Source organism: Juglans regia, chromosome 11, assembly GCF_001411555.2.
Source record: "Juglans regia cultivar Chandler chromosome 11, Walnut 2.0, whole genome shotgun sequence".
Classification (NCBI taxonomy): Eukaryota; Viridiplantae; Streptophyta; class Magnoliopsida; order Fagales; family Juglandaceae; genus Juglans; species Juglans regia.
Window position 1 is genome coordinate 11,480,750 of NC_049911.1, and position 72,089 is coordinate 11,552,838.

Here is a 72,089-nt window from a genome sequence, read left to right on the forward strand (position 1 = left end):
TCTCAATGAGTGGTTCCAATTCTCTAGATGTAAGACGTCCAGACACCAAAGGGACACCCAAATAGGTAACCGGGAAATTACCTTCGACAAGACCCGTATTTCTCTTGAGATTTCGACGCCAGGCCGTAGAAATAGATTTAGAAAAGAAAAATGCCGATTTTTCCTTATTAATAACCTACCCAGACCACTTTTCATAAACTTCCAAAGTGTTCATTAACTTAACAACCGATCGTTTTCCACCATTCACAAAGACAAGAAGATCATCTGCATAAAGTAAATGAGAGACAATAGGCGCACCCACCAGATGCGAAAAACATCCAATACGACCCTCTTCAAAATTTTTACACAGTAATCTAGAAAGCACTTCCTCCATGATAATAAAAAGATAAGGAGATAAAGGGTCACCTTGTCTAAGACCCTGAGCTGGTTGGAAAAAACCTTTGTAAGTCTCATTCATCATAATAGAGAACCAAGGGGTCTGAACACATTCCTTAACCAGATTACAGAACTGAGACGAAAAACCAAATGACTTCAATACATTTAGCAAAATTTTCCAGTCAACTCTATCATAAGCTTTTGCCATATCAATCTTCACCATAATGTTGCCTCCCTTCGTTTTCTTATTCAGAGAATGAACCATTTCCTGAGGCAGAGTAATATTTTCGAAAATGCTACGGCCAGGAATAAAAACTCCTTGTTCATGATAAATCAACTGAGATAACATAGAAGTCATCCTTTTTACCAGGACCTTAGAAAAATTTTTGTAGGCGATTGAACATAGACTGATAGGACGAAACTTGTCAAAATTCTTGGGGTCTCCACCTTCGGAATCAGCACCAGATAAGATGCTGTATAAAATCTTGGTAAAATAGAACCAGAAAAAAAATCCTTGGCTGCCGCAACGACATCCTCTTTGATCAAATCCCAACAGCTTAGATAGAATCCCGAGCCAAAACTATCCGGTCCAGGAGAGCTATCATTCGGGATGGATTTTAATGCATCCAAAATCTCAGTCTCAAAAGGGGCTATGATGAGTGCCAAATTATTCTCCTCAGTAACCGAGCACTGAATTAGAGGAGCAAGATCCACATGTTCAACAATAGAAGAATTAGTGAGATAATTATGAAAATAATTTAAAGCACCTTGATGAACCTGTTCAGGGGAATTCAAAAAATCTCCATTCTCAAGCTGCATATTAGAGATAATTTTAGAATTTCTTCTTTGGTTGACAACAGCATGGAAAAATTTAGTATTATTATCTCCTTCGGAAATCCATTTCTTCTTCGCCAATTGCGAAATCCTGATTTCTTCACGTCTTTCCCAAGTTTCCAGCTCAAGTTTTGTGACCAATAAATCACATTCGACATCCTGATCATAACCATCTTGTAAGCGACTCTCGAGGACCTCCAATCTTTCTTCTAAATCTTTAATATTCTGACCAACATGCCAAAAGACCTGTATATTCCAAGCGCGTAATGCAGTTTTCATTTTCTTCAGTTTTTCTGCCAGGCGAAACAAACCCACCGATGTAGTAGGCAACTTCCAAACTTCTTCAACACATCTCATGAAATCACCATGCCATTCCCACATATTTTGGAAACGAAAAGGACGAGGCCTGTAGCTAACCACCTGTTTTTGAAAACTAATGATCATTGGACAATGATCCGAAGTTTTCCGATTAAGGTATTCAAAATAAGCTTGAGGAAATCTGTTAGCAAAATGAATATTAGTCAACACTCTATCAAGACGAGCACAGCTGCGGGAAAGCCCCCCATGGCCATTACACCACGAAAGTTTGCGACCCATCACATGGAGGTCCAATAAACCACAATGATCAATACAGTTATTAAATTCCTCCATCGCCGTAATTGGTCCAGAATGACCACCAACTCTTTCACTATCTTCCCGGATAATATTAAAATCCCCTACCACAATCCAAGAAATCTCATTATCATCAATCCCCTCTAAACTTTGCCATAACTCACGACGTTCTATGCTATTACACTTAGCATAGATAAAAGAAATTAAAAGCTTCTCTTCACCAAAATGAAAACTTCCAGCAATTACTTGATTAGTCATAGATAAAGGCTCCCACTCACAATCGTCACTCCAGAAAATCCATATTTTACCGTCAACTTCCGCATTACTGCAAAAATTCGGTAACCCCAACATACTAGCCAATCTAGACATTTTATCCACATCAGCAAAAGGTTCCAAAATCCCTACAATATGCACTCCATTCTCCTTAACTAAACTTTTTAAACAATTACGGGAACTACCAAGCCCACGTAAATTCCAAACTAAAATTTTATCAATCATTAAATAAGCTTAGAAGATCGGGATAAAACCCGTAGGGATTGTCTCACTGTGTGTTTCTTTGAATCAGTACTGCATCTCGGCTGGTCATGCTCAGGATCTGAATTATAAGATTTGTGTCGTGCCAGTAAGCCAGGGGCATCTCCATCTTCCGGGTCTGATCTTGAACCAGTCGGTTCCTCCCCCAATTCACCATCATTTCCAACTATTAATTGAGTCCTACATTCCATCTCTAATATTTTTGAAACTAGCGCTGTCTGACCCGCATCAAAGGAAACTCTGTTCGGCTTGTCTTTCATCACCAACAACTGCACCGTAGGACTATCAACTTCAAACTGGACAGCACGATTCCTTTCTGTAAATCCATGCGTAGGAACCATGTCAAGTGTTGTCATTGAATCCGCATGTTCTTTTTCCACCCTTGGTTCCTCTTCCATCCTTGGTTCCTTCATGACATGCTCTGTTTGCCCAGGAACAATTTCCAAACAATCTGGCTTCTGTATAATAGGCTTTTCCTTTCCTTGTGACTCCTCAGCCCCAACCGTAGCCAGAGCTAGCTGTTGTTCAATCACTGTTAATTCCTCCTGAACCTTACTGTCCCCCCCATGCTCTATCTCCCCCTTGTTTTCACTTATTTTTTCTTTATCACTCTCTTTTGCTTTCCACACTTGCTGATGTTTTAATAAATCATGTTGACTTGTTTCCCCTCCTGACTTGTGCCGATACTCCCCCATACGACAAACCACATTCGTGTGCCCCTGTCGACAACACTTGGTGCAGTAAAAACCAAGTTTTTCATATCAAACTTCCTGCCATATAATCTTGTTTGCCGACACAACAATCGGAAAACCTTTGATTGGTTCCTCCTTTAAATCCATTTCAACACACATCCTTGCACCCGATGCCCTTGTTTTATTCAATCTCGCATTGTCAATTCCTAGGAAACGGCCGAATCTAGTTGCAAGGATTTGAAGGCAGTCCCTTCTATATAAGTGCAAAGGTAATCCTGGTAGGACAATCCATTGTGGAGCCAAAGAGGACTCTTTCCTAAGATCAAAATCTCTGGACCATTTGAATAATCGAAAAACATTCCCCTCCATAGTTCTTCCCTAACGTGCCCACCCATGAACAAAATCGCATTCGTTTTTCATGTGAATCAACACATGATAGTCATCCATGAAACTGATCTGCGAAATCTCTGTTAGTCCCCATTGTTTCACCACGTGCAGACGTATGGTATCGATGGACAGTCTAACTCGCATGAATTTCATAACCAAAGCATACTTAAAATCTTCCGCAGCCTTTATCATCTCTGGTTCCGAAAAAATAAAACCCAACTCTCCATCAATTTCCACCGGAAATCTCATAGGTAACTTAAATGATGTATTGTTTGCATGTTTTGATACCGCCTGTGCATATGAATTATTCCCAGAACCTTCAGGAACGGTGTTCCCCGCCGACGGCAAGCCATCAGAGGGCAACACGCCGTCAACAATCAACCCTAGGAGCGTAAACTTCCCAAACAAGAAACCCGGAACCTCGGACTTTCCAAAACAGAGTGAAAACAAAATTGCCCCAGACCTTCTCTCACTAGCTTTCTCTCGACAAAAAGTGGCCCCTTGTATTGATACTATTAGTATTAGGTAGTATTAGTAATACTAATACTATCACTATCAATGATATAGTATACTATTAGTATTTTTTTATTGCAGATTTTTCTTTTTAGTTTTTATAGTATTTATAGTAGATTTATTTTTATTTCATTTTCTATAATGTAGATTTTTTTCTATTTCATTCTCTAAAAAGCAGATTTTTTATAGCATTTACATAACAGAGTTTTCTATAAGGCAGATTTTTATAAACAGTTTTTTTATAGCAAACTTTTAGTAAAACATATTTTTTTTAAAAGCAGTTTGTTTTTCTATAAATAGATTTTTTATGACAAATTGCCTCTTTATTAAAATTGAAAAACCTGACTGAAACAGGAAAAATCAGAAGTACCGGTTTAGGAGTGTAACTGGTGCGTAATTGGTTTTAAAAAATGCAAAACCGGTGCATACCGGTTCAGTCCTAAATTTTGTCCAAAATCGGACCGAACCAGACTGGTTACACCCATACTAAAAGCAGCAAAGAGAAATAACAAGAAAAAATTGTTAGCTACACAATACATGTTACTAAGTTTTTCATTAGCCTATAAAAGAATGCTAACTTATTCATCAATTGCACATATTATCATTCAAGTTTGATATGCTTGCCATTATTTCATAGTTAACTTCAGACATACACAATAAAAGAATTATCAACAAGCATCAATGAAAAGTAGAAATACTACCTAGTATTCTTTACAATTCACATTTTTATAATGCAACATTTTTTGTAAGTCGGTCAAAACATATTAGTTACACAAAATGGACCACTTGCCCAAAATAAACATACCCAATTCCATATTTCATATTGTTCATGGCTTCTTAAACAAGGATGAACTAGGTATATACAAGATTTGTATGACCTGAACAAAGAACCAAACTTTAAAATAGACAGCAGCCCACATGTATCTTTTAATTCACACACATATATGTTGATCATACAAATAAAAGAGCTGGCTGATTATTCCAGAAGAAAGCACCTACTCTAGATTTTTTTCAGTATGAATGAGAAGAGAGACTCACAGCACCCTCTATTGAAGATGAAGCTAGATGATCATCTAAAAAAAATATTAAAAATTGAGTTAGATAGATAATAAAGTGAGTTAGATAGATATTAACAAAATATTTCAAGTTTCAAACTTACCCTCAAGGTTCATCGACTATACGTATTCTTTCAACTCCCGGATGTCAACAGGTTTGGTCCTTAACCAATTTTGGGTGCAAATAAGGGCTTCGACAGTTTCTGGAGACAATGAACTCCTGAAAGGATCCAATATGCGTCCTCTAGTAATGAATTTGGACTCCAAGGCAATAATAAAAATGGGGGTGGCTAACACATCACGTGCTACCTCAGCAAGGACAGGCTAATTGGCGGCATTAACTTTCCACCAATTTAAGATATCAAAACTGAGCGAGTCATTTACACATGCCTCAGACAAATACCTCTCTAGCTCCAATCTAAACTCCATAACACCTCACTTCTCAAGGTATTTGTTGAACATGATCCGAAATTCAGTCGGAGGCGATGTCAGCTCATTAGAACTCCCCCCACTAGTAGTGTTTGGCCTCCCTTGAGCCACATTAGAACTCCCTCCACTAGCCACACAAAATGTGTTATACTGCTCAATCAAGGTGGGATGAACCCGGTAGATTGTTATGTATATGTGGATGAAGGGGTTGGAAGACTCTCATGCTCCTCCATATCCACTGGAATAGACAAGGAGTGATAAAGACCAACCCCCTGGGTTGTACCAATATTACAACTCACAGAATCTTCTTCCATCTATTATTGAGTAGTAAAGACCACCAAATACAATATAATAAATAATGAAATACTAATAATCAACTATAACAAAATAAATAATCAACCTAAATTTTAATCGAAATACATTCAGCAAGAGCTATCTATATCATCCATGCACGCAAATTCAAATTCTTGGCAACTTTTGATGAACAATAATTTTTGCCAGGCAACAATGACCACTGAGAAATATGTTTTTATAGGGCTAATTAAGACTCTTATAAGTTAATAAAAAGAAGGAAATGAGCAAACCCCCACTGAGATTTTACATGTTTTCAGGAATCACCACATGAAGAGTTTTGCTCAAACTAAGTTAGATTCTAAGTACTCATGCTGTGGGAGAGGCATGTCAGCTCAAGTGCTTCGTTATCCACAAAAGAAATGATCATAATTGGCCATATAATATGAAATTGCTCAATGAAGTCCATTTTCAAACGGTTCAACAACACAAAATGGAGAACAGAAAGTGGAAAATAATTAGATGCTCGACCGAAATGATTAGATCTAGCCAAATAATAATTAGATTATCAAAGCTTAATGCAAAACTACTCTCTTCTCTTATGCTATAGTTTGGACAGAGATGTAAGCCAACACTATATAGTAACCTAACAATCTGGGCCATGCAACCATCTCTCCATGGAATAACATAAATCAGATATCTTCCAAACCATGCCACCATCATGATACCAAATCTTAACTTTAAAGAAACGTCACAACAAGAGTTATCAATAAAGAAAAAATAAAGAAAAAGGTTACGACCCGAAGTGGAGAGGAAATTACATAGCTTCTTTAGAAGGTGCAATATATTTTGCTTCCCATGAAATGCAGAGAATCAGAGGAAATTTTTTAATTTTGAGTCTTGAAATTTTTGAGTCTTGGCAAGTGTTTAAAAAGTTCTTTCACTGGAGAACCATTGCCAACAAGATGTAATGCGGTACTTGGGCTATGCCTACTTCTCTCATCAATAAAATTCTTCTTTATTGTTGGAGTATGGATTTTGGAGACTCCCACCATAAATAAATGAAACTGAAGATCTAATCATTTAATGCTATAGGAAGACTACTGTGGGATATAATACCAAAATAATATTTAATAGAAACAAAAAGTAAAGCTAGGTGCAGTATTTTAAATTGCAAAAGATTGTACGTGTTGTTGATTTCCCGAATCCCATTATATTCAACTGTGTTGCTAGTAAGTGGATTAATGAGACCAAGACATCATGAGGTGATAGTGAATTAACATATATTGACACTCAAGACATCATTAATTGTAAATTGGACTACGAAAGCAAAAGGTTCTTTGAATGGGGAAGAAAGGTCCTGCAAATGGAAGTTTCATCTGCAATAATTTGAACTTGTGACAACTACCAGTAATTTAATTATACAGATATATCATGTATTCTCTTGGAGCCAATCCCTACACGGGTATTGTTTTTTAGCAGTCTTAACATTGGATACCTTTAAATTGTGTTGTATCAATTTTATATCAAAGCATAATACAATTAACCTTCTCTGTTTTTTGTTTCTTTTCCTAAGCATTGAACCCATCAAGGAATGACATTGTGGCAAAAATTCCAGTTCATTTATAAATCTAAAGTCGTCTAAGAATGTAGAGTATGTTTTCTATTGGAAAACCCATTAGGTCACTTGCCTATTGCATGCATCAAAGGCCACCTTTTTTATTTATGGCAATCGAAATGGACAAGCATTATAAGCAGCAGCAGCATCCAATTGAGACTGACACAAAACTAACCCAACACAGAACTAAAGCCTATGCAAACTAAGAACCTAACCCTGCGAGCCACTTCGGAACGAGAGAGATGATGGGGTCACGAGAAAATGCCACAAGCATTTGCAAACTCAATCATGAAATTTGAGCATAAAACAAACCCAAATTGGAATAAAATGAAGCGAACAAACTTTGGGGTCATGAGGATGACAACGACTACGATGATGGGGTCACAAGGATGACGGGATTTCTTCAATCGGCAGTTCGGCACTGAGGGAGGGAGGCTAGGGTTCCTTCAGAACAAGAGAGAGAGAGAGAGAGGGGGGGGATACGGGAATGGGCAAGTTTTTTAACCCTTGTGTCAAAACAATGCCGTTTTAGTTCCTAGGTTTGGTTTAAAAAAAAAAACCCGGGTACCAGGTTTAAAATCTAGGTTTCAGCCCGGGTTTGGTCCGGTTTGGAACCCAGAACCGGAATCCGGTTTTCCAAGTTCTAGATCGGGCCGGGAAAAAATCCAGCCTGAATAAACAGTGCTATCAACGTGCCGAATTTAAAAGGGGAGAATTTCACTTCTGTTTATGCCCGAATTGGCCGTCAGAGATAGCACAACCCTTCCATGAGGGTTAAACATAGTTTCTGTTATGTTATGATGTTGTTTTAGTTATGCTTATTCCCAAAGTCTTTTGCCTATATTATTATTGTAAATAAGTGTTTATGAAATAACACTATGTTACTTTTTAGATTCTATTTTGTTCTGCATTTTGTAACTAGCTCATGTTTATACACTAGTATTGGTTTATTGCTTGCTAAGTCATTGGACTCCCCCTTTCATCTCCACTACTTTTTTTTTTCCCAAGTGGCTTTGATAGCAGTGACAATTGGAATAGATGGCATGTGATAGAATTATAAACAAAATGTGAGATAAGTCTCAGGTGTCATTGGTGGATTTGGCTGAGTTGAAAACTTTTGTCAATGTTTAGTTTAGTTTATTTGAAAGAAATTTTTAGACATTTGATTTTCAAGGACTTTTTGTATTTAAATTCTCATTATTATGGATTTCAGATTAAAGGGTTCACCCCAGGGATTGAGGCATACACTATAGAAAAATTATATTCATCATCCTTACACACCACACACCGCACTTATTTTTTTAACTCTTTTATTTATTTTCTTAAACTAATTAAATTTTTCTATTCATCACCCATGCACCACACATTTGATAAGTGTAAAAAATAAAAATAATGTATGATGTGTAGTGTGAGAATGATGAATAGAATTTATCATAATATATATGTATATATGATACAATATTGCATAAAAATTAGGCCTGCAACCTGAGCTCAAACTATCAGATTTGTGCCCGATCCAACCCGAATATCACTATTTAACGCGCCAACTCGATCTGAACCGGTCCTTCAAAATAAGATCGGGTCGAACCCGTATGACCTGACTGATCTTAAAAGAAAAATAAATAAATAAAAAGCACCTTTTTGCTGGGAAACATCCCCTTTTAGTGAAGTAGGAAGGAAGATGATTCCAATTAAATAATGCGAATACAGAACATGGAAGGCGAAGCATGGCCTAAATGGTTGAACAAACTGGGCAAGAACACCAGAAAAAAGCAAAGCACCAAAAGCCCAACCAGTGCTCCTCCTCCTCCTCCTCCTCCTCCTCTATGTGGCCGGTACTGAAGCCTCACCATCCCCAATTGGTTTCTAAGATCAGATCAGAAACTGAATTTTCTTTGCTTCACTATAAAAATCCTAAAGCCCGCTCCACAAACATGAATGGAGGAAGTGAATGGACAAGAGCTGTAAGGGCATTAATAGCTACTTATGTAATGTTTAGTATGTTCTCTGTCTACAATGTGTGGAGGAGAGAGAGAGAGTGAGGGAGAGAGTAAAGCTTCAAAGACACGTGGCTTCTTCCACCAAATGCTTTAGGGGATATCGAAAGGCATTAAAAACCACTGTAGCAAAAGCATTAATGGCGGTAAAAATGAGTGCAAGTTGCATGTGTTTATGGAATAAAGGAAGTGATTGATGGAGAGAGGATTTATGCTGTTTTTGTAGAAAAGAAAAAAAGATAGTAGCGAATCTTGTGGTTTCTTCGATTTCGATTGATAAATATTATAAGAGTTCTAACTTCTAAGCTTCACACCAAATACTTATTGAGAGATAAAAAAATAAAAGTAGATGTATGATATAGGGTTGCTTAATAAATTTTTCATATTATAATTCTGGAATTGAGTACATGAAAATAATTAGCTAGGTAATTGAAAACTTTTCTTGCAATCTTCTTCCGTAAGGTATAAACTGGTTGGATGCAGCTCAAGCAATTACTTTATCTCGAGTTCCTCTTCATGAATTGAGAATAGGAAAAGGAAAATGATTGTGAAACATAAGTAATAGAAAATGAAAATCCTTTAAAGCTGACTAGATAATGACTTTTACATCACTTTTTTCAACTTTTTCTTGTGAAAGCCGGTCAATCCGAGCTAGATAGTCTTTCAGGACGTACTAGAAGCTCTGTGGTATGCCAACTGCTTGCCTGAAACTGGAATGCACTTGATTAGCCAACCAATCGGCCATGACAAAGCTGCGAGTCCAATGCAAGCACCCCACTGCCCCCAATCCAATCTCTCAATACTGGCAAACCTCCTCAAAAACTCCACCATCACAAGTTGAAGAACTATTGTGATTCCAATGATTGCCAAGAACAATTTGTTATTAAATAGACCCAGGAATATATTCTTCTTCTCTAGTTTCCTTGCATTGAATTCTTTGAAGACTTGGGAGAAGACAAAAGTATTGAAAATGATTGTGCTCTTAACCTTTTCATCTACACCAAAGATGGATCTTCCTTTGAATTGTAAAACCAGTAAGATAATTACCTGATACAAAGCTTGAGCAATGAGATTCCTCCACAAGATTAGGGTTATAATTGATTATGATCGGCCAACAGGTGGCTTTGCCATGAGATCGTTGGTGGGTTTATCAGTAGTCAAGGCTAAAGCTCCCAAGGTATCCATTATCAGGTTCACCCATAGTAGCTACACAGCAGTCAATGGAATCTTCCCAGATGAAACAGCTGCAACAAAGTTGATGACAAGGGCGGCAGCATTCATCGTGAGTTGAAACTGAAGGAACTTTTGAATGTTGTTGTATACACATTGTTGACGGCGTGTTTCGTGAGCTTGGGCAACTTCTCACCCCCGGTATCCAAGCACGATCTTGCACAGTCAAAACGGAGAGGGGACCCCGAGGTCCGTTAATCCTCTGAAGCTTAAGTCAGTATCTTGAGGGGAAAGATTAAGAATGGAGCAAGCAACACAAACAGAGATGACAGTATATTTTTCTATCACCTTATTTGTAGCTGGGTTGACACTTATTTATAATTACCGTTTAGGGTTCCCCATGGCGGGGTGTTGCGTAGCGCAAAGAGATTTGCCCTGTGTAATTCATTACCGAGCAGCTTTCACGTTGTTACCTCACCGAGCAGCGCTAGCCCCAGGCCTTCTCTGTGCTCCACTCTGGTTTTAGGCCGCATTCAATGCCGCACACTCTGCACCCTGGAAAGCATTTAATGCGACGTGGCCTCTGTTCTGGGCCGCATTAAATGCAACACGGCCTCTGTTCTAGGCCGCATTAAATGCGATGTGGCCTCTTATTTGCATCCCTTTTGCCTGGTGACACACGTCACAGTCTTCTCCCCTCTTCTCCTAATCCTCCTACAGATTCCCTGCCCAGACCCGAATTTCCTATCCATTTTTGGTTTAGTCTTTTTACTTTCCTGGCCTGGGTTCGGGTGACCTGGCTGGGCCTCATTGTTGGCCCAATTCCCCACTACGAACCCCCGTCCCTTTCCTTTTCGCTATTCTGGGCCCAAGGTAATGATTTTTCCCACACCACACACACCTTCCCCACCTCAACATTGTCACCACAGAAGTGAAGTTATCGTCCAGGATTACTATACCTGAGCTTTCTTTTGCAACCTCTGTTCCTTGGATTCCCATGGAAAGTCCAATGTCTACTTCCTTTAAAGCTGGCACATCATTTGTTCCATCACCTGTAACTATAACCACATGGCCTTTTCACTTTAAGCATTGTACCATCAAAAGCTTGGTAAAAGGGGATGACTTGGCCATTACATGGATTCTATTAATCTTTTCCATTCTCTCCTAGAGTCAGTAATTTCTAAATCGTACTCCTTCAATTACAGCTTCATTGTCTAGATTCTCGTCAGGATTAAGAATCCCACATTCAAGAGCTATAGCCCTTCCTACATGGTGGTGCAGTCTGGACTTAGGTTCATAGAGGAGAGTGGATGCTTAGAAACGTTTGGATGGTTGAGGGCATGAAGAGAGGGCAACAACAAAGAGTTTAGGGTTGAGAAAAGCTTAACATATATATAAGCGTGAACCCGTTTGATGTGGATTCTGGAAACGTTTTCCACAGGCCTGGGCTTGGCAGTGGGCTGGGTCTTACATCCTCCTCCCTTATAAAAATCCCATCCTAGGAATTCGTTATAAATTGTCAAAACTCCCAGCAAAAAGTCGTGGGTACTTATCTCGCATTTCTTCCTCCAATTCCCAAGAAGCTTCTTTAGTAGCGTGATTTTTCCACAATGTTTTAACCAAAGGAGTAGTTCGAGTCCATAACACTTGTTCTTTCTTTTCTAAGATCCAAACTGGTTCTTCGGCATAAGTTTTATCCTCCTGAATCTGAAGTGGTTCATAGTCAATAATGTGTGTCGGGTCGGGTATATACTTCCTCAACATGGAAATATGGAATACATTATGCACTCCTGCAAGTGCCGGTGGAAGTGCTACTCTATATGCCACCAGTCCAACCCGGTCAAGAATCTCAAATGGCCTAATATATCGTGGGCTCAATTTGCCCTTCTTTCTAAATCTCATAACTCCTTTCATCGATGCTATTCTCAAAAATATTTTATCTCCAACCTCAAACTCTAACTGGTGGCAACGATTATCTACATAACTCTTTTGTCGGCTCTGAGCAGCTTTCATTCTAGCCCGAATGATATCTATCTTTTCGGTGGTCTGCTGAATAATCTCTGGCCCCAAAAGTTTACTTTCACCTACTTAATCCCAATACAATGGAGATCTACACCTTCTGCCATACAAAACCTCGTAGGGTGCCATTCCAATGCTAGCCTGGAAACTATTATTATAAGCAAACTCGACCAATGGTAAATGTCGCATCCAAGTTTTCTTAAAATCTATCACACATGCCCTCAACATGTCTTCCAAGATCTGAATTGTTCTTTCCGACTGTCCATCTGTCTGAGGGTGAAATGCAGTACTGAAACTTAACTTAGTACCCATTGCCTCCTATAAGCTTCTCCCGAACTTGGAAGTGAGACGAGGGTCTCTATCCAGCACAATGGATACCAGCACCCCATGCAATCTCACTATCTCCCGCACATACAGCTCAGCTAGTTTCTCCAGTTTATAAGAAACTTTAATGGACACAAAACGAGCAATTTTCGTTAAGCGATCCACGATCACCCATATAGCATCTTGTCCGCTCAATGTCCTTGGTAGGCCTGTCACAAAGTTCATGGAGATAAGCTCCCACTTCCACTCTGGAATCTGGAGTGGTTGTAATAATCTCATTGGTCTCTGATGCTCTACCTTCACCCGTTGGCAAGTTAGGCATCGTTCCACAAATTTAGCAATTTCTCTTTTCATACCATTCCACCACAAAGACTCTCTCAAGTCCCCATACATTTTGGTACTCCCTGGGTGAACTGTGTATAAAGAACGATGTGCTTCTTCAAGAATTACCCTTTTCAGCTCTTCATTAGCTGGCACGCACAATCTACCTCTAAACCTTAAAACTCCATCCTCAGAAACGCTAAAGTCAGATTTGTCCTCATTCTCGACTTTTTCCACCAGCTTCACCAACCCTGAATCCACTTTCTGAGCAGCTTTGATTCAATCTATCAAGGCTGGTTGAACTATCAAACTGGCCATGAAAATACTTGTATCACAAGTGATGTCTCCAATATCGGCTCTTTCGAGGTCCATTAACAACTTATGTTGAGTGGTAAGGGCTACAACTGCCAGTTCCATTGACTTCCTACTTAAGGTGTTGGCTACAACATTAGCTTTGCCCAGGTGATAATTGATGGTGCAACTCAAGCCATCTCCTCTGCCTCATATTTAATTCCTTTTGGGTGAAGAAATATTTCAAGCTTTTGTGATCCTTATAAATTTTGCACTTTTCCCCATACAGATAGTGTCTCGAAATCTTAAGTGCAAAATTGATTGCCGCAAGTTCCAGATCATGAGTGGGATAATTCTGCTCACACGCTTTCAGTTGGCGTGAGGCATATGCTATAACCTTCCCATGTTGCATCTGTACGCACCCCAATCCAAGCCTTGATGCATCGTTATAAACTACAAATCCACCTCTAGCTATGGGGACTCTTAACACCAAAGCTGTCACTAATCTCCATTTCAGCTCGTAGAAACTTTCTTCACACTTTGTTGTCCATACAAACTTATTATTTATTCTGGTAAGTGCTATGAGAAGAACAACTATCCTGGAGAAACCATCAATGAATCGACGGTAATAACCTGTCAATCTCAAGAAACTTCTAACCTCATGAATATTCTTTGGTGCCGACCAATTAACCAATGCTTCCACTTTTCCTGGGTCCACTGAAATGCCATCTTTCGACCCTACATGCCCCACAAATGTGATCGAATCAAGCCAAAATTCACACTTCTTCAATTTAGCAAACAACTTATCTTTTTAGTGTCCCAAGTACCAGCTTCAAATGTTCTTCATGCTCAGACTTGCTTTTGGAGTATACCAGTATATTATCAATAAAAACATCCACAAACTTATCCAAAAATTCATGGAACACCCTGTTCATCAAATCCATGAATATTGTTGGGGTGTTAGTCAGACTAAAAGGCATGACCAAAAACTCATAATGGCCATATCTGGTCCTAAAAGCCGTCTTAGCCACAATTTTTGCCCTGATCTTGAATTGATGGTAACTTGATCGAAGATCGATCTTTGAAAATACATGAGCACCCTGCAGCTGATCAAACAAGTCTTCTATACGAGGTAGTGTGTACTTATTCTCTATAGTCACCTGATTAAGTTCACTATAATCAATACACATTCTCATCAATCCATCCTTCTTCTTCACAAAGAGAATTGGAGCTCCCCAAGGTGATACACTGGGCCTAATGAAACCCTTGTCCAACAAATCTTGCAACTGCTCCTTAAGTTCCACTAATTCAGAAGGTGCCATCCGGTAAGGTGCTTTCGAAAGGGGTGTCGTGCCTGGAACTAGTTCAATAGCAAACTCTACTTCCCGCTCGGGCGGGAGTCCAGATAAATCTTTTGGGAAAACCTTTGGATATTCCCTCACAGGTATCTGTTCTAACTTCAACTCCTCTTTTGGTGCTTCTACCATGTAGGCTAAGAATCCCTGACCACCATCACGTAATAATTTTCCAACTTGAATGGCAAATATGATGGGTGGATACAACCTCACTTTCGAACCTGTGAACCAAAATTCACTTTCTTTTGGGGGACTGAAAACTACTTTTTTAAAACAATCTATACTGGCGTGGTAGCAAGCCAGCCAATCCATACCCAAAATCACATCAAACCTGACCATGTTAAACACTATTATATCTGCTGGCATTAATCTTCCCTCCACAGATAAAGGACACCCGGGTAGAATCTCATCACAGATTACTGAATTTCCTGTTGGGGTCGCGACTACTAACATGTACTTCAACTTTTCGGTTTCAAATGTGCAAAATCGAGAATAAGTCATAGAAACAAAAGAATGAGTCGCTCTCGAATCAAATAACATTGTGTCATTATTAGAAAACAAAGAAAGAGTACTTGTGGTCACAATCAACAAGAATTCCACTCATAGACCGTGTAAAATTCTGCACATCAAAAATCATTCCTAAAGTCTGTAAATTTTAAGACCTCGAATACCTATAATATTCTACCTTATAGTCCGCTTCACTATCACCTCAAATCTGAAAAATCATTTCTTAAAGTCTATCTATACTCCAAAATTTCACACACTATAGTCTGTAGAACCTCAAACCTGCCTTTCAGTCAAACTTATATAAACATCAAAATCTAGACCTCCAAGTCATGTCCTACAACCTTCAAAACAAGCCAATCAAATCTGAAACCTTAAATTCCCAAAAGCTCAATCCATAAAGTCTGCAAAATCTCAAACCTAGCTTTCGGTCAAACTTATGCAAACATCAAAATCTTGGCCTCCAAGTCGTGTCCTACAACCTTCAAAATAAGCCAATCAAATCTGAAACCTTAAATTCCCAAAACCTCAATCCATAAAGTCTGCAGAATCGCAAACTTGGCTCAGATACCAACTGTAACGCCCCGTCCCCAAGGGTCTGGAGAGTTAACTCATGCCACCTAAAAATCAATTTCTATCCACATAGTACATACTCTATTTTTTCTCTATTGTACAAAATAATACTCATTAATTCACAACAAATACTCAAGTATAATTATTCTAAGATAGTACAAAGTCTTAATATAAATATCAACCTCCCAACAAATCACATTATCAGAGCACAACAAGCTTACTGCATAAAAATCCTCAATACTCATATAAACCTTCTTTGCTTAAACCATCATTCTTAACTCCTCTCACCCATGTTCCATATTCTTGATCCTCAACTGAAACATTCAAATCATCTGAAAAATATTGTGGAGGTAAGGGTGAGTTATTGACAACTCAGTAAGTAGAAAACATATACTAGTATGTAAACATGAGCCTTTTCAGAAAGTTCAGTATGCAGAAATAAAATATTTCATTTTTATATGCATATCTCATAAACGTGTTATCAAAAAATCAGAGCGACTTTTCAAACTTTTCATACTCAAAAATTAATTGTTCATATTTAAAGACATATTTCATATTCAAAGACCATTTTCATATTTAAAAACCAACTGTTTATATTCATAGATCCGTTTCATAATCAAAGACCTTTTTTATATTCAAAAACCATTTTCATATTCAAAAACCATTTTCATATTCAAAAACCATTTTCAAATTCATAATAAACCCACAAGCACTTATCATATTCAAAATCATCATATCAAAACCATATTCAAAATCAAAATCAAAACAGATAAGTATGCCAAAGGTTTTCATGTCTATATCATATCAAACCACGTGCTGAACATATTCATATCATTTTCATTTGATCAAAAACAAATCCAAATCATTTTCGTATCATATGTACAAAAAATCTCAATTTTTCATATTCACTCTTTTGCACATTAGAAACATGTCAAATATTTTTCATGTCTACACTATTCATGTCAAAAGTATTTCTTTTCTCTTTCATATATATCTCATGAGTGAATGCAAAACATGTACTGAGGTTGTTTTTCACCTTCTCTTTTTAAAACAACATGCACATTTTTATAAACCAACCTCAGTTCATTTTTTTATGCAAATCTAGCATAGGAACCCCGCTTACCTAGACTTCTTAGCTTTTTGAAAATTTCCTCAACAATGTCGAACAAAATTAATCGTCACCTATAAGATAATCATGTAAATTTTCATAAATTTCCAATCAATCTCGTATTTTGATATTCAAGCCTAAACTTCTAAAATAATATATTTTTAATTCCTCAAAATATGAAATTCTCATTATTCCTAAAATACCAACGTCACTTTCTAAACTCATCAATATCCAACTTACTAACTCCGACTAAAACAATAAATTCTAACTTATTTACGATTGAGATCTTACTATAATTTATAAAAACTAAAATAACATAACTATATCGAAATCATTATAAGTAGAAAATGAAACTTTTGTTTAAATAAATAAAAAAAAATATTCTTTTAAAAGGATTCAAAATAAGATTTTGTACTTACTAATCATTCCAAAAATTTATCAGTATTTACTTAATAAATATTCCGACAAAATATCAGTCTCTTAAAAATACCAACTTAACAAAATAAACCCACATGCGCCTAAGTCTAAATAAATAAAAATCACATGTGGCCCACATTTCAAACACAAAATACACCATTAGTTGATGTATTCAAACAAAAAGAGGGCAAAAGGGTAATAACACCCTTCATCCACCAGGTTACCCGTGACACAACAGTTTCCTTTTTAAGCAACTACCAGCAACAACAAAAATAAAAACCAACAGAGGCAAAAACATGAGCAACAGAAGGGACTAACCCACGGAAAACCGAGGCAGTGGCACTGTGGGAGCGCGATGGATGCTGGGCTGAGGTGGTAGTGCCTTCCTCGGCGGCATCGCACAGGGAGAGAGAAAAAGAGAGTGCTGTAAATGAGGGAGAGGGATGTGAGAGAAGAGACGGAGGGAGAGCAAACCGAAGGTGGGAGATACGGCGAGGGGGTGTTGGTGGCTTACCGAGAGACTGAGGTGGCGTGCGGTGGACTGGGGCTGATGGGATGATGGCTAGTGGCGTGGGTTCGCGGGTTGATGGCACACGGTGGAGGAAACACTCCTCTGTTTCTTGGTGTAAAAACAGGGGTGGTGGTTTTTATGGATAGCTGAGAACCAGATGGGATACTCGGAGAGGCGGTGGCACATGGCTAGGGTGGAGAACTCAGAGTGGTTGAGGTACTGGCACGGACTATGTTTGTTGGAGTTGTGGCACGTGGATTGGGTTTGGGGGTGGAGGTTTGCTGGATGCAAACTGAGGCCTTCGGTTTGGTGGTTTACGGAGAAACGACAGCTGGTTGCATGGTGGTGCGGTCTGGACTAGGGTTCACAGAGGAGAGTGGATGCTCATAAAATTTTGGATGACCGAGGGTGTGAAGAGAGGGCAGTGGCAAAGAGTCTAGGGTTGAGAAAAGCTTAACATATATATAAGCTATAAGTAGAAAACAGAACAAACCTAAATAAAAGGGAAGGGGGGATGTGCATGAAGTTGGAAAGATGGCGTGAACCAGCGTGACGTGGATTCTAGAAACGTTTTACATGGGCCAGGACCTGGCAATGGGCTGGGTCTTACATATTAAGTTGGAATTACCGAGAGATTGGGAACCCTCAGACAATTCAATATATTTTCCAATTGGTAAAGGAGAAGATGCCCAATGTAGTGTTCTTGAGGGAGACTAAGATGAGGAAAGCCAAAGGTGAAAAGATTATAAGAGGGCTGAGGTATGAAGGTTGTTGGTGATTGAACCAATTGGATTGAAGGGTGGGTTAAGGCTATTATGGAACCAATCTATGGAAGTTGTGGTGGTGAACTATTCTCAGTGGCATGTTAGTGCTTGGATTAAAGATGTGGAAGGCAATGCTAAATGGCTGTTAACAGGCTTCTATGGACAGCTTGAAACCAATCTGAGGGAAGAGACAAGGAGTTTATTAAGCTCTTTAAAACCACATGATGATCATGGGTGGTATGTGGTAGGTGATTTCAATGGGATATTTGTACATGATGAGAAGAGAGGGGGAGGCAGAAATCAGAAAAAAAGATGGCTCGTTTTAGAGAGGTGTTGGAGATGAGGAGTCTATTTGATTTGGGTGGGGAGGGATAAATATACATGGTGTAACAAGCATGAGGATGAGTCTTTTACAAAAGAAAGACCTGACAGGGTTGTAGCCAATCTAAAATGGAAGGACTTATATGCATAAGGGTGGGTGGAAGTTTTGGTCGCAAGGAGCTTAGACCATAGGCCTATCTTACTATGCATGAACCATAAAATATAGAGAGTTTGGAGACAAAAGAGGTTATTTAGGTTTGAAGCTTGTTGGTCTCCATAAGAGAAATGTGAACAAGTCTTAAAAGAAGTATGGCAAAAGGGGTCAATGTGTGGGGAACCATCAGAAGGGCTATTGAATAAGTTTGATGACACTAAAGGAGCTCTACTTAGATGGAGCAAATAAATGGCCTATGATCATAAGACAGCCTTAAAATACAAGACATAACTGCTAAGAGAACTACAAGAAAATGAAGGATGCCACAACACTGCAGCTATTAAAGCTTTGCAAAGAGAGATTGGGGTCATATTGGAGAATGAGGACTTAAGATGGAAGCAAAGAGCCAAGGTGAGTTGGTATCAAATGGGGGATAAAAATACTAAGTTCTTTCACAGTTGTGCTAATCAGAGGAGAAGGCATAACAAAATTCAGTTGATAGTTGATGAGTAGAACAAGAGGTACATGAATCTAGAAGATTTGACAGGGGCATTCAAATGTCTTTTGAGAACTTGTTCAATTCCTCTGATCCTGATTGTATAGATATTGAAGACTCTCTGAAGGGATTGACACCATGTGTTACAAGAGGGATGAGTGACCACCTTTTAAAAACTTTTATTAGTGAGGAAGTAGAAGAAGCTTTAAGACAAATGGCTCCTCTAAAATCCCTTGGACCTAATGGTTTTGAAGCTTGTTTCTACCAAAAGCATTGGCATCTAATAGTGAGGAAGTCAGTAACTCAGTGTTAGCTTGGATGAATGGTAATTCTATAACTTCTCATGCAAACTTCACTTATATAGCACTTATCCCTAATATTAAAGAACCAAAGATGCGTAGTGATTTCGGACCCATCAGTTTGTGTAATGTAGCTTACAAGATAATGGCAAAAGTGTTGGCTAATAGGCTGAAAAGTGTGTTAAATGAAATTATTTCCCCTAACCAAAGTGCTTTCATACCTGAGAGGTTAATTATTGATAATATTATGGTGGCATTTGAGGTTTTGCATACAATGAAAGTGAGGAAAAAAGGAAAAGTGGGGAACATGACTGTCAAGCTTGACATGTCCAGAGCTTATGATTGGATTGAATGGCCATACTTGCAAGTTGTTATGAGAAAGATGGGCTTCTGTAATGAGTGGATAGAATTGACTATGAAGTGTGTGTCAACTATTTCTAATGAGGAAAGTCCCTTATTATTATTGCATAATTTTGCACAATAGACAACAAAGGGAGGAAAGAGTCATTAAGTGTTTCGGCATAATGCCTACTTCCACAGGTTGTTTGAGGGTGAAATCCACTATAATGCGTGCTTTTACAACCTCTCATAGTCTCACATATCTCACAATACAATAGGAAAATTAAGGGAAAATCCTTTGGAGTTGTAGAGGAGTTTGACGTAGGGAGCCTCTGTAGAGAGATCTTGTGTGTAAAGAGCTTGTCGAGATTCCGTCCATTTTTTGGGGTATCCCCTCATATATATAGAGGTCCAACTTGCCTTGTGAAGCCTTTTCCTGTTAGAAATCTGAGTCTGTTTCCTTTTAGGTGTCTGCATTCATTTCCTCTTAGGAGACTATGTGTCTTTCCTCTTACGAGTTTGGGTCAGCTTATCCTATCCCTTTATGGTTTTATCTCTTAACTTGATTTTTGGCCTTATCTAGAGGCTAAATTATAGGTTGCTAATTTGACTCCTACAGATGCCCGTGATTCTTTAGGGCAATTTGCTCGACAAGAAGGCCTTGAAAATCTTCAAGTCAATAATCTATAGAATAAATTTTGAAAATTGGTCTCTGATCTCCCGTTCGGTCCCTATTTTCTGTTTGTTTTGTCCTAGGTGGTGAGGACCTCAGCTTGGAGAGATAGGTGTGAGATGTACTCGACCGCATTAGGTGTGAGCATGGAGCTCTGCTTTGGTGGGAGGTGTACTCAACCGCAGTACTGGCGAGCACGGGGCTCGACTTTGACTTTGTTTATTTGTGTAGATGTTTGCCTGAGAGATTGTTTATTGTCGGCGAAGTGTGTATATTTCCATGATTGGTTTTTGTGTTATTTCTGTGATCATTTTTACTTATCTTTTTGTAATCTTTTTTGCTTTTATTTTTGTGTTGTCTTTGCTTTTGTTGGTAGTAGTTGATTTTCTACCCCGTTGGTGTAAATTGTTGTTGGTGTTCTCTTTTTGTTGTTTGTTTGTAGTAACCTGCACTTAAGTGGTCAGGGTACCCATAAACCCCTTGGATCCATCTTAGGCAATTGTTGAGCCTGTCAACTCGTTCCTAAGGACACTTGCACGAGGCAATTGTAGAGCTTCGTGGGTTGTTCTCGAAGGTAACCCACTCAAGGCGATTGTAGAGCTTTGTGACTCGTTCTCGAAGGTAACGCATTGGCAGTGGTTGTAGACCTTGGTGGTTCATTTCTGAAGGTAACCCGCTGGCGGCAGTAGTAGAACTTAGTGGCTCATTCCCAAAGGTAACCCGTTGGCGTCAGTTGTGCACAAGCATAAACAGTCGTCATTTTCTAGAGAAGATGTTGTGCTTGTTCTGTTGTCCATGTGAGAGAGGTCGGGCAGTCTCAAAAGTTGCCCGCCTATTAGGCACTTGGGAGGGTCGAGCGATCCCTGACCCTTCCTTCCTATTGGCTACACCATGAGTATTGACTCGACACCAGTGGCTAACTGTTGGGGTCGTGGGGTCTTGTGACCTCCACGCTCATTGATTTGCACCGCGAGTTAGACTCGACACTGGTGGGTCGTGGGGTCTTTTGACCTCCACACCCATTGGTTCGCACCATGAGTTAGACTCGACACTAGTGGCTAACTGTTGGGATCGTGGGGTCTTGTGACTTCCACACCCGTTGATTTGCAATGTGAGTTAGACTCGACTTTGGTGGCTAACTATTGGTGGGTCGTGGGTTCTTTGAAACTCCAGCCCAATTTGCTTGCAGTGTGCATTAGACTCGACATTGGTGGCTAAATGTGGGTTGGTCGTGGGGTGTTTTGACCTCCAGGCCCGTTGATTTTCACCGTGAGTTTTTTTACCTCTACGCCCATTTGCTTGCACCGCGAGTTTGAGACTCAACACTGGTGGCTAACTATTTATTGTGGTGGGAGGCTGAGTTCAATCGCCCTGAGAGGTTTTCATAAAAAACCAAATAGGTTAGTGTAATATAAATTACAAGTTTGAGATTTGTAAACCTGAGTCATTTTCCTAGAGCGCGGTGAAGGTTAGTGACACGTAGGCGATTTTAGCATTGATGAAGGTCCAGGATGCCCACGATACCAAACGGTCTATTCTGTTGAAGATAAAATAATGCCCGAAAGGGGCTTATTGGGTCGTGTTGCCATTGAGCAATTTAATCCCAGCTTTCTATTTTTCCCAACTGGGTCATTGCTTGCCCGACCATGGCGGAATGGTTGCTCGCCATTAGGGCAATGAGATGACTTGAGTTCTGGGTGAGCACTTAGGGGTGGTGAGCATTGGCTTCCCAGCGGCATCTTCATAGTGACGAGTAATCAGTCTTTCAACCGGCGAGGAGCTCTCTTGCTGGCAACAAAAACTTCCACATTGTTGTGGCGAGGAGCATTTGATGCGCGAAACTTTGGTCTCCATGGGACGGCTAGATGTTGTACTGGGTAAGGCTTGTTGTTGCATGTTCGTCGTCTGCCATAGGTACTAGTGGCGGGTCGTTGCTTGGCCACTCATGGAGGGATGGTTGCCCACAAGTGGGCGATGAGATAACCTATGTTATGCATGTTGCCCGCCACAGAATATATTGCTCAGTAGGCTTTATCTCTTCCTTGCCTCGGGCGAGTTGTAACTTGCTTGCGTGCCTCTATCAAGTACCCGATAGGAAATGATGGGAAAGCTCACTCAGGTGGTGTAACACCCGGGCCCAACCAAGCCACTTTACAAAATTTTTGGGTTTATAGTTATGAAAAATCGTTGGGGATTACGAGTAAAATTTTTGGAAGAGAGTTTGGGCCTAAGCTATTTTTTGGCGAAATATAATTTTTCAATAGGTCTGATAATTAGGTTTAAAATCTTTTAATGGCGAAGTAAGTGGACGTTCACCCGAAAAATTTATAGGACAAGTGTATTTTTTTTTTAGTTGAGTCAAGGCCCAAAGCTTAAGGTAAAAGCCCATGCAATAATCTCATACATGATCCAAGACGTGGGCTAAGTATATTTTTCATTTAGGCTTAAGACCCCAGGCCCGTGGAAGCGAGTCCAGACTTCATGTTACACGGTTTCAAGCCGTTTCCATTTTCATGCACGTCCCTCCTTCCTTCATCTTTAGGTTTTATTTGTTTTCTACTTATAGCTTATATTTATGTTAAGCATTCTCAACCCTAGATTCAGTGTCACTGCCCTCTGTTCACACCCTCAGCCATCCAAACTCTTTTGAGCATCCACCCTCCATTGTGAACCTCAGTCCAGACCTCACCACCCTGCCCAGCCTCCATTGCAAGCCACAAAACTCCTCTATTTTAGCACTCGAAACAAAGCCACACTTGCAGCCACCCCAACTCCTCGGTGCCACCTACCACCGCTTACCTACGTCCAACGTTTGCGCCGTAACACCTTTGCTTAGCCGCTGCTCAGCCACACGAAACCAAGAGCCACTCCCCACCTCACGGAAAGCCCCTATTTTCCTGCACCCAAAACAGAGCCAAGCATCGCACCTCCTCAGCCAACGACCGAAACTTCCCATCCTTTTACAGCCAAGCACCATACCTTTGTTTTTCTCACTCAAAACAGAGAGTTCTTACCACCGGACAACCGTACCTCGCCAACCGCTCCAAGTTATCACCACCCGCACGGAAGAAAAGGACGTCGGACACCAACAGGCCACCTCAGCCCGTAGCAACCCCTCACGATGAGTATCTCTCTCGGTTTACTCACCCTCTCTCTCGGCCCTCTCTCTCACTCGCCTCTCCCTCTCTTTCTCTAGTTCTCAGCCGAACTCGATGACATCTCCGCCGCACTCCTGCTCTTCAGCCGCGCCACCATAGTCCCTCCAGCCAGCCCCGTCGCGCCTTACACCTCCACGCATGCCTCAGTGTAATACCCAGCTCCTTCTTCTTACGTATGCTTCTCCTTTCTGACGTATGTTTCGTTATGATGACGTAAGCAAATCCCAAAGGCAGAGATTATGTGATCATCTGCCTTTCTCACTAGTGACTGCGAGCCACGTTATGCGTGTCGAACCATGATGGTGTGTCTCGAATATATCTTGTGACTTCTAGGGCACGTTCAGTGTTCTAAATATGCTGAAAATATTTATAAGGAGTATTTCCGTCATTATTGAATTAAGACTTGATCTTAAATACGACAATCATAATATTATTGAAGAGCTCCAAAAATATTATAATTGCCGGAAATCATTTTAATATTATTATTAAAATGATTTCAATTATTTAAGATATTATGAGATTTAAATTATGTTGAGAACTCTTATTAATTAAATGGTTTAACCCTTTTAAATATGTTAAGTGAGACTTCATCATTTTATTAATGATGAAGAATATTATTTTATAAACTAAAGTTAGTTTGAAATAATATGTACCTTAATTCCTCTAAGTGCTTTTAATTAAGTTAATGTTTTACGCATCTTCAAATCAGTGTTTTAATTCATCGTCGTTAGATCGTTGTGTAGGTCCCCAGACGAAGGGACTGGGTTAAATACCTAGACCCCCTCTCTTTCTGCCTCATTTCCCCATAACCCTCTCTCTCCTCCCTCTCCCCAGCGTACAACGTACGCAGCTTCCCTCCACGCCTGGCGCCGCCGTGCACCACCAGCTCTCACCGCCGGCACCATTGGCCCCCTCTCCCTCTGGTGAGTCCATCCATGCCAACCTCTCCCTCTCACACTCTCCCTTTCTCCATTTCAGAACTGCACAGCCCTAATGGGCTTAGTGCACGTAGCGCCGCCGTGCGGCACCCTCCAACGCCACCACTCCCTCGGCAGCTTCCTCTACCACCGGCCACCACTCCCCAGCGAGCTTGGCCTCTCCCATGCAGCCACCTCCCCTCCGTTGCACACATGCACGCACAAGGAGACCCACGCACGGCTTCACCGTGCGCGGCTCCTAGAGCCGCCGTGCACAGCACCCACGGCCACCTAGCGACACCATGGCTCCTCCCCGAGCTCCTCCACGTGACCCATGGCCAGAAACCCCCTCCTCCTCCTCACGGTCTCCCCCTCATGCACGCACAGGTTGCATGCCGTGCACCACCATGCACCGCCACCCATGGCTGATGACCGCCACATCCAGCCTCCTCAGGCCGCCACCAAGCCAACCCGACCTCCCTTGGCCCCGATCTGCCACCCACGAGAGCACACTCTCTCTCACTCTCCCACAGCTTCTCCTCCACGATATGGCCAGATCCGCCACCGTGAACCACCGTGGCGCCACCTCGACGCCACCACGAGATCCACCGCACCTCCCTTAGCCAAGCCCTAGGTCCAAACCATCACTTTATGTGGTGGGTAACCACTGCACGTGATGGACAGTCACTACGTGTGATTGACCACCACTGTACACGGCTAGATCCGCCGTGTTGTGCTCTTTGCCATCATCACAAGGCCACCATGAGCCCTTCCAAGACCACACCTAGCTAACCACGTACGACTCTTCCGACATCATCGGCTATGACGGTCAATGAGCAACGCACGGGTTATCCCGTCGATGGTATAACCCTCTATCTCTTGTTAATTATGTTAGATATTGATTAGTTGACTAAGTTGTGGACTGTGCTGTTAGTATTTGTGGAGTTGTGGCATTGTGATGAAGTGTTGGGCATTCTGTGTAGTGAAGTGTTAGGCTTGTCTGTATTGTATGGAGGTGCATTGTGCCGTGTAATGTACTATGAAGTGTTGGGCGTAATTGGGAAGTGTGCTGTGTAGTGTGATTGGGGAATATGTGCTGTAATGGTGGAGTGGTGTATGTGGAATGGATACAGTGCACACTGAGTGTACTCTATGTGTATGTGGCATGTTGTATACGTAGGGAGTACAAGTGGGATGTACTCCATGTGAAGGTGAGATGCACCATATGGCGGATACGCCATAATGGTGATGTGCCGTAGTGTGTATGAAGGGAGTACACGATGGGTGTACTCTGTGTGGGGTATGGTATATGTGAGGAGTACACGTGGAGTGTACTCTATGTGGTGAAGTGATGCACCATATGGCGGATATGCCATAATGGTGATGTGCCATAGTGCGTATGAAGGGAGTACACGATTAGTGTACTCTGTGTGGGGTATGGCGTATGTGGGGTGTACATATGGAATGTACTCTATGTGGTCGACGATGCACCATATGGCGTGCATGCCATAGTGGTGATATGGCATAACATGCATGGAGTATATGCAGAGTGTATCCCATGTAGTGAAGTGACACATCATATGGTGGATATGCCATAATGGTGATGTAGTGGGATGTGTATGAATGGAGTACATGTGGAATATACTCCATTTGATGGGCGATGCACCATGTGGCGGATATGCCATATTGGTGATGTGGCGTAATGCATGTGGATGGAGTACACAGGGAGTGTACTCCATGTGATGGAGTGATGTACCATATGGTGAGTATGCCATAGTGGTGATGTGTCGTAGTGTGTATGAAGGGAGTATACGAGGAGTGTACTCCATGTGATATGGTGATGCACCATATGGCGGGTATGCCATAGTGGTGATGGAGCGTATGTAAAGGGAGTACAAGTGGAATGTACTCCATGTGATGGAGTGATGTACCATATGGCAGGTATGCCATATTGGTGATGTGGTATGTATGTGGGGAGTACATGTGGAATGTACTCTATGTGGTGGAGTGATGCACCATATGGCAGGGATGCCATGATGGTGATGTGTTGTAGTGTGTATGAAGGGTGTATACGGGGAGTGTACTCCATGTGATATAGTGATGCACCATATGGCGGGTATGCCATAGTGGTGATGGAGCATATGTAAAGGGAGTATGAGTGGAACGTGCTCCATGTGATGGAGTGATGTATCATATGGCAGGTATGCCATAGTGGTGATGTGGTATGTATGAGGGGAGTATACGTGGAATGTACTCCACGTGGCAACGACACTCAGTATGGCGTGTCGTAGAGATAAGGATGGTTATGTGTTTGATGGGCGTGGAACATGATGGATAGTGTCAGGAACTGTGGAATAGTGTCCCGAAGTAGTTATGGCATAGCCTGTAGTCTAAGGTGACAAGTGTCACTGTGATGGACTTATGGCTAGGAGTATGTGTGAAGTATCAGAACAAGTATAAGAGTGCGCAGCGGAAGCATGACTGAGAAATGTCACGAAGTGACATGACTACTGATAGTCGTGCTTGTGATGGGTGAAGTAGTGGAACAAGTGTAAGAGTACGCAGCGGAAGCATGACTAGGCAACGTCACTAAGTGACGTGGTTATTGGAAGTCATGCTTATGATGGGCGAAGTGTTAAAGTGTAGGAATGGCGTAACGGGAACGTGATGAGATGTCACGATGTGACGGGAGTTCGTGAGGAACCGTACTCGTGATGAGTCAGGAGTTGACATAGCAGTGTTGGGTAACGCGACAAAGTCACGGTGTAGCTTGGGGTTAATTCCGAGCTATATAACGTGACATGAAACGTAGTTATGAATGGAGTCTTGTCGTGTTAAGTGTTGGGATGAACTGTCAAAAGGGACAGATAGCATGAAGAGTCATGCTAGCCAGGTTAAGAGAAGATTGGTATCGGAGTATGGCCCTTGTCCCTACGAGCAGGTGATCAACGTGTTATATATGTTAATCTTAGGTGATGAAAGGGTACAGTACATGTGTAATCTGGTTAGACACATGTATCGGACGAATTCACCATATGTAATGGGTAATCTGTCCTAAGTATAGTTACACGGTGCTTGAGCCTCAGAGTTGGCTTAGAGTAGTGTGCTTGTATGGATGAGAATGAAGATTTAGTATGGGCTAAGATGCTTGAAGGTAGTGACGGATGCATCGTTAGGATTGAGATGTGTGATTCCATCGGTCGGAATCATGCGTCGAATGTGGTTGTCAGAAGAGTAAGACGAATGTCTTAGTGTCTTAATTCTAAAGTGAATAATGGGTTCACTTTAGTAGATGAGCACTCGAGACAAGACTTTGAGTTGGAAGTTGTGGTGACCGTAAGTGGTCCCCAAAGGGTTTAACATAATGAATGGCACGTAAGTGCACGAGATAGAAGGAGAGTGTTCTAAGTATAGAGTAGTTCTATTTATAGTTTAAGTTACTTATGCATTAGATAAAGAATGATGCTAAGGTTATGTGTATCCATGTAGGTTGCCATCTGACAAGCACATGAATGGACTGAATGACATGTAAGTAGCATGGAGTCCAAGTAAGTGTTACGTTCATACTCTTCTAGAGTCTTTATAAGATAAAAGAAAATGAAAACGAAAGTTTTTCCTTATTGACGCTTTAAGAAAAGACTAAAGACGTTTTAAGAAAGAAAATGCTAAGTGTTCAAAGGTATAAGTATGTACGGCCCCTTCTTGGCAGCCCTGTTTACGCAACCAAAGTATTAATTGTACGCATGTGAATGGATGACTATACGCTGTATCTATTGTGTGTATTTTCTAAGAAAAATCCATAAACTGATGAAGATGCATGAAAGGCATGAAAGCGGATGCTTTTGTGAATCCTACGAATCGATGCTCTCATGTGCACCACTAGGTAACGCTCGTGGATGCCATGATTGACGACGTTCAAGGTGACGCTTATGGATGCCACGAAAGCTGACGCTTAAGCCCATGTATGTTCTTAAATGAAGTTTTCCACGAACGAACCGTTAAAGAAAGGACAGAACTGAAATGAACTGAAAGACGAAAAGACCATTTTTGGGCTTACGCCCCAAACGATATTTTCTCAAGAAAAGAATTGTTTTCTCATGAAAAGAAAGGACTGTTTAATGAAAGAACAAACTGAATGAAAGCTCCAGCTCTTTCGAGCTGACATGAACGAATGAATGAAAAGCAAGAAAGAAAGAAATGAAAACATGAATATTTGAAGACACGTAACGGCCACATGACATGAATGAAAGGGTACCGACGAATGGGCAGATTGCAATGCCGAGTAAGTAGTACTAGAAGTGCACCCAGTGTTGCCCCCTATGAAAAGGGGTTCCCAACCCGTGGCCACAGGCGGAATCCGGGTCCAAAGGAAGACCGCTAACCCCAAACACACGCGGCGTAATTGTGTGTATGGTCTATGAAAGCGATAAGAACAAATGGACGTATGCATGCATGTACGAACGCAGAAACCTTTAAGAAATGAAGGCATTGACGGGGGACACGTTTTAAGGAAAGGAAAGCCTTTTAAAAAGAAAAGCCCTGTCAGTGAAGTTTTCAAAAGAACGCACGTATGCACGTAAACATGCACTCACTCTTGAAGAAATTAAGGCACTGGTGGGAGAAACGTTTTACGAAAAGAATGCCCATGTTTAAAAGAGAAAAACCCCGTCCAGTGACGTTTTCAAACGAACGCACATAAGCACGTATGCATGCACGTAATAGTATGTACGAGTGATGAATGCATGAATGAAAACTTATGTTGCTATATTTTAACTGTATAAAGTAATGCTTACGAGTCTTCGACTCATTTTAGTTTTTATGCATGTCCCTCCCCTCACAGGAACTGCATGATCAGGACGAACACGGCCCATGGGGAAGAGCACGGATGTCTAGACACGAGTTTTAAACATACGAGATGCCTTTTTATTATAAGATTTATGTTTTCTGCTGTAACCCTCTTTTATTTATAAACATGGAGTCTCGCACCCTAGGTATACAAGTGAAAAGTTTTAAATAGGACGGTAATTCCCGTCATTCTTTAATAAAAATATTTTGTAAAAAGTCCCACCACAAGGACGGGCGTTACACTCGGTTTCCCTTGGGTAAGCCCCTGCCACCGCATTCTTGTTTTTATATCCGTGTTTTTGTTCGTTTGGTTTTCATGTTCTTATAAGTTATATATATATATATATATATATATATATGTAACTATGTTAACATAATAGAAGGAAGTGCTATTACCTTTTTACCCCTTAGTGTATGCCTCCAGATTTATTGTTTAGGGCTTAGTTTAAATGGGTTTTGTTTTAAGTCTCAAAAATATTATATTTGTGTAGAATAATATTTTGATAATATTGTTAATTAAAGGAAGTAAACATGTTTCTTAGAGAGGAGGTTTTCATGACTTATTTTATGGGAATTCTTAGTAGCCAAAGTATTCTATTAATTTGTTGGTATTTTAGATATTTTAAATATTAATATTTATTGAGTTCCGTAATTATCATAATACTTATTCAATAAATTTCTTCTTCGGTACGAATTCGATTAAGTGGATATTGATGGTTTTAAAAAATGATGGTATTTTAGGAATTATGAGGATTTTAGGTTTTGAGGTTTTAAATATAGGTTCTTTTAGTATTTTAAGTTTAAATATCGAAATACGTGGTTGATTGGAAATTTACGGAAATTACGTGACTTTTACAGGTAACAATTAATATCTGTTCGGCATTGTTGAGAAATGTTTTTTGAAAGACTAAGGAGTTCAGGTAAGCAGACTTCCTATGCTAGACTTTGCATAAAAATAAATAAAATGGGCTGAAGTTGATTTTTTGGAAAAATATGCATGTTTTGTTATGAAAAGAAATTTGAAACAACCTCAGTTATTTGTTCTGCATGACTCATGAAATTCTGTAAAAGAATAAAGTACTTTCTGTCATGACTGGTGTAGACATGAGCAAAATTTTGGCATTCTATTTCTGAACTATGTAAAAGAGAGCGAATATGAAAAATTATGCATAAATCATATTTTTGTGATATGATTCTATTCTGTTTTGTTCTGAAAATGTTATGTACTCTGATATAATATGATGCAATTTCTAAAACCTCTGACATGACATTTTGTTTCTGTTCTGTTCTGACCTTATCATGGGTGTAAAACTATGGCCTCTGTTTGGGTTGGTCCCAACTTTTCTGTTTTCGGTACACCCACTTTGGAAGCAAAATGGTTTTCTATGTGGTTTTTCCTGTGTGCACACTCGGGACTCCGCGAATAATAAGGGAAAGATTCACATTCTATTTCTGCTTGGTTGGCCGCCGGGATTTGCACAACCCTACTATGGGGGTTAAACATGGAATTATGTTCTGATTTGATATTTCAGTTGTAATGCCTCGTCCCAGAGGGTCCGGAGAGTTAACTCATATCACCTAAAAATTATTTCCAAATAATACTTTTAAAATAAACCAGAGTCTCCATAACATATTAACCTATTTGTTCAACACAAATTCCATGTTCCTACATAAGGGCACATCAGTGGTGTCTCGTTGATATACATAAACTTTTCCACAAAGACTAGAAATATTCATTACTCAACATACCAAAGCCACATAAAATATTAACACTACCAAAAGACTCTCCAAAAGTCATTGCTAAGGCACTTAGTCTTCTATGATCTACAAAACTTGCAAGTACTCCCTATTCCTGATTCTCAGTTGTTGCATCAAAATTATCTGAAACATATTATGGAGATAGGGGTGAGTTATCAACAACTCAATAAGCAGAAAACTTATACTAGTATGCAAACATGAGCATTTAAAAATTTCAAAATACAAAACAAAACACTTTTTATTTTGTGAATGCAGAGTCAGAACATGTTATCAAAAATTTCAGAGCGAAAGTTTAACAATATTCTTATTCAAAATTCCCTTGGCACAACATAACTGAACATCTTCATCTTATCATATCACATCATATACCATATTTAACCCTTGTGGTAGGGTTGTGCTATCCCCAGTGGCCAAACCAGGCAGTGTCATATGGTGAACTTCTCCTTTTTCAATCTCAGAGCCCCGAGTGTGCACACAGGAAAGAACACGTAAAAAGACCACTTTGTTTCCAAAGTGGGTGCACTCATATCATATCATATCATGTTGGTACCAACCATATCACGTGAACCAGTATCCTCATCTCAGAACTAGTACCAACCATTTCCTGATCAAAAACAGTTCCAAGATATTTTATATCACGTGTACAAAAATTCGCATATATCGTATTCGCTCTTTTGCACATTTTAGAAGCATGTCAAATATTACTCATGTCTACACAATTCATGTCAAAACATTTCTTTTCTCTTTTATACATATCTCATGAGTGAATGCAAAACATATACTAAGGTTGTTTTTCACTTTTTCTTTTAAAACAACATGCACATTTTACAAACCAATCTCAGTTCATTTCTTTTTATGCAAATCTAGCATAGAGACCCCGCTTACCTGGGCTTCTCAACTTTTTGAAAAATTTTCTCGAAAGTGCCGAACAATAGTTAATCGTCACCTATAAAATAATCACGTAATTTTCGTAAGTTTCCAATGAATCTTGTATTTCGATATTCAACCCTAAACTCCTAAAATAATCTATTTTTAATTCCTCAAAATCCAAAATTCTCATAACCTCAAGAAAAATAATTACTTTCTAAAATCATCGCTGTCCCTTTGATACTTCTACTAAACATAAAAAAAAAAAAAAAAATCCAACTTACTTTCTATTGAAGTGTAACTATAAAATCTCCTGCTAGATAATATAATTATAAAAAAAACAAATTGAGTCCAACTACTCATATCAATAACGATGAAACTTTAGCTTGCTAAAAAAAAATCTCAATCCAATAAAATTGCTAAACAATTTATCAAACATAAAGAAATCATGTCTAAAATAAAATTTAAACAAGTTTATCAAAATGATGTAAATCTGATTAATCTCAAGCCTAGTCCACCAAAAAAAAAAAGAAAGAAGGAAAAGAAAAACTCACTAGATTTAAACACCAACCAATTCAAACTAAGCCCAACAATATATATAAGTCTGGTAGCCCATTGAAAAGCCTTTAAAAAAAAAATAGAGCATTCGTTTAATTAGAAAGGGTCTCCTGCTGAGTTAACTGATACATGCATAACATACCCTATGTTTCCATTTTAAGTAAGTAACAACAACAACAAAAAAAAAAGAAAATCAACATGCAGAGTCTCAAATGAGAGTACGACAGAAGCTCACTCACGAAAAACCGAGGCAGTGGCACCGTGGGAGAGGGCGACGGAAACTGGGCTGGGACGATGGTGATGCCCTCGACGGCGTCGCACGGGAAGAGAGGGAGGAAGAGCTGAAACTGAGAGAGAGAGAGAGAGAGAGAGAGAGAGAGAGAGAGAGAGAGAGAGACGGTGAGAGAACAAGAGAGAGGCCGAAAGGAATGGACCATCAACCGGAAGTGGCGTGAGCTTACCGTGGGACTGAGGCAGTGTGCGGCGGACAGAGGTGATGGAAGGTCCTCGCCGGCAGTTTCTCTAGGGCACGGCACAGAGGAGCGCTCGATGGAGCGCGACTGCAGCGGCTTGGACGTTGCTCTATTTTAGACAACTAAAATAGGGGATTTTCGAGGCTTGTAATGGAGGCTACGGAGGCGTTGGGAGGCAGCTACGAGGCTAAGGTTCTGCGTGAGCTAGGTCCGGAGGAAAGTGGCCACTCGTTGGCTGGGCTGGTGCTCTGCTTTTCAGTGGTGCAACCGAGGTAGAGTTTACACAGAGAGGGTGGTGGTGCACAGCTTGAGGGGTGGACTTCGTGTGACTGTGGAGGTGATGACCGAACGGCTTGGGTGGCTACGGCATGAAGAGAACAAAGGAAAAGCAATTAGGGTTGAGAAAAACTTAATCTATATATAGGCTATAAATGGAAAACAGAACACTTAAAACAAGTGAAGGAAAACGTGCATGAAGAAAAAGGAAAGATGGTGTTATCTCGTGTGACGGAAATGAGAGACGTTATTGACATACGTGGGTGAAGCAATGAGCTGGGTTTTACATCCTCCCCCCCTTATAGAAATTCCGTCCTCGAAATTTATTATAAATTGTCAAAATTCCCATCGAAAAGCCGTGGGTACTTAACTCGCATTTCTTCCTCCAATTCCCAAGAAGCTTCGCTAATAGCATGATTTTTCCACAACACTTTAACAAAAGGAATAGTTCGAGTCCATAATACTTGTTCTTTCTTTTCCAAAATTTGAACTGGTTCTTCCGTATAATTCATATCCACCCGAATCTGGAGTGGTTCATAATCAATAATGTGCGTCGGGTCGGGAATATATTTCCTCAACATGGAAATATGAAATACATTATGCACTCCCACAAGTATTGGTGGAAGTGCTACTCTATAAGCCACTGGTCCAATCCGGTCAAGACTTTCAAATGGCCCAATATATCTAGGGCTCAACTTGTCCTTCTTTCCAAATCGCATAACTCCTTTCATCGGTGTTATTCTCAAAAATACTTTATCTCCAACCTCAAACTCTAGTTGGCGGCGACGTTTATCTGCACAACTCTTTTGTCGGCTTTGAGCTGCTTTCATTCTAACCCGAATGATATCTATCTTCTCTATAGTCTACTGGATAATCTCTGGCCCCAAAAGTTTCTTTTCACCCACTTCACCCCAATACAATGGAGATCTACACCTCCTGCCATACAAAACCTCGTAAGGTGCCATTCCAATGCTAGCCTAGAAACTATTGTTATAAGCAAACTCGACCAATGGTAAATGTTGTATCCAAGCTCCTTTAAAATCCATCACACATGACCTCAACATGTCTTCCAAGATTTGAATCGTTCTTTCTGACTGTCCATCTGTCTGAGGGTGAAATGCAGTACTGAAATTTAACTTAGTACCCATTGCCTCATGTAAGTTTCGCCAGAACTTGGAGGTGAAACGAGGGTCTCTATCCAACACAATGGATATTGGTACCCCATGCAACCTCACTATCTCCTGCACATACAACTCAGCTAGTTTGTCCAGTTTGTAAGAAACTTTAATGGGCACAAAGTGAGCAATTTTTGTTAAGCAATCCACGATCACCCATATAGCATCTTGTCCATTCAATGCCCTCGGTAAGCCTGTCACAAAGTCCAGGGAGATATGCTCCCACTTCCACTCTGGAACCTGGAGTGGTTGTAATAATCCTGCTGGTCTCTGATGCTCCACCTTCACCTGTTGGCAAGTTAGGCACTGTTCCACAAATTAAGCGATTTCTCTTTTCATACCATTCCACCAAAAAGACTCTATCAAGTCCCGATACATCTTGGTACTCCCTGGGTGAACTGTGTATAAGGAACGGCGTGCTTCTTCAAGGATTACCCTTTTCAGTTCTTCATCAGCTAGCACGCATAATCTACCTCTAAACCTTAAAACTCCATCCTCAGAAACTCTAAAGTCAGATTTGTCCCCATTCCCGACTTCTTCCACTAGCTTCACCAACCCTAAATCCACCTTTTGAGCAGCTTTGATTCTATCTATTAAGGTCGGTTGAACTATCAAACTGGCCAAGAAAGTACTTGTATCACTAGTGATAACCTCAATACCGGCTCTTTCTAGGTCCATTAACAACCTATGTTGAGTGGTAAGTGTTGCAATTGCTGGTCCCATAGACTTCCTACTTAAGGCGTCGGCTACAACATTGCCTGGGTGATAATTGATGGTACAGTCATAATCTTTGATCAACTCGAGCCATCTTCTCTGCCTCATATTTAATTCCTTTTGGGTGAAGAAATATTTCAAACTCTTGTGATCTGTATAAATCTCACTCTTTTCCCCATATAGATAGTGTCTCCAAATCTTAAGTGCAAAAATGACTGCCGCAAGTTCCAGATCATGCGTGGGATAATTCTGCTCGTATGCTTTCAGTTGGCGTGAGGCGTATGCTATAACCTTCCCATGTTGCATCAGTACGCACCCAATCCAAGTCTTGATGCATCGCTATAAACTACAAATCCACCACTAGCCGTGGGGACGGTTAACACTGGAGCTGTCACTAATCTTCGTTTCAACTCTTGGAAGCTTCCTTCACACTTTGTTGTCCTTTCAAACTTATTATTTTTCCTGGTGAGTGCTGTGAGAGGAACTGCTATCCTGGCGAAACCATCAATGACTCCACGGTAATAACCCGCCAATCCCAAGAAACTTCTAACCTCATGAACATTCTTCAGTGTCGGCCAGTTAACCACTGCTTCCACTTTTCCCAAGTCCACTGAAATGCCATCTTTTGAAACTACATGCCCCAAAAATGCGATTGAATCAAGCCAAAATTCACACTTCTTCAATTTAGCAAACAACTTTTTATCTCTGAGTGTCCCAAGTACCAGCTTCAAATGTTCCTCATGCTCAGACCTGCTTTTGGTGTATACCAATATATCATCAATAAAAACAACTACAAACTTATCCAAAAATTCATGGAATACCCAGTTCATCAAATCCATGAATACTGCTGGGGCGTTAGTCAGGCCAAAAGGCATGACCAAAAACTCATAATGGCCATAACTCGTCCTAAAAGCCGTCTTAGCTACGTCCTCTACCCAGATTTTCAATTGATGGTAACCCGATCGAAGATCAATCTTTGAAAATACCTGAGCGCCCTGGAGCCGATCAAACAAATCCTCTATACGGGGTAGCGGGTACTTATTCTTTATGGTCACACGATTAAGTTCCCCGTAGTCAATACACATCCTCAACTATCCATCCTTCTTTTTTACAAAGAGAACTGGAGCTCTCCAAGGTGATACACTGGGCCTAATAAAACCCTTATCCAACAGGTCTTGTAATTGTTCCTTGAGTTCCACTAATTCAGACAGTGCCATCCGGTAAGGTGCTTTCGAAAGGGGTGCTGTGCCTGGGACTAGTTCGATAGTAAACTCTACTTCTCGCTCAAGCGGGAGTCCAGGTAAATCTTCTGGGAAAACCTCTGGATATTCCCTCACCACAGGTATCTGTTCTAACTTCAACTCCTCTTTTGGTGCTTCTACCGCGCAGGTTAAGAATCCCTGACAACCATTTCGTAACAATTTCCCAACTTGAACGGCAGATATAATGGGTGGGTGCATCCTCACTTTCGAACCTGTGAACTGAAATTCACTTTTTTTGGGGGGTCTAAATACCACTTCCTTTTTAAAACAGTCTATGCTGGCGTGGTAGCAAGCCAGCCAATCCATACCCAAAATTACATCAAACCCGATCATGTTAAACACTATTAAATCTGCTGGCATCAATCTTCCCTCAATTGTTACAGGACACCCTGGTAGAAACTCGTCACAGACTACCGAATTTCCTGTCGGGGTCGCAACCTGTAACTTGGACTTTAACTTTTCGGTTTCTAAGGTGCAAAATCGAGCATAAGTCATAGAAACAAACGAATGTGTCGCTCTCGAATCAAATAACACAGTCGTATTATTAGAAAACAAAGAAAGAGTACCTGTGGTCACAATCAACATCATTCATGAACTAAAATTTCCAAGTCTTAACCTCAATCCACAAATTAATATCTTAAAACATAACAAAGAAGTCATACGCGTGATCACGTCATTCTTATCTTCAGCCTCTCCAGGTGTCAGGGCAAAAACTCTTGCAGGCACAATAGTACGCTGGACGTTGCCTCGCGCTGTCCGTTCTGCCCTAGGTGGTGGTGGTGGTGGTGGCTTGTTACTATTCAATCGCAAAGGGTAGTCCCTGAGATAGTGACCCGATTTGCCACAACGGTAGCATAGTCTCGCTTCTTTCCTGCACACTCCAGCATGTACTCAGTTGCAAGTCCTACATTGATATGCTTGTTGCGTGCCCTGAATCAGCCTTTTTCCCGAGCTATTACCTTCATTTCTCTTTTTCCAAGATCCCTGGTCCATACCAGAATGAGGCCCCGATGGAATAGTCATCTTCCTCTGATCGTGCAAGGTCGCTCTCCTTTGAAGGCTTCGCTCAAAAATTGTGGCCTTATCTACCAACTCTGAGAAATTCCGAATCTGGAAGCCCACTACTCGTTCATAAAGTTTTTCATTAAGTCCTTGTTCAAATTTGCGTGCCTTCTTTTCTTCTTCCGGAATCAGATATGCAGCAAAACGGGATAGTTCAATGAATCTAGCTACATATTGGTGCACTGTCATGGTTCCTTGCACCAAAGTGGTAAATTCCATTGCTTTATCTTCTCAGGCCAAGCTTGGGAAAAATCGCTCAAGAAAAATCTATTTAAAATGTGGCCAACTAAATATTTCAGTTCCCCCCGCTTCTCGGATAGTTCTTTCTGAGATCCACCATCTTTTTGCCTCACCGGTCAGTTTGAATGTTGCATATGCCACCTTTTGTTCATTTGTGCAGGTTAACACCTGCAATATCTCTTCAATATCTTGCACCCAATTGAAGGGGGGTGCATCCGATTGAATTGCTCTATGGTACAACCTCCTTCATTATAGTTGCGTTAATGACCCAAAGGATTTTGTGCAAGATCATCTATTAATTGATAGGCTGTTGCTCGTAGTACTTCGGAAGCACTCGGGTTTGCTCCCCTTTCGTTCTCGTTCACGTTCAAATCCGACATACTTCGTTCTCGTTGACGAGGTGGCATCCTGTAACAAAGAGAAGAGAAGTACGTGCAACAGTAGAAATGATTAATTCCCAAGGTCTAAAACTTTAACGCCGACAAATCTATTTAGTAAAAAGTCTCCAAAAATCAAACCAAACCACAATCAACATGAATTCAACTCATAGACCTGTAAAATCCTATACATCAAAATCATTCCTAAAATTTGTAAATTTTAAGACCTTGAATACCTATGATATTCTTCCTTATAGTCTGCTCCACTATCACATCTAATCTGAAAATGATTTCTTAAAGCCTATCTATACTCCAAAATCTTACACTCTATAGTCTGCAGAACCTCAAACCTGGCTCAGATACCAACTGCAACGCCCCGTCCCAGAGGGTCCAGAGAGTTAACTCATATCACCTAAAAATCATTTCCAAATAATACTTTTAAAATAAACCAGAGTCTCCATAGCATATTAACCTATTTGTTCAACACAAATTCCATGTTCCTACATAAGGGCACATCAGTAGTGTCTCGTTGATATACATAAACTTTTCCACAAAGACTAGAAATATTCATTACTCAACATACCAAAGCCACATAAAATATTAACGCTACAAAATGACTCTCCAAAATTCATTGTACCCTAAGGCACTTAGTCTTCTATGATCCACAAAACTTGCAAGTACTCCCTATTCCTGATTCTTAGCTGTTACATCAAAATTATCTTAAACATATTATGGAGATAGGGGTGAGTTATCAACAACTTAGTAAGCAGAGAACATATACTAGTATGCAAACATAAGCATTTACAGATTTCAAAATACAAAACAAAACACTTTTTATTTTGTGAATGCAGAGTCAGAACATGTTATCAAAAATTTCAGAGCGAAAGTTCAACAATATTCTTATTCAAAATTCCCTTGGCACAACATAACTGAACATCTCCATCTTATCATATCATATCGTATACCATGTTTAACCCCCGTGGTAGGGTTGTGCTATCCCCGGTGGCCAAATCAGGCAGTGTCATATGGTGAACTTCCCCTTTTTTAATCTCAGTGCCCCGAGTGTGCACACAGGAAAAAACACATAAAAAGACCACTTTGTTTCCAAAGTGGGTGCACTCATATCATATCATATCATGTTGGTACCAACTATATCACTTGAACCAGTATCATCATCTCAGAACCATATTCAGAACAGATAAGTATGCCAAAGTTTTATCGTATCCATATCATATCAAAACGCGTGCGAAACATATTCATATTATTTCCTTTTGATAATAATAGTTCCAAGATATTTTATATCACGTGTTCAAAAATTCGCATATATCGTATTCACTCTTTTGCACATTTTAGAAGCATGTCAAATATTGCTCATGTCTACACATTTCATGTCAAAACATTTATTTTCTCTTTTATACATATCTCATGAGTGAATGCAAAACATATACTAAGGTTGCTTTTCACTTTTTCTTTTAAAACAACATGCATATTTTACAAACCAACCTCAGTTCATTTCTTTTTATGCAAATCTAGCATAGGGACCCCGTTTACCTGGGCTTCTTAGCTTTTCGAAAAATTTCCTCGAAAGTGCTGAACAATAGTTAATCGTCACCTATAAAATAATCACATAATTTTCGTAAATTTTCAATGAATCTTGTATTTTGATATTCAACCCTAAACTCCTAAAATAATCTATTTTTAATTCCTCAAAATCCGAAATTCTCATAACCTCAAGAAAAATCATTACTTTCTAAAATCATCGATGTCCCTTTGATACTTGTACTAAACATAAAAAAAAAAAAAAAATATCCAACTTACTTACTATTGAAGTGTAACTATAAAATCTCCTGCTAGATAATATAATTATAAAAAAAAAAAAAAAAGAATTTGAGTCCAACTACTCATATCAATAACGGTGAAACTTTAGCTTGCTAAAAAAAAATCTCAGTCCAACAAAATTACTAAAACAATTTATCAAACATAAAGAAATCATGTATAAAATAAAATTTAAACAAGTTTATCAAAATGATGTAAATCTGATTAATCTCAAGCCCAGCCCACCAAAAAGAAAAGAAAGAAGGAAAAGAAAAACTCACTAGATTAAAACACCAACCAATTCAAACTGAGCCCAACAATATATATATAAGTCAGGTAGCCCATTGAAAAGCCTTTCAAAAAAAAATAGAGCATTCGTTTAATTAGAAAGGGTCTCCTGCTGAGTTAACCGATACATGCATAACATACCCTATGTTTCCTTTTTAAGTAAGTAACAACAACAACAACAACAACAAAGATCAACATGCAGAGTCTCAAATGAGAGTGACGACAGAAGCTCACCCACAAAAAATCGAGGCAGTGGCACCATGGGAGAGGGGGACGGAAACTGGGCTGAGATGGTGGTGATGCCCGCGACGGCGTCGCACGGGAAGAGAGGGAGGAAGAGCTGAAATAGAGAGAGAGAGAGAGAGAGAGAGAGACGGTGAGAGAACAAGAGAGAGGCCAAAAGGAAAGGACCATCAACCGGAAGTGGCATGATCTTACCGTGGGACTGAGGCGGCGTGTGGCGGACAGGGGTGATGGAAGGTCCTCGCCGGCAGTTTCTCTAGGGCACGAAACGGAGGAGCTCTCGATGGAGCGCAACTGCAGCAGCTTGGACGCTGCTCTGTTTTGGACAACTAAAACAGGGGATTTTCGGGGCTTGTAATGGAGGCTACAGAGGCGTTGGGAGGCGGCTACGAGGCTGAGGTTCCGCATGGGCTAGGTTCGGGGGAAAGTGGCGACTCATTGGCTGGGCTAGGGCTATGCTTTTCGATGGTGCAACCGGGGTAGAGTTTACACAGAGAGGGTGGTAGTGCACAGCTTGTGGGGTGGACTTCGTGTGACTGTGGAGGTGATGACCGAACGGCTTGGGTGGCTGCGGCGTGAAGAGAACAAAGGAAAAGCAATTAGGGTTGAGAAAAACTTAATCTATACATAGGCTATAAATGGAAAACAGAACACTTAAAACAAGGGAAGGAAAACGTGCATGAAGAAAAAGGAAAGATGGTGTTATCTCGTGTGACGGAAATGAGAGACGTTATTCACGTACGTGGGTGAAGCAATGAGCTGGGTTTTACATCAGTTATGCTGTACCAAGGGAATTTTGAATAAGAATATTTTTGAACTTTCACTCTGATATCTTTGATAACATGTTGTAACTCTACATTCTAAAAATAAAAAATGTTTTGTTCTACATTCTGAACTCTGTAAATACTCAAGTTTGCATACTAGTATATGTTCTCTGCTTTCTGAGTTGTTGATAACTCACCCCTTATCTCCATAATATGTTTCAGATAATTTTGATGCAGCAACTGGAAGTCAGGAATATGGAGTACTTGAAAGTTTTGTTAATCGTAGAAGACTAAGTGCCTTAGGGTACAATGGCTTTTGAAGAGTCTTTTGGTAGTGTTGATATTTTATGTTGCTTTGGTACTTTGAGTAATGGATATTCCTAGTTCTTGTGGAAATGTTTATGTATATTATTGAAGCAATTCTGATGTGCTCTTATGTAGGAACATGGATATTTGTGTTGGACAAATACGTTGTCATGTTATGGAGAGCCTGGTTTATTTTAAAAGTGTTATTGGAGATGATTTTTGTTGACATGAGTTAACTCTCTGGGCTCACGTGGATGGGGCGTTACAGGTGGGGCTTTGTATGGCAAAGCCCACCACGAGGGAGCTATATCTAGACACAGCGGCTAGACCTGACTACTGTAGTGTAGTGAAGGTGGTGGGCCTCCTTGCCTACCACGGCCCTAGGTGGTGTACCCAGGGCCATGCAAGGCCCTAGGTACACGGCTCCTATATACAGCAATTGCCGACATTGTGCTTCCCATACACAGCTCAGGCTTTACGTGGGACATGCATTTATGTGCACTTAGCTAATAAGGCAAGCATGTATGCCCAACGTGTGCAGTGTACATAGTGTATATGTATATGTCCCTCTCATATTTTCCTTCTAATTCGCATATGTTAGTAGAATAAAAATAACAAACGAAAAATGAGAGATCTTATTTGAACTTTTAGAGAATCTCATGAGCCAAAGAGTTGTCCTTCCACCACTTCTGGCGTAGAACCATGGGAGTGCGTATAGTTGGGCTAAGGTTCATGGCAAGAGACGCTCTCACCATGGTGGAGAGACGTTGAGCAACTTCCATGTCGAATGTCAATGATGGTGGCGAGGAATGGCGGCAAACAAAGCCTCCGCAGTTGGGGAGCATATCGTCTGTGACATAAAGCATCAGTAGCCATGTGGTGGCTGCTGACAGTTTCACTTAGCTCACAAATTGTTGCCAGCGACTTTCCCACCTACTTCTCACCGCATGGTCGAGCTGGTTCCCTCAAGGGGCGTGGCAATGTGCTCCTAGTGTTCATGGTTCCCACCATCTCCCGTGGCGAACTCAGGTGAGGGTGGGGAGGAACGCCACTATGGTCGGGAACCACCATGCCAACGATAGAATATAAAAGCATATGTAAGGTGTAGGGCTGCTGAATAAATTTTTCATATTATAATTCTGGAACTGGGTGAGTACATGAAAAGAATTAGCCAAGTAATTGAAAACTTTTCTTGCAATTTTCTTCCGTAAGGTATAAGTTGCGTTGGATGCAGCTAAAGCAATTACTTTATCTCAAGGTACGTCCTCTTCATGAATTTAGAATAGGAAAAGGAAAATGATTGTGAAACATAATTAATAGAAAATGAAAATCCTTTAAAACTGACTACATAATGACTCTTACATCACTTTTTTCAACTTTTTTCTGCTGAAAGCCGCCGGTCAATCCGAGCTAGCTAGTCTTTCAGGAAGTAGAAGCCCTGTGGTATGCCAACAGCTTGCCTGAAACTGGAATGCACTTGATTAGCCAACCAATCGGCCATGACAAAGCAGAGAGTCCAATGCAAGCACCCCACTGCCCCCAATCCAGTCTCTCAGTACTGGCAAACCTCCTCAGAAACTCCACCATCACAAGTTGAAGAACTATTGTAATTCCAATGATTGCCAAGAACAATTTGTTATCGAATAGACCCAGGAATATATTCTTCTTCTCTAGTTTCCTTGCATTGAATTCGTTGAAGACTTGGGAGAAGACAAAAGTATTGAAAATGATTGTGCTCTTAACCTTTTCATCTATACCAAAGATGGATCTTCCTTTGAATTGTAAAACCAGTAAGATAATTACCTGATACAAAGCTTGAGCAATGAGATTCCTCCACATGATTAGGGTTATAAGTGGTTCTGATCGGCCAACAGGTGGCTTTGCCATGAGATCGTTGGTGGGTTTATCAGTAGCCAAGGCTAAAGCTCCCAAGGTATCCATTATCAGGTTCACCCATAGTAGCTGCACAGCAGTCAATGGAACCTTCCCGGACGAAACAGCTGCAACAAAGTTGATGACAAGGGCGGCAGCGTTCACCGTGAGTTGAAACTGAAGGAACTTTTGAATGTTGTTGTATACACACCTTCCCCACCTCAACACCGTCACCACAGAGGTGAAGTTATCGTCCAGGATTACTATATCTGAGCTTTCTTTTGCAACCTCAGTTCCTTGGATTCCCATGGAAAGTCCAATGTCTGCTTCCTTTAAAGCTGGCGCATCATTTGTTCCATCACCTGTAACTGCAACCACATGGCCTTTTCGCTTTAAGCATTGTACCATCAAAAGCTTGTCGAAAGGGGATGACCTGGCCATTACATGGATTCTATTGATCTTTTCCATTCTCTCCTCGGGTGAGTAATTTCTAAATTTTACTCCTTCAATTACAGCTTCATTGTCTAGATTCCCATCAGGACTAAGAATCCCACATTCAAGAGCTATAGCCCTTGCTGTGTGCACATTGTCACCAGTGATCATTTTGATATGAACTCCAGCGGCTTTGCAAGATTCCACAGCTGTTTTGACTCCTGGCCGACATGGATCCTTCAAGCCAACCAACCCTAAAAATGTGAGTCCATTTTCTTCAAGATCCTTAGGAACCTGTCCACCTTCATCTACCCTTTCTTTGTGGGCAAAGGCAATGCATCGGAGGCTTTTGGCTGCCATGTTTTTAATAATAATCTCAAATTGTAGTCTTTCTTCCTCATCCAGGGCTTTCAGCATCCCGGCACTGTCATAGAAGGTTGAACACAAGGCCAGTATCATCTCAGCAGCTCCCTTCCAGTGAGTATGAATAGTGTTATCGCTCTTCCTCTTCACCAAAACCCCGCTTCTCTTTTTCTCTGAATTAAATGCCTCAACACGGATTGTCTCATAGCTCTGCTTAACTTCTTCCATATTCATTCCCAAATCTATCACTGCCCATGAAAGTATTGCTTTCTCAGTTGGGCTACCAGAAATTTCAGGAACTGATGCAGAATGTGCTTTGTAAATTGCTCCAGTTGTGTTTAAAGCAACTGCTTGTTGGAGTAGTTTGTGAATGTTGCTTGCCATATCCATAGATGTATCATCATTCACTTCTTTTCCAAGCCATACCTCGGTTACTTTCATTTCGTTTAAAGTAAGGGTTCCCGTTTTGTCGGTGCAAATGATTGTGGCCGACCCCATTGTCTCACAAGCAGATAGTTTCCGGACCATGGCATGATCAGCCATCATGCGCTTCATTGAATAAGCCAGCGTTAGAGTGACAGCCAAAGGCAAGCCTTCGGGAATAGCCACCACGATGATAGTGACAGCAGCAGCAACAATTCCCACAACTGAATTCATAATGTCACCAGAGTCTGTATGGCTGCCATTGAATTCCCTTTTTCCCATGTCATCCTTCGTGTTTCCTGTAAAGTATCGAATTAGTAGAACTAAAAGAACAAGTGCAGCCACCAACAACCCAACCTTCCCAATATACGAAGACAGCTTGTTGAGGCGAGCCTGCAATGGCGTCTCCTCATTCAAGTCGCGGTTTATTGAACTCATCATCTGACCCCATGCAGTGTTCATGCCGACAGAAGTGACCAGCATGAAACCAAAGCCATCAGTCACCTTCGTGCCTGACAACATAAAAGGAGTCCTTTCATTGATCTCAATGTGGTCGCTTTCCCCTGTCATGCTTGACTCGTCCACCTTCAAGGAATGCCCTTCCAAGAACAAACCATCCGCGGGAATCTGATCACCAATCTTCAAATACACAATATCACCCACAACAACTTCAAAGATCGATATTGGTCGGCGCCTCCCATCTCGCACAACTTCCACTCTTATATCGCTACTCTTTTCTGAAAGCTTCTCAAATTGCCCTGATTGTCGAAAATTGCTCACCGCTGACACAATGACAACCAAAAAGACAGCAACAATAATACTTCCACCATCGTACCACCCATCTTTCCAGCCATGTTGTTTGATACCGAAAGCAAGCGAGAGTACAGCACACCCGACAAGTATAAGAATTATTTTATCTTTAAATGCCTCTAACAAGAAGCTAAGAAATCTTTTTGCTGGTGGCTTTAGGAATTTATTAACACCAAAAACATTCTTTCTTTGATTAAGATGAGCCTCGCTACCATTAACACCATCTTTTATATCAGTTCGAAGAATTAACGCAATTTCTTTAACCCCTCCAAACTGACTCAAAGATTCAAAGTTTTTGTCCCTTACCATCTCAGCAAACTTATTTGGATCAACGTTGAGAAATTTAGCGGGCTGGTCGGCCGAGGAAATATCCTCGTCGATGGGCGGTTGCACCTCGATAGCAACGTAAGAGAGGGAGCGCAAAACAGGGCCCTTCTTGTCAAGAACCAATTTCTTGGGAATTGAAGTAAGAGCCCTTGTAAAGTAGATGACCGTGAAAGCCAACCGCCACCTTCGTTTGTGGGTCTTGGAGACAGACTGATAGGCTTCTTGATCACAGATAGCTATCTCCGCTGGTTTTCGCAACCTCATGGCTGGAATGAAAATGGAGGATCGATAAGAGTGAAAGAGAGAGGGTTTTGGGGAAATTGGAAACTAGCAATATTAGTAATAGCCAGCAGAGAAGTTATATACTACCTATCACAATTTCTTCAGTATATATAGCGCCCGATATCCGTTACAGAGCGCAAACTCAAGATCACAAAGTTTCATCAGAAGTTTCAAGGCAGTTTCATTTTTTTTTTTTTCTAAAAAAAAAGAATTATTCATTACAATCAATAAATTTTTTTCTCAAAAATTCGTAAGTAATCTCGGAATATGAATCTCGTGATTATATTCTTATCGATCCTAATATGAGTATCTATATATATATATATATATATATATATATATATATTTCTCGGAATTAGCATCTCAGTATATATAACCCTTTATTGGGAAGTTAAAGACGTTGCAGGAAGAATCGACTAATTAAGTTATGAAAATTATATAATTTTCTATTGATCTTGCTTATAGACCAACGAGTAAATCATATAAAAAGGCATGAGGTTGAACAATGTGAACAACCAACTCGCAGACCAGTAGAACATATATTAAGGTTTATAAATAAATAGAAGAGATTTAGGCCTTGTTTGTTTTCCAAAAACATCTCATCTCACCTCACCTCATCATTACAACTTTCTCAAATCTCTACACAAAATAAAATAAACAATTCAACTTTTTCAAATCCCAAAACAACAATAATATTAAAAAATATATTCTAATAATATTTTATTCAACTTTTTAACTTTAATCTCAACTCATCTTATCTCATCTCATCTCATCTCTGAAAACAAACGAGCCCTTAGTTGTCCTTTGGATAATGAGTTAAGATGAAATAAGTTGAGATGAAAGATTAAAATTGAATAAAATATTCTTAGAATATTATTTTTTTCATATTATTATTGTTTTAGAATTTTGAAAAAGTTGAATTGTTTATCATATATTTTGTGTAGAAATTTAAAAAAATTGTAACGATTAGATGAGATGAGATACAAGACTTTCAATATCCAAACGGGGCCTTAGATTGCGTTTAAGTAGTGAGGTGATATCAGATATTCTATAAAAAGTAATGAAAAAGTAATGAAAAAGTAATGAAAAAATAATGATAGAATATTGAATAGTATTGAAAGGTATGTGAAAATTAATAATAAAATAATAAATAGTAGAGTACCCAAACTAGCCTGTAGACTTCATTTTGTAGCACAAACTATTATCTCAACTCAAAATTTCTTTCTCAAATATTATTCAAATACAAATATTTTTCTATTTGAAATATTTAACTTTTTCATCTAATCATTATAACTTTTTCAAACTTTTAGAAAGAAAACAAAAAATAATTCAACTTTTTCAAACACTGAAACAAAAATTATATTCCAATAATATTTTAACTCTATAATATTTTATTCAATTATTTCTTTCTTATTTCTCAAAATTCAATAAAATAATATTTTAACTCAAATCATTTGTTACTATTTATATATTTTTCATCTCATCTCATCTCATCTCATTTTATTTTCAAATGAGTTTAGTGAAACTACTTCGCAATTTCTCCAAGTTAATTCGTTGAAGGAAGCCTATAAATGCAAAGATTGCATGTGTCCATAACACGCGTAAGGCATTTATTCTTACGTGTTCTTTTCAGCTTTCGAGTCACAATTCACACCCTTCTACGCGTCAGCCTTCTCCATTATTTTGCTTCATCATAAAGAGATCCTAGAAATCCACCTGATCATTTCAGGTTTCGAGTCACAATTTATACCCCATCTAGCTACATTTTATGGATGAAAGGCATGCCAATCTAAAAATATATTATGAACAAAATGATTACCCTTTCTAATAACAGAAACACAATGAAATGACTCTGCTTCTTGTGTTTGTAAATGGCTTGGCGAGATTGTAAAAGGATGTAAGTTTGTAATGAATTGCAAGATGCACACAAACTGTTTGTGAAAATGGCAGAGCCAATTTGATTGAAATAAAAGATAAAAGGATTCTTTCGAGGGATCCCTTGACCTCCAATGTTCCAATACAATTTCAATGTCAATGTTCAGATATTTTCTTTCCTTCCGTTCCACTACATATCCATGTAGGGATGACAATTAAACAAATAAAAAGATGACACTTGTTCCTTAAAATAACAGACTCATAAATAAAATACAAACTCAGAAATGAAATGTCCTAGAATAAAGTAGTTGCTCGAAACGGTGTGTTGCGGTTAACTCCAATTGATGAAACGGTGTGCTTCATCCTCAGCAAAATAATGCGTCTTCTATCGATCTTTCATCCTCTTCAAACGGAGCGTTCCTTAATGACTCCACTCTAAACGGTGCATTCCCAGTTGAGTTAAACACTTCAGTTGCTTCTGTTGGCTTCGACTTCATCACTTCATCCCTCAGCCACGAACCCTAGCCTCCATGCCGTGCTTATCTCCTTCTCCTACAGTGAGGCCATGACACACAACTCCCACCAAATTTTTCTACCGAATTGTGTTTTTATTTTTTTTTTATTTTTTACTTTTAGTTAATGGTTAATGAAATATTTTTTTAATAAGTTTATAAATTTTATTTTTTTAAAAAAATGTTTGAAGAAAAAAAAAATTATACTATTCAATACCCATTCGGTACTGAAATTTCGATGAGAGTAGCACTACTCTTTTAAAAATGCCAATCTTCTACTATATATATGTATATATATATATATATATATATTAAAGCCGCATATGGATATTTTAATGTAGATTATCAAATTTTAATAAAAGATCTAACCATCAAAATATAGTTTCGATTATTCTATTTCTCATTGATCTATAGTTAGATCTTAACCAAAGTTTTTGTCAAATTTTGGAAATTAGGATCATGTTAATAGTCTAATAATCATAGTAATTGGTTTTACCCATAAAAAAAAAAAAAATCATATTTTGAGGTGGAAAATTTAATTTCCTGGAAAAGCATTTTCTATTTTGATTTTCGAGCACCATATTATATAATAATTAACGAAGTTGGTCTTGGTCCACTACTGGACCTGCAAGGAAGTTTTTTTATTTGTGGGAAATTTTAATGAAATTTCTGAGAAATTAATAATCTATTTTAGAAAAACGTCATCCGGAAGAATATTGTTTTTGCTCTTTTAATTGGCCGTGGAGGTAATCTTGTAAGAATTATAAGTGGAGGGAGTAATATGGATATATATCCTCAATTAATGGAATGTTCCTTTTAAAAGAAATAGTCACAAATATCGATCTTTTCTAATTTTTTTAATTATATATAATTTTATTTTTATTGTTAAATAGATTTAACAGATTCAATAAAATCTTATCAATTTATAAATTTATTTTTATATAATCTATTTGTATCTGTAATAGTTATCAATAACGCGTTGAATTGGTGAGTTTGGATGTTGAAGTGAGTTGAGTTGAGTTGAGTTGAGATGATAAAACATTGATAAAATATTATTTTTTAATATTATTATTATTTTAAGATTTGAAAAAGTTAAATTTTTTATTATATTTTATGTTAAAATTTGAAAAAATTATAATGATGAATTGAGATGAGTTGAGAGTAATTTACTAACCAAACGCAACCTAAAGGTATAACTGGGGCAAAGAAAGGAACTGCTTGGATTGCAATGAAAGCAATAAATTATAGGCATGCAGTACATGCACAAATGCCATTAATGATTCCTTAGTACTGTCGTTGTATCTTTGTGGGAAAAAGTACTAAAACTCTTCAATTGCTTCCAAGAATAATGCCATTTATGGTTTTTTTTTTTTTTTGGTTCACGAGATTTCTCAGTCACAATCTTATGCAATTTTGTGAGTCTTGGAGACAGACCGATAGGCTTCTTGATCACAGATAGCTATCTCCGCTGGTTTTCGCAACCTCATGGCTGGAATGAAAATGGAGGATCGATAAGAGCGAAAGAGAGACGTTGCTGGAAGAATAGACTAATTAAGTTATGAAAATTATATAATTTTCTACTGATCTTGATCAATATTATAGACCAACGAGTAAATCATATAAAAGGCATGAGTTTCCTGGACAATGTGAACAACCAACTTGCAGACCAGTAGATCATATATATAAGGTTTATAAATAAATAAAAGAGATTTAGGTGTTATTTGGATAGTGAGTTGAGATGAAATGAGTTGGGATGAAAAATTAAAATTGAATAAAATATTATTAGAATATTAATTTTTTAATATTATTATTGTTTTTCAATTTTGAAAAGTTAAATTACTTATTATATATTTTGTATATATAGGAATTTGAAAAAGTTTTAATAATTAGATGAAATGATATACAATACTTTCACTATCCATACAAGGTTTTAGGTTGCGTTTGGGTAGTGAGGCGATCTCAGATATTATGTAAATGTAATGAAAAAAGTAATGAAAAAAATAATGATAGAATATTAAATAGTAGTAAAAAGTGTGTGAAAATTAATAAAAAAATAATGAATAGTAGACTATCCAAACTAGCTCTTAGACTTCATTTGGCAGCACAAATTATCTCATCTCAACTTAAAATTTCTTTCTCAAATATCATTCAAGCACAAACACCTTTTTATTTCAAATATAGAACTTTTTATCTAATCATTATAACATCATCATTATAACTTTCTCAAACTCTTAGACAGAAAACAAAAAATTATAATTTAACTTTTTCAAACACTAAAACAAAAATTATATTCTAACAATATTTTAACTCTATAATTTTTTTTATTCAATTTTTTCCTTCTTATTTTTCAAAATCTAATAAAATAATATTTTAACTTAAATCATTTCGCTACTATTCATAGCACGCGTAATTTCTCCAAGTTCGTTGAAGGAAGCCAATGCAAAGATTGCATGTGTGCATAACACACGTAAGGCATTTGTTCTTGAGTAAAGCTACTCTCATCGCTCCCAATCTTACTAGGAGTTATCACTATATATTTTTTTATATTTTTAATATTTTTTTTACTTAATAATTAAGTAAATGTTTTTTAATAATACTATGATTTTTTTATTTTTCAAAGAAATGTTTTATAGTATTAAAAAAATACATGTGCAAAAAAGTAAAATAAAAAAACATAACATTTTACACTAACGATATCTTCCAGTGGGACTTAGAGCGGTGACAGCAGAGCCACACTTTGTTCTTACGTCTTCTTTCCAACTTTCGAGTCATAATTTCAGCTTTCTCCGTTACTTTGCTTCATCTTATAGAGATCCTAGAAATCCACCTCATTTCAGCTTTCGAGTCACAATTTCTACCCCACCTAGCTACATTTGATGGATGAAAGGCATGCCAATCTAAAAATTATGAACAATTAAAATGATTACCCTTTCTAATGACAGAAACACAACTCCTACCAAATTTTTCTACCGAATTGTGTTTTAATTTTTATTTTTTACTTAATGGTTAATGAAATATTTTTTAATAAGTTTATAAATTTTATTTTTTTAAAAAAATGTTTAAAGAAAAAAGAAAAACAATTGCACTATATATTCAATACCCATTCGGTACCAAATTTTCAATGGGAGTAACACCGCTTTTTTAAAAATGTCAATCTTCTACTATATATATATATATTAAAGTCACATATGGATATTTTAATGTAGATTATCAAATTTTGATAAAAGATCTAACCATAAAAATATAGTTTCGATTATTCTATTTCTCATTGATCTATAGTTAGATCTTAAACAAAGTTTTTATCAAATTTTGGAAATTAGGATCATGTTAATAGTCCAATAATCTTAGTAATTCGTTTTACCCATAAAAATAAAAAATAAATCATATTTTGAGGTGGAAAGTTAAATTCCTGGAAAAGCATTTTCTATTTTGATTTTCGAGCACCATATTATATAATAATTAACGAAGTTGGTCTTGGTCCACTAGACCTGCAAGGAAGTTTTTTTTATTTATGGGAAATTAATAATCTATTTTAGAAAAACGTCATCCGGAAGAATATTGTTTTTGCTCTTTTAATTCAAACTCAGGGCCGTGGAGGTAATCTTTTAAGAATTATAAAAGATTTCGGTTTAGATCGATATAAGTGGAGGGAGTATATATGGATATATATCCTCAATTAATGGAATATTTCTTTTAAAAGAAATGGTCACAAATATATTTTTTAATTTTTTTAATTATGTATATAATTTATTTTTATTGTAAAATAAATTTAATAGATTCAATAAAATTAATAATATTAATTTATAAATTTATTTTTATATAATTTTTTATATCTGTAACAGTCATCAATAGCGCGTTAAATTCTAAAAGTATAATTGGGCCAAAGAAAAGAACTGATTCGATTGCAATGAAAGCAATGATGCACAAGAATAAAATCAATGCCATTGGTTTCTTAGTACTGTTGTTGTATCTTTGAGGGAAAAACACTTCAAATGCTTCCAAGAATAATGCCTTTTATGTTTTTTTTTTTTCCTTTTTTTGGTTTTCTTGGTTCTCAAGATTTCTCAGTCACAATCTTATGCCTCACGTTTCCTGGTTTTGGCATACTATATATGGTAAGTCTAGGAGCCTACCCTACTCCTCTAGCATTCTTGCAATGGAATTTCCGTTTTATCTTTTCGAGGGCTGTTTAAATAATATTTTTTAAGTATTCTGCATGCTTTTATCACCATATTAAATGTCGAACGCTTGAAAAATGATTTATTATTTTCAGTTAATATCACAATATCAAAGAATGATCATGCATGGTTAAAAGACTTTCAAATATGGATGTCCTTATAGCCACCGCTCCCAGATTCCCACCACTAGTCTTAAAATTTTTTTTTTTTTCATATATGTATTTTTTCATATTTTTAAATATTTTTTTAAAAAAATAAAAAAATCATAATATTATTAAAAAATATATCCTTAATTATTAAGTAAAAAATAATAATAAAAAATAAAAAAATGAGAGCTAGAGCTACCAACGGGACATTTATCTTTTTCCTTCAAATATTATTTTCTAAATTTTTTTCTCTTCCTCCTGAGAAGTACCTTTAGATTTAGGTACCAACGCAGAAAAGCTGCAAAGCTCCATATAAAATCAATTAATTAAGTCTTGTTTGGCAACGTGAACTATACCTTGCTTTATCATTATAATCTAGTGGAACTTTTGTCAAGTCTTTATATATGAATGCCCATCACTCTTGGAATGGAATTTTTTTTCTTTTGTTAACTTGGAATGAAATTTCTGAGGTGCATTTTTTTCATTATTTTTTATGTCCTTTGGAAAGGTTGTATAGGATGGAACAAATTTATGGTCAAGTCTACGAGTGTATATCTGATATGTTAGAATGGATTTTTCTTTCAATAAGTTATAACGAAGTTTCTGTAATGCATCTTGATTTTGAACCTGCTAGAATTTTTATCGGAACTCTACGACTTAGAGTGAGAGAGACAGACAAATAAAGTGTGAGTCTCACAACATTTATAGTTGTCCAAGTGAATTTTTTGAATAATATTAAATACTCAATAAATGGTGTGGCACTAATTTTATGTGTTTATACCTGTTTCACTTAAGTTTTAGAGTTTGAATACGAATTCTAGAGAATCAAAATCCATGCATCTTCCTAAGCCACCCCACCCACTTCTTTTGCCAAAAATCAAAAGGTACGTACGTACCTAATCTTTTGATGCACCTTTTTTTGTTGCAAGTATATGTATTAATCAAAGCCCTATTATATATACAAATCATCATCTGAATCCGGTTTTGTTCAATTCTCACCTTTGGAAAATATTTTATGATAAAGAATATTAATTTGAGGTTTCACTTTGAAAAGGTACAACCTCCTTCCTTTTATATATCATACGTTTCAAAAAGAAATATGCACGCTACTTTAATATGAATATTGTGTTACGCATGTATGTATATGTGTGTATGCACGCGGGTGCGCACATAAACTAGATTTTCTTTTGTTTCAATAAATTAAAAGAAGTTTTAAATATACGCGCAATCGATACCCTCTTCATTAATGCCTTTATCGCTCCTCAATCCCTAATTAGAATCTACGACTAATTTGATAAAAAAATTTAACAAGAATTGAACCCTAAAACTAAATTTAGTATCATGGCATATAAATCATTGATGGCCTTGCATTATTAGGTCAGCACCAACGCTAGTATATATTACTACTGGAACTTAGGGTTTGTTCAAAGATGACTTGAGATGAGTTGAGATGGATTGTAAATAGTAGTGAGATGAGTTGTGAATAGTAGTGAGATTTATGAGTTAAAGTTGCTGAATAGTAATGAATAGTAGTGAGATGAGTTGAGATGAACTGTGAATACAAACGTCTCCTTAGCAACCAACGCAGAAAAGCTGCAAAGCTCCATATGAAATCAATTAATTAAGTCTTTTTGACAACGTGAACTAGTAACTTGTTTTATCATTATAATCTAGTGGAATCAGCTTTTGTCAAGTCTTTATATATGAGTGCCCATCACTCTTGGAATGCAATTTTTTTTTTCTTTTGTTTACTTGGAATGAAATTTCTGAGGTGCATTTTTTTCTTTTTCTTTTTCTTTTTTTTATGTCCTTTGGAAAGGTTGTATAGGATGCAACAAATTTATGGTCAAGTCTATGAGTGTAAATCTGATTTGTTAGAATGGATTTTTCTTTTCGATAAGTTATAACAAGTTTCAGTAATGCATCTTGAATTTGAACCTGCTTTAATTTTTATCGGAACTCTAGGACTTAGAGTGAGAGAGACAGACAAATAAAGTGTGAGTCTCACAACATTTATAGTTGTCCAAGTGAATTTCTTGGACAATATTGAATACTCAATAAATAGTGTGGCATTAACTTTCTGTGTCTATCTCTGTTTCACTCTTAAGTTCTAGAGTTTGAATATGAATTCTAGAGGATAAAAACCCATGCATCTTCCTAAGCCACCCACCCACTTTAGACCCTCGAATGAGATAGTATTTCTCAATAATGAAAAGGTACGTACGTACCTAATCTTTTGATGCACCTTTTTTTGTTGCAAGTATATGTATTAATCAAAGCCCTATTATACAAATCATCATCTGAAAACGGTTTTGTTCAATTCTCACCTTTGGGAAATATTTTATGATGATGAATATTAATTTGAGGTTTCACTTTGAAAAGGCACAACCTCCTTCCTTTTATATATCATACGTTTCAAAAAGAAGATATGCACGCTACTTTAATATGAATATTGTGTTACGCATGTATGTATATGTGTGTATGCACGCGCGCGGGTGCGCATATAAACTAGATTTTCTTTTATTTCAATAAATTAAAAGAAGTTTTAAATATACGCGTGATCGATACCCTCTTCATTAATGCCTTTATCGCTCCTCAATCCCTAATTAGAATCTACGACTAATTTGATAAAAAAATTTAACAAGAATTGAACCCTAGAAAAACTAAATTTAGTATCATGGCATATAAATCATTGATGGCCTTGCATTATTAGGTCAGCACCAACGCTAGTATATATTACTACTGGAACTTAGGGTTTGTTCCTAGTGGGAATTAAAGGCATTAACATTGCTCCACCGTGTTGCCAACTTTATCAACTCGAAGAAATGCCCAAATAATTCATGCGAAACCCAAAGAAGGAACCCATTCTTCCCTTTATCCTGAAGTAATTTCTTTTTTAAAATTTCACTTTTTCTCTTTTAACGAAAAAGCACATTAAAGAGAATCAAAACACTTTCTACAATACCAAACCCTTAAGTCATCCAATTGTTTCAGAAATGTTAATGATGGAAAATCTCTCGTGTAATAAAACGATTGAATACTTAGAATTTTTAATTTAAGAAAAAAATATATTTGTAGTCATAGAGCACTGTGCAAGTGCTGTGCACTCTTTTTGAAAAATGCATGTGAGTAAATATGAGACCCAGTAATTTATTAATAATGGACTCCACTCTTTTTCAAATAGATTAAGCAACACTTACACAACCCATGATTGTATCTAACACTTATTTTTCAAATGCCGAGAAAATAAATAAATATTTTCAAAAAATGTTTCTCAAACTTATAATATCAGTTATCATTTTTCCATTCATTTTCCATTCTATCTGAATTTTAAGTCTATCTATAATTTTCTGTTGTCCTATAAGTTTCCGTCCTATCTTAAATTTTGTCCATCCTATTGCTTCCATCCAATCTTCAATTTTTTGGTGTTGACTTGCGAGGATGTGCAGGGTCCCTCTAGATGAGAAATCTTCTCTCGCTTTTTTCTCTCTAGAAGAAAACTGAGGTGAGTCCACCGAGATTCTAACAAAATTAGAGGTGGTTGGGAGTGGAGGGGTAGAATAACGAACACTTATGTCATCTGTGTGGGGACTGAAAGAGGTAGTTTCTGAGTGGTTTTCAGTGGTGAGAGTGGGATTTCGGTGGTGAGTGATGAATGAAATCGAGGATAGATGGGAGAAGCTAAAGTTGACGGAGGAGGAAGCCCAGAATATTGATTTTGATGATGATGATGAGTAGGAAGAACTGAAATATAAACAAGATGTTAGTATGGTTGGGAAATTATGGATGGATAGGCAAATTAGTAAAGGTGTGATTGAAGCAATGATGGCAAAAATTTGGAGGATCAATAGAATAGCAAAATTCCATGGAGTGGGATCGATTGCTTTGTGGTGGAGTTTGCTAACCAAGCTGATAAGCTGAGAATAATGGAGGGGAGACCATGGTTATTCGACAATCAATTGTTTGTGCTCTTGAACTTCGATAGCTTCACACGCCCAATGAAATTGAACTTCAATATTGAAAGATTTTGGGTTCAACTGCATGACCTGCCATTAAAATGCATGAATAAGGAGAAGGGGAGGATTTTTGGTGGAACGATTGGTAAAGTATTGGAGATAGATGTGGAGGAAGATAGGAGTGGATGGGGTCTATTTCTGAGAGTACTAATTGAAGTAGATCTATGTAACATCCCACTCCTTCCTTCTGAAATAAGCAATTTTCGAGGACGGAAATTATGTAACAGTCTGCCCTTCTCTCTAGCGATTATGAGCCTCGTTATGCATGCCGAACCTCGATGGCGTGTTTTTAAAGATATTATGTGATTTCTAAAGTACGCCCAGTGTTTTAAATTCATTGAAAATATTTATATGGAGTATTTTTGGTATTGTTGAATTGAGCTTGATTTTAAATAAGACAATTATAATATTTTTTGAAGAGCTCCAAAAATATTATAATTGTAGGAAATCATTTTAATATCCGCAGAGATAAGGATGGTGGTACAGTTGTTGAGCGTGGTGAGCAGTGTTGGGAACTATGGAACAGCATCCCAAAGTCGCTGTGATGTGGCCTGTAGTCTGAGGTGACAGGTGTCACCGTATTTGACTTATGGTTGGAAGTATGGTGAAGTGGCAAAATAAGTGTAAGAGTGCACAGCAGAAGCATGACTGGAGAATGTCACGAAGTGACATGGTTACTGGTAATCGTGCTTGCAGTGGGTGAAGAGTTACTATAAGAATGGCATAGCAAGAGCGTGACAGGATGTCAGGATGTGACAGGAGTATGTGAAGGACCGTACTCGTGATGTGTTAGGATTTGGCGTAGAAATGACATAGTGGGATGTCAGGTTACGTGACATGGTCACGGTGTAGCTTGGGAGTTGTCTCAAGCTATATGATGCGACGTAAGGCATAGTTGTGAATGGAGTCTTGTCGTGTTAAGTGTTGGGATGAACTGTCAAAAGGGACGAGTAGTATAAAGAGTCATGCTAGCCGAGTTAAGAGAATGTTGGTATCGGAGTATGGCGCTTGTCCCTACGAGCATGTGATCGACATGTCATATGTTGATCTTAGGTGATAAAGGGGTAAGGTAGATGTATAATTTGGTGAGACACACGTGCCAGACGGATTCACCATATGTAATGGGTAATTTGTCCTAAGCATGGTTACAAGGTGCTTAAGCCTCAAAGTTGGCTTAGAGCCGTTTGATGTGTATGGATGGGAATGAGGATTTAGTGTGGGCTAAGATGCATAGAAGCAGTGACGGGTGTATTGTCTAGGATTGGAATGCGTGATTCTGTCGGTTGGAATCATGCATCGATATGTGTTCAATAGGAAGAGTAAGACGAAGGTCCTAGTGTCTTAATCCTAAAGTGAATTATTTAGGGAATGAGCACTCGAAATAGAATATCGAGTTTGGAAGAGATAGTGACCGTGAATGAACCCCGAAGGTTTTAGCATAGTAAATGACACGTAAGAGCACGGGATAGAATGAGAGTGTTCTAAGTGAAGTGTAGCTCTATTTCTAGTTTAAGTTGTTTATGCATTAGATAGAGAATGACGTCAAGGTTATGTGTATGCATGTAGGTTGCTATCTGACACGCACATGAATGAACTGCATGATATGAAAGTAGTATGGAGTCTAGGTAAGTATTATGTTCATACTCTTCTAGAGTTTTCTAAAATATAAAAAATGAAAAGAAAACGCTTTCTCTTTACGACGCCTTACCAAACGACACGAAATATGTTTTATGAAAACATGCTAAGTATAAGTGTTCAAAGATATAAGTATGTACGGCCCCTCCTTGGTAGCCCCTGTTTACGCACCCAAAGTATTAATTGTATGCATGTGAATGGATGACCATACGCAGTATCTATTATATGTATTTTCTACGAAAGAAATGTGGAGGCTTATGCCTCGAGCTTTAGCTGATGCTTTGAATGAAGCGAAGAAAGTATGTTGTTTTAAAAGGTCCCTATGAACTGATGTTGTAAGGATGCCATGAACTGATATTTTATGGATGCCATGAAAGATGATGTTTAAACCCATGCTTTTAAATGATGTTTTTCCATGAACGAACTGTTAAATAAAAATGACTGAACTGAAAGAAAAGATTGAACTGAAATGAACGTTTACTGTATGAAAATACGTAACGACCATCTGAATGAATACAAAGGGTAGCAATGGATTGGGCAGATTGCAATGCCGAGTAAGTAGTACTGAAAGTGCACCCAGTGTTACCCCCTGACTGAAAATGGATTCACAACCTGTGGCCACTAGCGGAGTCCGGGTGCAAAGGAAGACCGCTAACCCCAACACACGGGAGTAATAGTGTGTATCGACCAATAAAAGTGATAAGAAAGAATGTATGAATGTTTGAATGCATCACACTCTTTAAGAAATGAAGGCACTGACGGGAGACACGTTTTACGAAAAGAAAGCCCATTTTGTAAAGAAAAATCTTGTCCAGTGATGTTTTCAAATGAACGCATGTATGCATGTACGTATAGTATGTATGAAATGATGAATGCATGACTAAAAACATATGTTATTATATTTTAACTGTATGAAGTAACGCTTAAGAGTCATCGACTCATTTTAGTTTTTATGTATGCTCCTCCCCCCACAGGAACCATGGACAAACACGGTCCATGGGGAAGAGCACAGATGTCTAAGCATGAGTTTTAATTGTATGAGAAGCCTTTTTATTTTAAGATTAATGTTTTCTGTTGTAAACCTCTTTTATTCTAAAAACACATTTTATTTTATAATGTAGAGTCTTGCACCTTGGGTATGGAAGTAAAAAGTTTTAAATCGAACGGTAATTCCTATCATCCTTTTTAAAATCATTTTATAAAAAGTCCCACCACAAGGACGGGTGTTACAATCTATACAAACCCTTAGCAAGAGAAAGGACCATTAATATGAAGGGAAGGCTTGTTGGATTCTTGTAAGGTATGAGAAAAAATGTAAGAGAAACTACCTCATTTATGCTTTAGTTGTGGATGTATTGTGCATGAAGAATCGAGATGTAAGCGGAAGGTGGAGGGTGAGCATTAGTTTGGTGCATGGCTGAGAGCAGCGGGTAGAGTAAAAAATAAAGAAGGATTCTAGAGTTTAGAGGGGGGGTCAAAAAATATTTAGAGGGTAAGAGCAGTGGTGATGGAAGAGGAAAAAAAGAAAATGAAAGGTTAGAGAAAGTGAGGGAAAGAGTATTGAGGGAAGAGACAGAAGAGGTTCCTGTTACTTAAGAATGTGAGTTAAGCAAATGGGAGAGTAGAGAGGATAAAAGGAGGAGGTAGTGAATGGGGTGAAAAGAAGTACAGAAGAAAAAAAAGGGGCAAAAGTTGCTGAAGTAGAGAGTGAAGAAAGGAAAGTGGAGATGCTAGCTAAGGGTAAATCTAAAGAGGGAGAAGGGGGTGGAAGGGAGTAGTTGGTCGAATTAAAGCAGTAAAAGAGGGAAGGTGAAAGAGGTATGGAAAAGGAGAGCTAGGGAGAAAGGTGAAAAGGGTGATATAATTATTAACTTATCTCCTACCGAGAGATTGTTGAGATCGAGGGTTGATAAAGAGGAGGAGGAGAGAGCTGGTAAAAAAGAAAAAGGGGTGGAAGGAAGCATGATTGAGATGGTGGAGGGAAGCATGACTGATTTGGTGGAGACTGTAAAGCAGCCCCACCAATTATTATGAAAATATTAAGTTGGAATTGCCGAGAGCTTGGGAACTCTCGGATAGTTCAAGATCTTTGCCAATTGGTAAAGGAGAAGTTGTCCAATGTAGTGTTCTTGATGGAGACTAAGATGAGGAAAGCCAAAGGTGAAAAGATTATAAGAAGGCTAAAATATGAAATTTGTTTGGTGATTGAACCAATAGGATTGAAGGGTGGGTTGATGCTGTTATGAAACCAATCTATAGAAGTTCAGGTGGTGCACTACTCTCAGTGGCATGTTAGTGCTTGGATTAAAAATGTGGAAGGCTAAATGGCTGTTAATGCTTCTATGGATAGCCTGAAACCAATTTGAGGGAAGAGGCATGGAGTTTATTAAGCTCTTTAAAATCACAAGATGATCATGGGTGGTGTGTGGTAGGTGATTTCAATGTGATATTGGTACATGATGAGAAGAGAGGGGGGAGGCAGAAATCAGAAAAAAAGATGGCTTGTTTTAGAGAGGTGTTGGAGATGGGGAGTCTGTTTGATTTGGGGTGAAAATGGGATAAATATACGAGTAACAAGCATGAGGATGAGTCTTTTACAAAAGAAAGATTTGACAGGGTTGTAGCCAATCTAAAATGGAAGGACTTATATGCATAAGGGTTTGTGGAAGCTATGGTTCCAAGGAGCTCAGACCTTAGACCTATCTTAATACGCATAACCCAGAAAATAGAGAGAGTTTGGAGACAAAAGAGGTTATTTAAGTTTTAAGTTTGAAGCTTGTTGGTCTCTAGAAGAGAAATATGAAGAAGTCTTAAAAGAAGTATGGCAAAAGGGGTCAATGTGTAGGGAACCATTAGAAGGGCTATTGAATAAGCTGGATGACACTAAAGGAGCTCTACTTAGATGGAGCAAGTTAATGGCCTATGATCAGAAGAGAGCCTTAAAAGACAAGACATAACTGCTAAAAGAACTTCAAGAAAATGAAGGATGCCACAACATTGCAGTTATTAAAGCTTTACAAAGGGAGATTGGGGTCATATTGGAGAAGGACTTAAGATGGAAGCAAAGAGCCAAGGTGAATTGGTATCAACTGAGGGATAAAAATACTAAGCTTTTTCACAGTTGTGCTAATCAGAGGAGAAGGCATAACAAAATCTAGTTGATAGTTGATGAGTAGAACATGAGGTACACGAGTCCAGAAGGTTTGATAGGGGCATTCAAATGTTTTTTTGAGAACCTGTTCACTTCCTCTGATCCTGATTGTAGAGATATTGAAGACTGTTTGAAGGGATTGACACCATGTGTTACAAGAGAGATGAATGACCACCTTTTACAAACTTTTATCAGAGAGGAAGTAGAAGAAGCTTTAAGACAAATGGCTCCTTTAAGACCTGATGGTTTTGAAGCTTGTTTCTACCAGAAGCATTGGCATCTAATTGGGGAGGAAGTCAGTAACTCAGTGTTGGCTTGGCTGAATGGTAATTCTTTAACTTCTCATGCAAACTTCACTTATATAGCACTTATCCCTAAGATTAAAGAACCAATGATGGCTAGTGATTTCGGACCCATCAGTTTGTGTAATGTAGGTTACAAGATAATTGCAAAAGTGTTGGCTAATAGGTTGAAAAGTGTGTTAAATGAAATTATTTCCCCTAACCAAAGTGCTTCCATACCTGGGAGGTTAATTACTGATAATATTACGGTAGCATTTGAGGTTTTGCATGCAATGAAACTGAGGAAAAAAGGAAAAGTGGGGAACATGGCTATCAAGCTTGACATGTCCAAAGCTTGTGATAGGATTGAATGGCCATACTTGCAAGTTGTTGTGAGAAAGATGGGCTACTGTAACGAGTGGATACAATTGACTATGAAGTGTGTGTCAACTGTTTCCAATGAGGAAAGTCCTTTACTGTTCATGCATAAATTTGCACAATAGACAACAAAGGGAGGAAAGAGTCATCCCCGACCCATGAGATGATTCAGACTTTAATACGGTACTCTTCGCATTCATCCATAACATAAATAATAAATAAGTGAATAAAAGTAAATAAAGAGAGAGACATGGATTTACATGGTTCGGCATAATGCCTACTTCCATGGGTTGTTTGACAGTGAAATCCACTAAAATGGGTGCTTTTACAATCTCTCACAGCATAACATATCTCACAATACAATAGGGGAATTTAGGAAAGATCCTTTGGAGTTGTAATGGAGTTTGACATAAGGAGCTTCTACAGAGAGATCTTGTGTGTAAAGAGCTTGTCGAGAGTCCATCCATTTTGTGGAGGATCCCCTCATATATATAGAGGTCCAACTTTCCTTGTGAAGCATTTTCTTGTTAGAAGTCTGAGTCCATTCCTTTTTAGGTATCTGCATCCCTTTCCTCTTAGGAGTCTGAATTAGCTTGTCCTATCCCTTCATGGTTTTATCTCTTAACTTGATTTTTGGCATTATCTCGAGCCTAAATTATAGGCTACTAATTTGACTCCAACTGATGCCCGCGATTCTTTAAGGTGATTTGCTAGACAAGAAGGCCTTGAGAATCTTCAAGTCAATAATCTACAGAATGAATTTTGAAAATTGGTCCCTGATCTCCCATTCGGTCCCTAGTTTTTTGTTTGTTTTGTCCTAGGTGGTGAGAACCTCAGCTTGTAGAGATAGGTGAGAGATATACTCAACTCAACCGCATTAGTGGGGAGCATGAGGCTCGACTTTGAGTTTGTTTATTTGTGTAGATGTTTGCCTGAGAGATTGTTAATTGTCAACAAAGAGTGCATATTTCCATGATTGGTTTTTGTGTGTTATTTTTGTGATCATTTTTGCTTTTCTTTTTATAATAATTTTTGCTTTTATTTTTGTCTCGTTTTTGCTTTTGTTGGTAGTAGTTGATTTTCTGCCCCCTTGGTGTAAATTGTTGTTGGTGTTCTCATTTTGTTGTTTGTTTGTAGTAACCCGCACTTAAGTGGTTAGGGTGCCTGTCGATCCCCTGGATCCATCTTAGGCCATTTCTGAGTCCATCGACTTGTTCTCAAAGTGGTTGTAGAGCTTGGTGGCTTGTTCTCGAAGGTAACCTGCTCAAGGCGGTTGTAGAGCTTTGTGGCTCGTTCACAAAGTTAACCCGCTAGCAGCGGTTGTAGAGTTTGGTGGCTCGTTTTCGAAGGTGACCCGCTGGCAGCAGTAGTAGAACTTGGTGGCTAATTCCCAAACGTAACCCATTGGCGGCAGTTGTGGTGCAAGCATAAACAATTGGCATTTTCTAGAGAAGTTGTTGTGCTGTCCATGTGAGAGAGATCGGCTAGTCCAGAAAGTTGCCTGCCTATTAGGCGCCTGGGTGGTCGGACGGTCCCTGACCTTTCCCGCTTGTTGGCTGCATCGCGAGTATTGACTCAACACTAGTGGCTAACTATTGGGGTCGTGGGGTCTTGTGACCTCCACACTCGTTGATTTGCACCGTGAGTTAGACTTGACATTAGTGGGCCATGGGGTCTTTCGACCTCCACACCCGTTGATTTGCACCGTGAGTTAGACTAATTGTTGGGGTCGTGGGGTCTTGTGACCTCCACACCCGTTGATTTGCACCGCGAGTTAGACTCGACATTGGTGGCTAACTATTGGTGGGTCGTGAGTTCTTTTGACCTCCAAGCCCGTTTACTTGCAGTGTGAGTTAGACTCGACATTGGTGGCTAACTGTGGGTGAGTCGTGGGGTCTTCTAATCTCTACGCCCGTTGATTTTCACCACGAGTTAGACTCGACACTGGTGGCTAAATGTTGGTGGGTCGTGGGGACTTTTGACCTCCACGACCATTTGCTTGCACCGCGAGTTTGGGACTCGACATTTGTGGCTAACTGTTAATTGTGGTGGGAGGCTGAGTTCGATCTTCCTGAGAGGTTTTCATCAAAAACCAAATAGGTTAATGTAATACAAGTTACAAGTTTGAGATTTGTAAACCTGAGTCATTCCACTAGAGCGTGGTGAAGGCTAGTGACACGCAAGTGATTTTAACATTGATGAAGATCCGGGATGCCCACGATACCAAACAGTGTATTTTGATGAAGATAAAATAATGCTCGAGAGGGGCTTTGTAGGAGGTGTTCCACGTTGTGCTAGTGATTTTCAGCAAATTATATTCTTGGGTCGTGTTTCCATAGAGCAATTAAGCCCCAGCTTTCCATTTTTCCCAACTAGGTTGTTGCTTGCCCGACTATGGTGGAATGGTTGCCCGCCAATGGGGTGATGAGATAACCCAAGTTCTGGATGAGCACTCGGGGGCAGTGAGCAGTGGCTTCCCAGCAGCGTCTTCATAGTGATGAGTAATCAGTCTTTCAACTGACGAGGAGCTCTCTTGCTAGTGACAAAAACTTTTGTGTTGTTGTGGCAAGGAGCATTGGACGTGGGAAACTTTGGTCTCCCTGGGGCGTCTAGATGTTGTACCGGGTAAGGGTTGTTGCTGCATGTTCGTTGTCTACCATAGGTACTAGCGGCAGATCATTACTTGCCCACTCATGGCGGGATGGTTGCCCGCCAGTGGGCGATGAGATAACCTGTGTTCTACATGTTGCCCGCCACAGAATATATTGCTTGTCTGGCTTTATCTCTTTGTTGCCCCGACGAGTTGTAACTTGCTTGCGTGCCACTATCAAGTACCTAATAGGAAACGGTAGGAAAGCTCACGTTAGGTAGGGCTTCTTATGGCAGTTCGGCTGGGAGGTCAAGTCGGACTACCAACAAGCCCACCACAGGGGAGCTATATCTGGACGCGGCGGCCAAACCTAACTATTTTCGTGCAGTGGAGGTTGTGGGCCTCCTTACCCGCCATGCAAGGCCCTAGGTACATGACTCCTATATGCAACAGTTGCCAACATTGTGCTTCCCATACACAACTCGTGCTTTACGTGGGACGTTCATGTACGTGCACCTAGCTGATAAGGCAAACATGTATGTCCAATGTGTGCAGTGTACGTCGAGTATCTACATATATCCCTGTCATATTTTCCTTCTAATTCGCAGATGTTAATAGAATAAAAATAACAAACAAAAAATGAGAGATCTTATTTGAACTTTCAGAGAATCTCATGAGCCAAAGAGTTGTCCTTCCACCACTTCCAGCCTACATCCATGGCGGTGCGTATAGCTGGGCAAAGGTTCATTGCAAAAGCCATTCTCGCCGTGGTGGAGAGACGTTGAGTAGCTCCCGTGTCGAATGTCGATGATGGTGGCGAACAAAGCCTCCACGGTCGGGGAGCATATCATCATTGACTGAAAGCATCGGTAGCCAGGTGGTGGTTGCTGACAGCTTCACTTAACTCAGAGATTGTTGGCAGGGACTTTCCCACCTGCTTCTCACCTCATGGTCGAGCTGGGGCGACAATGTGCTTCCAAAGTGCACAGTTCCCACCATCTCCCTTGGCGAGCTCGGGCGCGAGGAACGCCACTATGGTTGGGAACCACCTTGCCAACGACAAAAGAAGATGGCGACTCAAGTGTTGGCACACGAACACTTGGCTTTGGTTTTCAGTAGAGTACATGTTGCTATTTGCCAGAAGCAACACCTTGCTGGCGAGAGAAGTCACTGGCAAACCAGGAGGGGACCGCTGGTGGCCTGAGCTGGCATGTGGCTAGCTGGGGCACTGGTCACAGCTCGTATTGCATACAAGTCGTTGGATTGCTTCTGAATCGTCTATTTTTGGGGCCGTTGCGAGGTGGGAGGAGTCACACCGATAACAAACAATGTCGACAGGCCCGATATTAGCCACCAGCCAGTGGCCTTAACAGACATTGAGTAGGTAGGTGGTTTTCTAGCATGCTTTCGAGTTTTGGCGGCGTGGAACTCCAGTGAGATACCGGCTGGGAAACCCCCGTCAACTTTGCCTTTGTGTTCGGCCTAATGGCTGCTACTGTACCCTGCCACACACGGAGGTGGCGGGCGTCCAACCCACTTTGTCGATGATCCTCACAGCTTTGGTTCACGGGGCTATGCCTGTTACATGCATGAGCATGGTATATGTCGTGGACGTACCCTATGCATTGTGCAAGTTCACAACACATGGCCCCCTTTCCTTGGGTCCCTTCGTATATATGTATATATATAAAATATGTTCTAATAGTATTGACAAAAATAAAATAATTGGTGTCGAGTGACTTATATGATATTCTTTGGAGAAGATCTCGTGAGTTGGAAAATATCTTTTTCCCAAGTCTGGTATAGAAAATTAGTCGATCCCACAGGCGACGCCAACTTTTAATGAGTAAATTTGCACAATAGACCGGAAGGGAGGAAATAGTCATCCCCGACCCACGAGATGATTCGGGTTTTGATACGGTGCTCTTTGCATTCATCCATAACATAAATAATAAATAAGTAAATAAAAAAGTAAATAAAGATAGATACATGAATTTATGTGGTTCGACATAATGCCTACATCTACGGGTTGTTTGGGGGTGAAATTCACTATAATAGGTACTTTTGCAATCTCTCATGGTCTCACATATCTCACAATACAATAGGAAAATTTAGGAAAAATCATTTGGAATTGTAGTGGAGTTTGGCGTAAGGAGCTTCTGTAGAGAGATCTTGTGTGTAGAGAGCTTGTCGAGAGTCCGTTCATTTTGTGGGGGATCCCCTCATATATATAAAGGTCCAACTTGCCTTGTGAAGCATTTTCTTGTTAGAAGTCTGAGTCTCTTTCCTTTTAGGTGTCTGTATCTCTTTCCTCTTAGGAGCCTGTGTGTCTTTCCTCTTAGGAGTCGGAGTCAGCTTATTCTTTCACTTCATGGCTTTATCTCTTAGCTTTAGTTTTTACCTTATCTCGAGGCTAAATTATAGGCTACTAATTTGACCCCTACACTTACATGTAAATCTATTATAATTTTTTCATATACTATATATATATATATAAATATATATATATTATAAAGATAATAATTATGGCATGAAATTTTAACCTTGGTGTTTATACTTGCATATTCACTACAAGAGATGTCATTTTTTGGGACGAAAATTCTTGTCCCAAAAACTTTTTGGATGCGAAAGATTTTCGTCTTTTTTCTTCTCAAAAGATTTTTGGAGACAATTTTTTTCATTTCTAAACAATACGTTTAGGAATGAAATGTGACCGACCTGTTCGAATGAAATGTTTTTTTGGAGGTGAAATGGTTTCTTCCCAAAATACTGTTCTAATCGAATAAATTTGATTCCAACTAATGGGTAACTGTTGGGATGAATTGGTAATTTAATTCGAATGACACGAAGTTGTTTACTCTTATTTGAATGCTTTCTTGTCCTTTGAACACAACGATTTGTGCTCGAACATAAAGAATCCGATTGAACGTTTTTTACAAACATTCGAATGAAAATTTGTCTTCAAATGTTTAGTCCAACAAATTTTGTTCGAATGCTTTTTTGTCCATTTGAATGTTGATGGATTTGTTCAAACACAATAGTATGTCGTTTGAATATCACACATGCAGTGTTCATCTCAAATAACTACTATTTGGGCCAAAATTTAAATTTCGTCCCTAGAAATCTAATTTCTTGTAATAATTGATATTAATTCACTCTTATATATGAACATTAATATTAAGTTATTAACTTTCTTTTGCATATATAATATTTTAGTATATTATAACTAACAAAGTTAAATATCATCATTGCATATATGGTGCTTGGCCTAAAAATAATTACACATTGAGAATACAAAACCAACGAGCCCCAATATATATGAAGGTTCAAACTAAATACTCTATAAATTGAACAGAACAAAAAATAAACCAAAAAATCAATCAACTCGATTTTCTTGATAAATCAATCGGTTTCGATTTCGACCATTACAAGAGCGACTAGTTCGATTCCATCCGCTAGTAAGCTTAAAACCAAACCAGCTCTACAAACTAACATGACTCACGCAAGATAATATATATATATATATATATATATATATATATATGTGTGTGTGTGTGTAGACCCCTAGTAGAGAACAAAGAAGTTGCTTTGTAAATAGAACATAAAAATAAACTTGCAAAAGAAGCAATTACATTATGGTCCCAAGGGGAAGGTGCCACCAATGCTCTTAACAGATAATAAGAAACCCATTATCTATGATATTCAAATATTGCAAAAATAAAAATATAACATACGAAATGATATTAAATTTCACATCATTTTGATCATTTATGTTGATGTTAATTTTGGTATGCATGTTATCTCCACATTATCTGCAAACAAAGTGACTTCTAGTGCCCCAAAGGGGGAAAGCCTTTAATGCCTAAGTCAATTGATATCCTTCAGGGTGTAGATGTGTGCGCACGCCTAGAGGGAGAGAAGAAGGATCATACCCTCAAGCTTACTTTTTCTTCCCTATATATCACTTGGGGTGTTGTTGTGTCCCTTCCTTTTAGTGGCCTAACATTAGCACTTATACCAAGGAGGCCTAGTATCGTATTTAATTCGGGGATCTCCTCTGGGTCTCTGACCCTCATAGCCTGATGTGGGCATGTCTCTTGAGAGGACACTTCAGTGCATTTAATAAGGTTACCCTTCCTGGGCAGGGGGCAACGGGTGGCCGTTCCAACCTGTCTTATCAATCAAGTCAACAGGGAAGCACTAGCCCATCTCATTGGTGCAGGTTCCCTTAGACCATACTCTGCTGGGGTAGGGACGGGTGGCCTCGTTGGCCAGTAGGGTTTTCTCTAATGGGCCACTCATACTCTATGAATGGTCTTCTAGCCTGTTAGAAGTTGCGTATTTCCCATAATAGTTACCCAGCAAATTCTTGTTGCATGTATGCTTGCGAGAGTTTAATATGGTTCCTTCTCTAGCGGTTCAGCTACTCCCAACTTCGTTTTGGACTTCCCTATGACATTGCAATGATCAGGTCTCTTCTTCTAACAACGATTTGCTATGCCACTCTAAACCCACCCGCACGTCATTTCGTATCAGTGTGGGACACGGGATTTGCCTCGGTATGTCTTTCGTGGATGACATGCGGTGTTTCCTCTTTCGCTCTTTGTTGGTCACACCCTTTTGTCATTCCCTATCTCTATAATCCTCACCCCCTTCCTTCCCCTTTGTATTGTCCTTCCTGCACATTTCTTCTCCCTTTGGTTACAATCTGCCTGCTTGCTTTGTGGCGCCTTCAACCCCGGCTTGTGCTTTGGCAGTAGTCATCATGCCGGGATGTTGGCCACATGGGTCATACACTCCTAGCCCATTGTGAAAGCAAGTGTGCATACATGCAGTATAATAGTGTGCAATTAATTTATAGCAGAAAAATAAAAAGGACAGTCATAATTCTAACAGTACCAGGAATTAAAATTACATTACCAAGCAATTACCCATAAGCCACAAGTCCTCCAAACTCCCATGAAAGAATGTTACAGCCATCCAACAAAATAAAAATCCATATATTAATACTCTCATTACAAATATGAGAGAGCAATACCATACTTGTTTGGGTATTGGTAATTTTGTTTATTGTGTTGGGCATATTTTGAGTTTTACTCTGAAGTTCTAATATCGAAATTCTTAATGAATGAAGTTTAGCAATTTGGAGGATGAAATTCTTTTAAAGGGGGAGGATTTGAAGTCGATGATCTGATTTCTCTAAGTGTTGTTGGGTGTATGGGCTTGGCTAGTGTAGAAGTCTAGCTCGAAAAAAAAATGGCCGAGCCCCTTACCTTATGCGATGTCGTTTCATGCTCAGAGGCTTAAAAACCCTAAACTTTCCCTTCCTCTTTCTTCTCTCTTGTTCTTTCTTCACCCGTGCTGCACACCCTCTCCAATGGCTCTCTCTCGTTTCTGCAACCTGTGAACCCTGAATGCCACCCATGTCGCCACCATCTCGAAGCCACACATCGGAAATGTGTAGCCCCACCATCACCCTCTGGCCACTACCCATTTTTCCCCCAATTTGTGTTGTCTTTTCTTTTCTTCTCGTGAGCTGCTGTTGATAAATGTAATTTTTATTACTTTTTTATTTATGAAAAGTGTCAGCTTTTTCTTCAATTCTATTGATTTTATTTTATTTCTATATATTTTTATTTATTTTCTTAGATTTAAAGGAATGATAAGATTTAGTGCGAAAATAGAGCATTTTGGTACAAAATAAAAGAGTAGGGTCGTGCAAAATTCTGAAATTTTTGACAACGCCTGACATCTGCTCTGATTCTGACTCCGTCGGAGTCGGAGTGTGGAGTGGCTCCAAAGAGGGAGTCGAAGTCGGAATCGCAGCTCCTTGGAGCTTCGAACTCCGACTCTGACTCCAATTTTTATTAAAAAAAATCCAAATGAAAAACGACATCTGGATTTTTTTTTTAAAAAAATCAAATGACGCCCTTCCACTTAATGTGGAACGGCGTCGTTTCATTATACGGGGGGTCCAAAACACAGGACCCCCCTTCCTTTCCCTTCTCCCTTCTTCCTTCTTCCTCCTTCCTCCTTCTCTCTCAAGTCTCACATTTGAATGGATGAACCAGTGAACCTCCACCTCGCCGCCTCGTCCCCTCTCTGTTGCCATCGTGAGTCTTTGCTCCTCTGTAGTGCGCAACTCAATCCGAGCTTCAGCCTACGGTGAGAACCCGATTTTGAGCCCTAAAATTAAATTGCTTGATTTAATTTATGTATTCCGTTACTCATAGCATGCACATTTGGGAATTTTGTTGTGATTGAATGAGTTTGTTTTGTAAATTTGTAGTAAGGAAAAGTGTTTGGTAAAATGTGTAATGTGTTTGTAAGTTGCATTGTATGCATGCAATGTGGTTGATAAAATGTGTATGAGATGTTTCTATGAAATTAGACAGATTCACCTAAAAGCAATGTGTTGTATGCATGCAATATTGCAATGTGTTTCATCTGAAAGTATCAAGAATAGCTGAAAGAATCATATTGTTATAATATAAATTTTTAATATTATATTTACTTTGAAATTTGTAAAAGCTCAACATCCAAACGGGTTGAGAGCCTGAGATGCAACATTTTTGTAAAAAACTTCAAGTGCAAATCTGCAGAGCAAAGAATATGGAAGCTAGCTAAAGAAGGCGCGATCATAATTCGTGACCAAAAGGCGCGACCATAATTCACGACCAGAATTGGCGACAAGACTTGGCACAAGGCTCCAAGCGACTAGATTAGGCAACCAGTCTAAATGAC

At 38.9% G+C, this 72,089-nt stretch overlaps 4 protein-coding genes and 1 pseudogene across 4 annotated transcripts; all 5 read right to left on the reverse strand.

The window, feature by feature from the left end:
* Positions 1-9,954: 9,954 nt before the first annotated feature.
* Positions 9,955-12,421, reverse strand: LOC109018868 (annotated as a pseudogene).
* Positions 12,422-12,844: 423 nt separating this feature from the next.
* On the reverse strand, positions 12,845-14,949 carry LOC109018869. The gene is made up of 4 exons (XM_019001058.1): positions 14,817-14,949; positions 13,826-14,200; positions 13,207-13,422; positions 12,845-13,059 (listed from the first exon to the last, which is right to left on the reverse strand). The coding sequence occupies exons 1-4, from the start codon at positions 14,947-14,949 to the stop codon at positions 12,845-12,847; spliced, it is 939 nt and encodes a 312-aa protein (XP_018856603.1).
* Positions 14,950-34,154: 19,205 nt separating this feature from the next.
* LOC109018870 lies at positions 34,155-34,559 on the reverse strand. Its single transcript, XM_019001059.1, has one exon. The coding sequence runs from the start codon at positions 34,557-34,559 to the stop codon at positions 34,155-34,157; it is 405 nt and encodes a 134-aa protein (XP_018856604.1).
* Positions 34,560-36,808: 2,249 nt separating this feature from the next.
* On the reverse strand, positions 36,809-38,260 carry LOC109018871. The gene is made up of 3 exons (XM_019001062.1): positions 37,939-38,260; positions 37,642-37,857; positions 36,809-37,446 (listed from the first exon to the last, which is right to left on the reverse strand). The coding sequence occupies exons 1-3, from the start codon at positions 38,258-38,260 to the stop codon at positions 36,809-36,811; spliced, it is 1,176 nt and encodes a 391-aa protein (XP_018856607.1).
* Positions 38,261-43,357: 5,097 nt separating this feature from the next.
* LOC109008538 (putative calcium-transporting ATPase 13, plasma membrane-type) lies at positions 43,358-46,766 on the reverse strand. Its single transcript, XM_035682773.1, has 2 exons — positions 46,671-46,766; positions 43,358-46,567 (listed from the first exon to the last, which is right to left on the reverse strand). The coding sequence occupies exon 2, from the start codon at positions 46,563-46,565 to the stop codon at positions 43,497-43,499; it is 3,069 nt and encodes a 1,022-aa protein (XP_035538666.1). The 5' UTR covers positions 46,566-46,567; positions 46,671-46,766; the 3' UTR covers positions 43,358-43,496.
* Positions 46,767-72,089: the final 25,323 nt, after the last annotated feature.

Coding starts and splice junctions, on each gene's coding strand:
- LOC109018869 (XM_019001058.1), bottom strand. CDS start 14,949: ATGGTAGAAGCACCAAAAGAGGAGTTGAAGTTAGAACAGATACCTGTG. Junction 14,201..14,816: donor TGCTATTGAACTAGTTCCAG/GCACGACACCCC, acceptor TGGGGCATGTAG/GGTCGAAAGATGGCATTTCA. Junction 13,423..13,825: donor CTCACGCCAACTGAAAGCGT/GTGAGCAGAATT, acceptor AAGTGGATTCAG/GGTTGGTGAAGCTGGTGGAA.
- LOC109018870 (XM_019001059.1), bottom strand. CDS start 34,559: ATGAAAGGAGTTATGCGATTTGGAAAGAAGGACAAGTTGAGCCCTAGA.
- LOC109018871 (XM_019001062.1), bottom strand. CDS start 38,260: ATGGAATTTACCACTTTGGTGCAAGGAACCATGACAGTGCACCAATAT. Junction 37,858..37,938: donor TTGGAAAAAGAGAAATGAAG/GTAATAGCTCGG, acceptor TACATGCTGGAG/TGTGCAGGAAAGAAGCGAGA. Junction 37,447..37,641: donor TAAGAATGACGTGATCACGC/GTATGACTTCTT, acceptor TTTGCACCTTAG/AAACCGAAAAGTTAAAGTCC.
- LOC109008538 (XM_035682773.1), bottom strand. CDS start 46,565: ATGAGGTTGCGAAAACCAGCGGAGATAGCTATCTGTGATCAAGAAGCC.